At 53.0% G+C, this 60,948-nt stretch overlaps 4 protein-coding genes and 1 pseudogene across 8 annotated transcripts in view; 2 read left to right on the forward strand and 3 right to left on the reverse strand.

Moving 5' to 3' along the window:
• Positions 1–2,151, forward strand: part of MTG1 (mitochondrial ribosome associated GTPase 1) — a 12,430-nt gene extending 10,279 nt beyond the window's left edge. For both annotated transcript variants that reach the window (XM_061162972.1, XM_061162971.1), the window contains 2 exons: positions 1,333–1,445; positions 1,647–2,151. In XM_061162972.1, the coding sequence (XP_061018955.1) occupies positions 1,333–1,445; positions 1,647–1,780 (247 nt within the window). In that variant the 3' untranslated portion in view covers positions 1,781–2,151. The remainder of the gene's footprint in view (positions 1–1,332; positions 1,446–1,646) is intronic.
• SPRN (shadow of prion protein) overlaps positions 1–6,052 on the reverse strand; it is a 14,383-nt gene extending 8,331 nt beyond the window's left edge. Inside the window, exons 1-2 of the mRNA XM_061162973.1 lie at positions 5,817–6,052; positions 3,038–5,107 (exon numbers count right to left, since the gene is read on the reverse strand). Coding sequence (XP_061018956.1) covers positions 4,672–5,107; positions 5,817–5,968 — 588 coding nt within the window. The 5' untranslated portion in view covers positions 5,969–6,052 and the 3' untranslated portion in view covers positions 3,038–4,671. The remainder of the gene's footprint in view (positions 1–3,037; positions 5,108–5,816) is intronic.
• Positions 6,053–12,409: 6,357 nt separating this feature from the next.
• On the reverse strand, positions 12,410–13,382 carry LOC133069919 (olfactory receptor 6A2-like; annotated as a pseudogene).
• Positions 13,383–28,737: 15,355 nt separating this feature from the next.
• On the forward strand, positions 28,738–29,715 carry LOC133069920 (olfactory receptor 287-like). Its single transcript, XM_061161358.1, is given in 4 exon segments — positions 28,738–28,801; positions 28,804–29,179; positions 29,181–29,362; positions 29,420–29,715. Coding segments are annotated over 4 exon segments (918 nt in total).
• Positions 29,716–46,785: 17,070 nt separating this feature from the next.
• Positions 46,786–57,028, reverse strand: LOC133070804 (olfactory receptor 6A2-like). Of its 4 annotated transcripts, none has more exons than XR_009696220.1 (2): positions 47,240–49,706; positions 46,786–46,827 (listed from the first exon to the last, which is right to left on the reverse strand). XR_009696220.1 is itself a non-coding variant. In XM_061163198.1 (2 exons), exon 2 carries the CDS (start codon positions 48,534–48,536, stop codon positions 47,571–47,573), a length of 966 nt encoding a protein of 321 aa, XP_061019181.1. In that variant the 5' UTR covers positions 48,537–48,540; positions 56,961–57,028; the 3' UTR covers positions 47,189–47,570. The 4 variants fall into 4 exon arrangements, 3 of the variants coding, with proteins under 3 accessions (XP_061019181.1, XP_061019183.1, XP_061019182.1); XM_061163198.1 differs by lacking the exon at positions 46,786–46,827 and adding an exon at positions 56,961–57,028 and having other exon boundaries at positions 47,189–48,540; XM_061163200.1 differs by lacking the exon at positions 46,786–46,827 and adding an exon at positions 56,961–57,011 and having other exon boundaries at positions 47,189–48,543.
• Between the last annotated feature and the right edge of the window lie 3,920 nt (positions 57,029–60,948).

Consider the following 60,948-nt stretch of genomic DNA (forward strand, 5'->3'; position numbering starts at 1 on the left):
AGGGATTGACCCCGGCCCCCTGCACCGGAAGTGCAGAGTCTTAGCCCCTGGACTACCGGGGAAGTCCCTCAGACGCTTTTCATGATTCCCTTTTGTCAGCTTGTGACCTAGAACGTGGGTGAAGGTGGCTCTAGGGTTTGCAGGATGTCTGGGTGGCGTTAGCGCCGCGTGGCCTGAGGGCCTTTCCAGTCTGCGGACCTTACCTCTGGGCCAGTCTGGTGACACGTGTTGTTCTTTGCAGCAGACATGCTGCTGCGCTTTCTTAAAACATGGATGTAAAGTGCAGACTCAGTCTTGGTGGTCTGCCCTGAGCCTCGCAGGTCACGTCCCGCCTGGTGTGGGGCCCCTGCCCTCTGGGGCCGTCTCCCTGTCGCGGATTTCCTGTGATGCTGGTGGCCGTGCAGCTGCTGTCTGAGGATGTGTTCATTTCACCTTCTGTTTTGAAGGGAGTTTGCCCTGTGGGTGGAGTTCTAAGTGGATGGACTGTCTGCGGAGGAGCGGTTTCTGAGGAGGGTCTGTTCTCTACGTATGGCGCTCTGGCTGCTAAGGCTTCTCTTTGTCAAGCGTTTGGGCAGTTTGTGACACTGGGCGCTGGCCTGGTTTCTTCTTGTTTCTTGTGCTTGTGCTCAGCTCTTGATCCTCACCCCCGCGGCCGTGCAGTTTGCGTCACGTGTGGATGATTCCAGCCGCTGTCCTTGTCCACCCAGGACTGTGACCAGGCTTTGACCGTGGGTGCAGGGCTCTGTCACCTGCTCTGGCAGCAGGAGTGCCGGCTCAGCACCGCTGGGCCCCCAGCTCCCTCACCCGGTCCCCTGTGGAGTTCGAGCTGCTTTAATTTCCTCTGTGTGTGTTTCATAGTGTTTTCTTCTAGATGTTAGATTTGGATTATTTCTTTTTATTGTCTTCTCTGTGGGTTCTTTGCTTTGTAACCACAGGGAGTGCAGTTCTAATAACTGATTCAGGGTCTCTCTGGATTCTGGCATCTTGGGCGGTTCCAGCTGACGGGTTTCTCCCCCGACGGGTCTCTTTTCCCGCTGTGTGTGCCTGGCAGCTCTGCCCCTGACCTTCGGGTGGTGGGTGTCTGGTATTCCTGCCCTGGGACTGTCATCAGGAACACTCCGGTCCTTTTGGTTAGGGTCTGCAGGGAGACCCCCTCGAATGGTCAGCTGTCCTGGCAGCTGCACCCAGGGTCCCGGTGTGTGGCTGGGTCTCGGGGCAGCTGGCTATGGCCACGTGGAAGGTGGGTGTCGGTGAGGCCCTCAGCTCTGCAAGGCGGTTATTGGCACCCACGAAGGGGTCGTTGGAGAGCCAGTGACTGCCGCCCACACTCAGGTACGTGCAGCACTACGGCCTGGGCGAGGCCTGTGATGACATCGCCAGCGTGCTAAAGCGGGTGGCGGTGAAGCTGAGGAAGACCCAGAAGGTGAAGGTGCTGACAGGCACAGGTGAGACCGGCAGCCCCAGGCCGGGCGGGGGTTGGGCCCAGGGCAGAGGGGAGGAAGCTCCAGCCTGCGATGCCCTCATTTTCGTGAATTCAGGTGTTTTTCCCGAATGTCCTGTGCAGACGCCCACCTGCGTGGGCCTGAGGGGGGTGGGCTGGGCCCCGAGTGGGGCTCCGTCCTCACCGGAGCCTCCTGCCTCCACAGGGGATGTGAACGTCATCCAGCCCGACTACTCTGCAGCTGCCCGAGACTTCCTCCGGGCCTTCCGCAGTGGGCTGCTGGGCCCTGTGATGCTGGACCGTGACCTCCTGCAGGGCTGCCCCTCAGAGGAGCTGTGAACTGGTCTGGTGGGAGGGCCTGGCCCCTGCCCTTGGCTCCGCGGCTGGGGTTGGACTCCCAGAGTCCCCACGCTGGTCACCACACTGGGTCTCTGTTCCAGGAAGGAGGCCGAGCCCTCCTGCCGCACAGCCAGCCCCTGGTCCCAAGGGACAGGCCTGGGTGCAGATGTCAGGGCGGTGGGCATCCCGTGCGCCTGGCCCGGGGGGACACTCACTCATGTTGTGTTTCTCAACTCCTCTCCTAAGGAGAAGCTGGTGTTTTCTCAGAAGGAGTTGAAACCATCATCTGTAATTTTAAGATTTTAAATTAAAAGGCCCGTCCCTGAGCACAGCTTGGCTGGGGCCATCAGGGAGGACTGAGTTGCCCAGGAGCTGCCCTGGTGGGCCTTCCTGTTTAAGACTTTTAAACCGTCACATTGCCTCTGGGGCCCTGGCTGGGGCTCGGCCACCCCCCGCTGGTCTTGCGGAGCCTGGAGTTCTGTCTGTGAGGATGAGGGCATCTGGGCGCCGCACCCAAGAATGCCGGCAGCGTGGACACAGGAGGCTGCGGGGTCGGCCCTTTTACTGTGCAGACCTGCGGGCCCCTTGCCAAGAAAAACAACACAAACTTCTCAGCACCCAAGGGCTCGTGCATCAGCTTCCTGAGTGTCCTGGTCTAAGGATGGTCTAGTTGGCAGCAGAGTTTATTTCACCACTGAAGCGTGCACACACACATACACACACACGAGGTCCCGAGAAGCCCCCCCCCCCCCACGAGGTCCCGAGAAGCCACACACACACACACACACACACACACACGAGGTCCCGAGAAGCCACACACACACACACACACACACACACACACACACACACAGAGTCCCGAGAAGCCTTGGCAGAATCCAGCAGTCCCATCCCCTTGGTGCCCAGGGCCGATCTGCTCACAGCCCGGCTTGTGCACAAACCAGGGTAGTCAGTGGAGACCTCAGGCCCTCCCACCGCCTCTGAGCACCTTCCAGCTAATGAGATGGCGCCCGGCGTGGCTGTGCTCACGCCTGAGGGGCAGGAAGGTCACCACCACAGCCTGCACTTCTGGAAGAGGGTGGGGAGGGAAGGGTGCTGAGCGTGGGCGTGCATCTGGTCACAGCTCCAGCTCTTCTGTGTCCAGTGGTGGTGCGACCTTCCCGGAGCCTCCGCCACGACACCCCTCTTCCTGTAGGCAGCCCTCTAGGTCCTGCTGCCCACCCCCCCCCCCCCCCCCCCCCCGCCCAGCACACTCACCAGTTCTCCTGAGGCTGTCCACCCTGAGCGCCGCCTGCTTCTTGTTGGAACCCTGCCCCGTGGGGTGGGAAGTGTTCAGGGATGTGTGGCTGCACATGCCAAACCCTCCTGAAGTTGGGTTGTGGAGTGGAATCATTTGACATGAGTGGTATTTCCACCACGTCCATTGTTAGCGCTGCACGCTGCAGAGGCAGAAGAGGGTCTGGACCAGCCGGAGTCTTGTGTCCTCCTGGGCGTCTGAGGCTGAGCACAGCTCAGCCCGGCCCGTCAGGGAGAACTGAGTCACCAAGGAGCTGCCTTGATGGGCCCTCCTGTTTAAGACTTTAAAACATTGCCTCTGAGGCTCTGGCTTGGGCTCAGCCACCCACCGCTGGTCTTGCGGAGCCCGGAGCTCAGTCTGGGAGGATGAGGGCATCTGGGCGCCGCACCCAAGAATGTTGGCAGTGTGGACACAGGAGGCTCCAGGGAGCTGTGTCCTGTAGCTTGGCGCCTGGGTCTTTGGAGAGAAATGCTTGGTCCAGGCCCCGTGGATAATTTGAGACCCTGACTGCAACCAGAGCCGAGGGCCAGCTGGGAAGGCAGAGGCGGCAGGGCTCCCGGAGATGCTGGTCTGGACACGCATCCGTCAGCTGAGCACAGGCCTCGAGGCGCGGGGCAGGCGAGGGCAGATTCTGGAGGCAGGCCTGTGGCGCGCGAGGCTCCGGCACCCGCAGCAGTGCCCAACCGACCAGGAGCCGGGCTGGAGCCGTCCTGCGAGGCCCGGGGGTTCCTCTAGCCAGAGGACGGGTGGGCGAGCCTGGGCCCAAGCTGGGCTCATGCCTGTGGAGCAGGTCGGCAGCTGGAGGGAAAGGCACCTGAGACGCCCAACATGGCGTCGGGAGCCAGAGGCAAACCTTGCGTCTTCGGAGGCCGCTGTGGGCTGTGTTCCCCTGGTTCCCCCAGCAGTGGGTCTTGTAATGTCTGCCCAGAGAAGGCTGTGGCCCCTGGGTCCACAGGCAGGGCAAGGCTCTGGGCAGGCCCTGGGTGAGGGTGTTCTGGGAGTGTCCAGAGAACGGGCCATGTTGGGCTCACAGATCCACAGACGTACCTCTCTCCTTTCTGGATTTGTGACCAGTGCTTTTCCTCAAGTCCTTCAGTCCCTGGGACTGCCTCTGTGGGGGGACGGGGGGCACCATGTCCTCGGCTGTGGCAGAACCAGCCCAGCCTGAGGGTCCGCCTCCCTGCCCAGTGGTCAGCACCGCCCGTAGCTCTCAAGTGTCCAGGGTGGGCTCAGAGGAGCTGGGGTGACCTGAACAGCCTGTGGAATGGTGGGCGCCGGCCAGCATCGACCAGTGCGGGCACAGCAGGACACCTCCTGTCCTGGCTCAGGGGGGACTCTAACCCCAGCCGGGAGGCAGGGTATTCTGGAGCTGCTGGGCACCCGCCCCCTGGGAGGGTGTGAGGTGGGGAGGGGGTCGGGCGGGAGGTGTCACAGCTCTGGGCAGATGGGCCAGAGCTGCCGACGCTGCTGCTCTAGGCTCCTGGCTGTGGGCAGGGGAGGGAAGGGCGATCAGGGCTGGGTAGCCTCTAGGTGGCTGCGGGGCCTGGGAGGGCACAGGCTGGGGACAGCTCTGGACAGAAGTGCCCAGCCCAGCCTAGGGCTGCAGCAGCCACAGGGCGCCCAGGGTTCCGCCCAGCAGCGGGCAGAGGTGCCTGTGGCCTGTGGGCCCCACGCCCGAGGTCCACGCCCAGTAGCTGTAGACGCTTCGCTCTGTCCCGTTGCCACCAGGTGCCCCGTCCTCCGCATTCTCTGGGCCGAGCTCCGCCGGCCCCGTGGCCCTCCTCCAGCTCGAGCCCGCTGCCAGGCCTGCGGCCGCCCCCGCCGCCGCCCCCGCGGCGACGCGCATGGAGGAGCCCGCGTAGCGGGGCGCTGGCCTCACACGCACCCTCGAGGCCCCGCGCCCACCCCGGGCGCTGCCACGGGCCCCACCGCGGCCACCCTTGGCTGCACTGCCGTCGCAGAGGAAGGTGGCCGCTAGCAGCAGAGCCCAGCACACGGCGGCCGCCCAGTTCATGTTCCTGGAGCAGAACCTGCGGGACGGAGGAGGGACCTCAGCTGCTGTGAGGACTGGGCGCTCAGGAGCTGGGGACCGGGGACTCGGGGAGGCGGGGTGGCGTTCGGGGCCTGGGCGCCGGGGGCTCAAGGTCAGGGCCGGGCTCAGCATTGGGTGGTACCTGGGGGCCTCGGCTGCTGGAGGAGTGGGGAGTGGGTTGGGGGGAGGCCTGCCTGAGGATGAGGGCCTGGGGCCTGGGGCGGGGATGGGGGTCTTGTTCAATAGCCGGGAAGGGGCGGTTGGTGGTGAGGGTTCTGCAGCGGGGTTATTCTGTGTGGGGCGTGGAGTCGGGGCAGAGAATGGGGCTTGCGAGCCCCCTGCGGTTGAGGGTGCTCAGGCCTGGGGAGGGGGTTCCATGTGTAGGCCGCTCCGGAAGGACCACCTCGGGCCTCCAGGGCTGGCAGGCCCACCGGCCACTGGGGTGAGGCTGCATTTCCAGGTCCGAGGCCCGAAGGAAGCAGGTGAGGGTCTGGAGAGGGGCCAGCAGGGGCCGGAGACGGGGTGTGAGCCCCACCCCGCGGGCGGGGTCCAGTCTGGCGCCCCCCTCCCGCCCGCTCTGCCTCGCGCTCACCCCTCCCGCTACCGCCTGGCTCGCACCCGGGCGGGGGACCAGAGGCGACCCCCGGGCGGCGGCTCCACCCGCCTCCCGGCCTCAGACACCACCCCCCCCGCCCCCCCGGCCTTACCAGCCGCGGGCCTCGGGCAGAACCGCGGCGGCTCCGAGGACTGCGACCCGAGCGGATGGGGGCTGTGGCGGAGACCCGGCGGGCGCCAGCGGAGCGGGGATGTGCGTGCGGCCTCCGCCCTCGGCGTGGGGCGGGCAGACGCGGAGGCTCATCCCCGGGAAGGGCGGGAGGGGATAGGGGCGGGCTTTCGCAGGCGCAGCCCCCCTCTGCCCAGCACCCCCTCACTCGCTGCCCGGTCCTCCATCCCTTGCGCACCCTCATCCTGACTGGTCCCCCAATACCAGCCAGCCCCGCTGTCTTCAGCACCTCGCTCCCCCAGCCCCACCGCATCCGTCCTCCCCCCAACTTCGCACACTCCGTCCCCCGCCACTCCAAGCCCCATCTCCCCCACACCCTCTCCAGTTCCTCTTTCCTTCCGTTTCCGGGGGGTGTGTCCACACGGGCTCCTCTCCAGAGAGGAGAGGACCGCTCGCCAGGGCTCCAGGGCGTCCCAGACCCTGAGCAGCACCGGCCCTAGCAGGCCCCCTTCCAGGCCTGGGAAAGGGGCGCCGGGACCCCTCTTCCCGCCTCCAGGGGCTGCTGCTCAGGTTCCTCCAGGGCCCTGCAGGCGGCCCCACCACCTGTAACCCGACTGCTCCAGCTAGCGGGCCTCCAGGTCCCGTCGGATTGGACCCCTGGGCCTGGCTCCGACTTGCTTCCCAAAGTTTGCCTGTCCTCGAGTCTCCTCCCCGCCCGCTCCCAACCCCAGACTCTAGGCCTCCCCCCGGGAGCCGCTCCCCCTGGGGACACCCGCCCTCTCACACAGCCCCCCCTCCCCCCGGGATGCAGAGCGCCTCTGTGACACCATCTCTCTACACTTCCATCAGATCCTCGTGGTCCTTGAAGGCTCAGCCGCGTCCCACGCTGTCCTGGGCAGGCTCAGGTCCTGTTGGTTTCAAATGCCACCTGGGCCAGAAGGGCCGCGGCTGAGAGCTGCCTGCTGGCCCCAGGCCTCGGGCTGCTGTGGCCGCGCGGTGGGAGGGGCGGGGCTCGTCCACAGCTCGCACCCGCTGGTCCCACGCACAGAACAGCCGCAGCGAGCTGCTCACCTCCAGGAAACAAGGGCACTTCTCCGACGAGATCAGGATGCCGCGTGGGGCCTGCGGGGACGGACACCGCTGTGGCTTCTCAGCGCCCTTACCCCGCTCCGGTGTGTCCCCTGGGAGCCCACCTTGTCTTATTTTCGCCCATGGGGTCTGACTGTGACTGCCCCCTCCCGGCCCTGGGAGCAGGCATGACACGCCTTCCTGGCCGCAGGGACCTGCTTCCCAGGGCAGGCCCGGGCCTGGCCCCTCTCCTGGGGCACCGCCAGTCAGGGGCAGTTGCTCACATGGCTCCACGGCAAGGAGCCTGGAGCGCAGCGGGCGGGTGGGCCAGGAGGCAGTGAGAGGCCGTGACCCTCGGCCTCCCGCGTCGGCCAGTGCCGCAGCTGACACCGGGCACCTTCTCTGTCACCTGCGCTCGGAGGGCCCCCAGTGCAGGGACATCCCTGCCCCCTCGTGCTCAAGGGTCCTGCCCGGCACCTCCCAGACAGCCGTCGTGTGAAAGCCTAAATGGCAGCCGGCGTTTATCAGACATTTGAGGAAAGTCTGCAACACAATAAAGACCACAGCAGAGAAAAGGGAGAAAAGGCTCAAGAAGTTTGAGGAATTAGAGAAAAACCTAAAAAAGCAAAAATAATCCATAGGCTCAGAAAGACGGGGAGATATTGTGTTTGTATAAAAACAGGATGCTGTGACAAAAGTCGAGACTAAGTAAGACTAAGTAAGAAAACAAGGTTGCAAAAAGCCAACAGGAGAACTGAATTACAAAGTGAAGGACATTTTTTTTGGATGAACAGCAACAAGACGGCAGATATAAGAGAAAGGGCATAGTTTTGGACTCTGAGTCTGACGGACCCCTGCTTCGGAGGAGGAGAGTCAAGGGCACTCTGTAAGAGGAGCCGTGGAGTGAGGCTAATGAACCCTTTCACAAGGCCCTAAGCCTTTTCTGTTAAGAGATGTGAGGGAAGCACAAGAAAAAATTTAGACTATTTTATGTTTAAATATTAACATGAAAAATTCAAATAAAATACTAGCCACTGGGACTTCCCTGGTGGGAAGACTGCGTTTCAATGCAGGGGTGAAGTTTCGACCCTTATTTGGGGACCTGGGATCCCACATGCCTCATGGCCAAAAAACCAAAACATAAAAACAAATATTAGCCACTGAGCCCAACAGTACATTAAAAGCAGGTCACTACTGCTCAGGTCCAGGCGGCTTTGTCTGTGGACACACTTTACCTATTGCTGCACAAAGGGAGAAAAGCACTCATGATTTTCTCAGAAAAAGAAGACAGCACATTTCACTTCTCTTATGTTTGGTTTTTTGGGTTTTTTGACTATGAAAACGTATTACTATCGTGCCTTCACTATCAACACAGGATCCTGGTCCTTTCTTCTTCCCTTTGTTTTTGATGTTCAGTCGCTCAGTCATGTGTGACTGCCACTCCATGGACTGCAGCACGCCAGGCCTCCCTGTCCTTCATCGTCTCCCAGAACTTGTTCAGACTCATGTCCATTGAGTCAGTGATGCCATCCAACCATCTCATCCTCGGTCGCCCCCTTCTCCTCCTGCCTTCAGTCTTTTCCAGCATTAGGGTCTTTTCCAGTGAGTCAGTTCTTTGCATCAGGTGGCCTAAGTATTGGAGCTTCAGCATCAGTCCTTCTAATGAATATTCAGGATTGATTTTTTTTTAGGATTGACTGGTTTGATCTCCTTGCAGTCCAATGACTCTCAAGACTCTTTTCCAACACCACAGTTCAAAAGCATCAATTCTTCAGCACTCAGCTTCCTTTACAGTCCAACTCTCACATCCATACATGACTACTGGAAAAAGCATAGCTTTGACTATATGCACCTTTGTCAGCAAAATAATGTTTCTGCTTTTTAATATGCTGTCTAGATTTGTCATAGCTTTTCTTTCAAGAAGCAAGCATCTTTTAATTTTATTGCTGCACTCACTGTTTGCAGTGATTTTGGAGCCCAAGAAAATAAAGTCTCTAAATATTTCCATTGTTTCCCCATCTATTTGCCATAAAGTGTTGGGACCGGATGCCATGATCTTAGTTTTTTGAATGTTGCTGCTGCTGCTAAGTTGCTTCTGTCGTGTTCGACTGTGTGACCCCGTAGATGGCAGCCCACCAGGTTCACCGTCCCTAGGATTCTCCAGGCAAGAACTCTGGAGTGGGCTGCCGTTTCCTTCTCCAATGCATTAAAGTGAAAAGTGAAAGTGAAGTCGCTCAGTCGTGTCCGACTCTTAGCGACCCCATGGACTGCAGCCCACCAGGCTCCTCCGTCCATGGGATTGTCCAGGCAAGAATACTGGAGTGGGGTGCCATCGCCGTCTCCTTTGAATGTTGAGTTAAGGCCAAAAGAGAGATGTTGGCTATTTGATGACCTTCAAGCCGACTCCAGTAATGTCACCAACAGCATGACCTTTGTGACGAAATCTAGCAACCAGCCCCTCATCGTTTTCCTCAATAAAATCAAACAACCACCATGAAGTATAAAAGCTGAGTTCTTTTGCGATTCTTTGTTAACTGAACCCTGATACGCATCCTGAAGGCAGAATCTGGCTGTTCGACGTCAGCCCCGCCTTCTGGGGCGCGGCTCCCTTGTGCAGGAGCTCGGTGAGGGCGGCCCCCGCTGCGCCCTGCGTTTTCTGGTCCTGCTTATCAGGCGCCTTCTGGTCTCATCAGTGGCTTGGAGCTTCCCAGCAGGATGAAAATGTGCCAAAGGCCTGAGCAAAAAAGAGCATTTTCTTAATTTTTAAATGTCTTTTTTAAAAATTGAAATATATTTGACACTTAAAAAAGTGAAGAAGAACTAAAGAGCCTCTTGATGAAAGTGAAAGAGGAGAGTGAAAAAGTTGGCTGAAAGCTCAACATTCAGGAAACTAAGATCAGGGCATTTGGTCCCATCACTTCATGGGAAATAGATGGGGAAACAATGGAAACAGTGGCTGACTTTATTTTTTTGGGCTCCAAAATCACTGCAGATGGTGATTGCAGCCATGAAATTAAAAGACATTCTTTGGAAGGAAAGTTATGACCAACCTAGACAGCATATTAAAAAGCAGAGTCATTACTTTGCCACCAAAGGTCCGTCTAGTCAAGGCTATGGTTTTTCCAGTGGTCATGTATGGATGCGAGAGTTGGACTATAAAGAAAGCTGAGTGCAGAAGAATTGATGCTTTTAAACTGTGGTGTTGGAGAAGAGTCTTGAGAGTCCCTTGGACTGCAAGGAGATCCAACCAGTCCATCCTGAAGGAGATCAGTCCTGGGTGTTCATTGGAAGGACTGATGTTGAAGCTGAAACTCCAATATTTTGGTCACCTGGTGTGAAGAGTTGATTCATTTGAAAAGACCCTGATGCTGGGAAAGATTGAGGGCAGGAGGAGAAGGGGACAACAGAGGATGAGATGGTTGGGTGGCATCACCGACTCGATGGAATGGGTTTGGGTGGACTCTGGAAGTTGGTGATGGACAGGGAAGCCTGGCGTGCTGCGGTTCACGGGGTCATAAAGAGTCGGACACGACTGAGCGACTGAACTGAGTGGAACTGACACATAACATTTTGTAAATTTAAGATGTCCAACACGTTGATTTGATACACTTACATATTGTTATGTGATTTGATTTGATTTCCATCAACATTCATTTGTGGGGAAAAAGGCCAAGAAAGCTAGCCATAGAAATGACTTTTTAAACTTGATTAAAGCTGTATTTCAGATAAACCCTCAGCAGATTTCATATTTAGTGGAGAGCCTTTAATTATGTTTTGTCAAAAAATATGAGCAAGGAACGCTTCCTACCTTCACCACTTCTTTTGATCACAGGCCTGAGCCCAGGAGACAGCCGTGCCCTGAAGAAGCTGTGGACTCTGTGGGCGACCGCTTACTCCCAATGCCTTGAACTGGGGAATCCTCTGCTGGGCAGAGCTGGGGAACCAGAGTGTGCTCTGAGGGTGCTGGGTTAGGGTTAGGGGCCAGCAGAGCCTGCGCGTCTCCCCTCCCCTTCCCCCACTCGGGACTGTGGCCTTGGTGCTGGGAGCTGCTGCTGCCCTCTGAGGACTGCAGGCTGGACACGCAGGCCAGAGGGTAGGTGGAAGGTGGGGAGGGGCGTTCTGGGTCTGGGATCCTCAGTGGGGCCGCTCTGCTGGCCCTGCAGTGCCCACAGCTTGACTGCTTGTCCCCGTTGGTTCAAGAGATTGCTACCTGCATATTTTATGACTGCAGCCGCATGAGTGTCTGATGGCAGATAAAACAGAAAGTCTCTACCAAAACAAGAAATAATAGAAAATAAAATGCCATCCAGAGTAACAATGCACTCTATAAAAAACCTCCCAGAATGCAAAGGATCTTTATGGCAAAAACAAACATCATTAAGGAACATAAAGGAAGACCTGCATAAACAAGGGAGAAAGAGAGGCAGCTGGGTGCCGCGCCTGGGCCTCCTGCACACTCACCCCTAAACTCCGTGCAGTTCCAGTAGGAATCTAAGCAGTTCTTAAAGCAACCTACTGTTGACTGAATTGTGGCCCCACTGTTCATGTTTTGAAGTCCTGTCCCCAGCACCTAAGAATGTGATTATATTTGGAGATGGATCTTTATAAAGGTGAGAAAAGGTTAAATGAAGTCATCAGGGTGGTCCTGACCCAATGTGACTTGTGTCTTTATAAGCGGAGATAAGAGGAGATTGGGTCACAGACATGCACCTGGGGATGACCACATGAGGATGGCTGGGTACCAGCCATGGACACGGGCCTCAGAGGAAACCAACCCTGCTGACACCTTATCTCAGATTCCAGGCTCCAGAATTGTGAGAAAATGAGTTTCTGGTGTCTGAGCCAGCCTGTCCGTGGTACTGTTTTTTCCCTGTGCCTTATAGCTTGTGGAATCTTGGATCCCCAACCAAGGACTGAAGCACAGAGCCTGCCTTTGGACTGCCAGAGACGTCCCTGTGGTGCTTTGTTATGGCAGCCCAAGCAAGCTAAGGAACTCAGGGGCTCACACAAAAGGATAAAAGTCAAATTTAAACAAATTTTGAAAAAGCAGTTCAAAGAAGAGGGATTCACGTGCCGGATAAGAGCTCGCAGACACCATGGTGACAAAGCAGTCTAGACAGAAGACAGCCCAGTGCAGAAAGCAGGTCACGGACAGAATGCAAGGACCTGTACACGTGCAAGGAGAGAAACAAGACCAGGAATGTGATGGAGAAGAGCGAAATTGTGAGAAGAACCAGAGAGCAATTTTAAAATGCATCCGAGAGCCGGGCCCAGCTCACCCTGGGCTGAGGAGCTGTCCCCGGCTCTGGTGCTGAAGTTCCCTGAGAGCAGCAGCTGGCGCCTTTGGCGTTTGGCTGCTGCTACTGTGTCTCAGGGTGAGGGGGGAGGAGAGGAGCTCGCTGGCTGTGCTGGTGGGAGAGCGCTGGGGCCCGCCTGGTGCGTGGGCTGGTGGCGGTGAGCAGATGGCAGGGTGGGGAGGGTTTGAAGTTCCTCCTCCTGCTGCTGGTGCTAGGAGAGGCCAGGAGCCCGCTGGAGTTTGCCCAGGGCCTCGTGGATGTCACGGTTCCGGAGGCAGTAGCTGATGGGGTTGAGCAGTGGGGTCACAACGGAGTAGACCACGGACACCAGTTTGTTGAGGTCAAAGGAGCGGATGGCCTGAGGCCGGGCGTACATGAAGGTGGTGGTGCTGCAGAAGAGGGCCACCCCGGTCAGGTGGGAAGCGCAGGTGGAGAAGGCCGTCAAGGGCCAGCCCTTCCTGGGATCCTCAGCACCGTGGCCACGATGTGGGTGTAGGAGATCACGGTCGCCAGCAGGGAGGTGGCGAGCACAGCTACGGCTGCCACGAAGTCCAGCACTTCGATGGTGGTGGTGTCAGAGCAGGAGAGCTGCGGCAGGGGTGAGATGTCACAGAAAAAGTGGTTGAGGACGTTGGGGCCGCAGAACCTGAGGCGGGAGATGAGCGCTGTGGACACGCAGGAGGCCAGGAAGCCACCCAGCCAGGCGCTGAGGGCCAGGCGCAGGCAGAGCCTCGAGTCCGTGATGGCTGGGTAGTGCAGGGGGCGACAGATGGCCGGGTACCGGTCATAGGCCATGGTGGCCAGGAGGAAGCACTCGGAGGAGCCAAGGGAGAGGAAGACAAAGAGTTGGGTGAGGCAGCCTGAGAAGGAAATCGTCCTTGCTGAGGCCAAGAGGCCAGCCAGCAGCTTGGGGATGGTGACTGAGGTGTAGAGGGTCTCCAGCACTGACAGGTTGGCCAGGAAGAAGTACATGGGTGTGTGCAGTCGACGGCTGGCTCTGACGGTCACCACAATGACCAGGTTCTCCAGGATGGTCACCATGTATATGGTGAGGAGTGACCCGAACAGCAGCCTCTGCATGTGGCACAGCTCTGGGAAGCCCAGCAGGATGAACTCTGTCACCGACGTCTTCGTGGAGTTGCTCATAGCCCTCTTGGCAGGGGGGTCACTTCTGAGCACCTTGGAACAGTGGAGAGAGGCAGGTGTGATGTGTGCTGGGCGGGAGACTGGGTCCTGAGAGCTGGGTGGGAGGACCGTAACCCCTTCTCAAAGCTGCTGCAGCACTGACACCCATGTCCTTAACCCAGCACACCCCTCACCCTGAACAAAGCCCTGGCAGGGGGCCTGCCTGCACACCAGTGAGCACAAGCACACCTCTCACGTCCACTCTCACATGGAAGCTCTCAGGTGTGCACTGCTCCCTGTCCCAGCACCGCGTACACAGCCACATGTGGGAGTGTGCATGCCCGTGCACACACACATACCCAGGCACAGGCACATGCACACACATCTAGGTGCATGCACACATGCACACACCCAGGTGCACTCCTGCACACCCCCCCCCCCCCCCCCGCCCAGGTGCATGCACAAGCACACACATATCTAGGTGCATGGACCTAAGCACACATTCAGGTACACACACACACCCAGGTGCATGCACACACACACATTCAGGTACACACACCCACCCATGTACATGCACACTCACACACAGGTCCATGTGTGCACACCGCAGGGGAGAAGACCTGTTCTGCATGCTTGGTGTGCTGTCTTAGCTGTGTGTCCAGGCACTTCCCTGGCCTTCTCCATGTGGGCCCCTCATCCTCAGGAAGGACACCACTTCCATCAGAAGGTTAGCTGGATCTCCAGGGGTGAGCGAAATCTGGGCCTGGGGCTGGGGGTGGGGGGGAAGGTTCATCCCCACCTTGATTTCCCCACGTGGACCCGTCTTGAGCTGGCCTGAGGTCTGTATCCTGTGTTTTCTGAGCTTGAAAGTGGCCTTTGGGAGATGGTGGAAGCAGTCCACTCAGAGCCTTTAAGGGGGTGGGTGGTTTGGGACTTTTGGACCAGGACACCCAGGAGCTGGGTGTCTGAAGGACAGGTGGGCAGTCGGAGGTGGCAGGCTGGGGCAGAGCCGGTTCCCGGCCTCTGGGGCTTCCACGCCTCCTCAGTCCCTCGCCTCACTGGCAGGACCAGAGAACCCCTCTGGAGGAGGTGGAGGGGATTCCTGCGGGCAGGTGGAATTCTTGGGAAACCCTCAGCCTGTTCCTCCTATGTTTACCTGTGCTGCACAGAGGCTGAACTGGGGTGCTCCTGGCTCACCTCAAAAGGGCTCGGAGACCACCCCCCCCCCAATAGCAGCAATGCTCAGCCCTGTGGGGAGGGGCTGCAGGAGGGCTCAGGGCTAGTGGGGGTGCAGGGGGGGAACAGAGCAGCTGGAGGGCTGTGCCCCAGTCTCTGGGGACATGAGACCATCAGTGATGTGGCAGAAGAGGCTGGGCCTGCAAAGGGTCTGCAGAACCTGGGTTGGTGCCAGCCTGGACCCAGGGCATCAGGGCTGGGGCCCCAGGAGCCCTGCTATCTGGGCCGAGCAGCTTGGCGGTGTATGTTGGGGGCACTCGGAAAATCTGCCTGCCTAGCACCCCCAGGCCCTTTGCCTCAAGACCAGGCTGTTACCTCCAGCCTCCTCCACGTTTCTGCAGTTCTCCAGCCAGGGCCTGGAGAAGCACTCCGGGTCTCCCTGGGTCCCCCTGCCTCGTGGCCAGGTGGCTTTTATGGTGCTCATTAGTAGCCTTGCCACCCCCTGGCTTTCTGGAGGACTTTAATTGAGAATTCTCACCCCTGTGGGACTCTCAGAGCAATCTGCAGGGTCCCCAGAGGGAATGTAAGAAGGGAATATGAGGTAAGGTGTGGGGGCTTCCCGCCTTCCCCTTGGGATAAACAGAGTCTGGCCTGCTGCCTGCCCTGCAGGTGCCCTGGCCCTGGTGAGGCCCATCCTGAGCCGGCTCTCAGCCTTAAGGCCCTCGCCCGGGGTTCAAAGGGGAGTGGATGCTACGCAATAGCATTCATTTTATTTCCTTCCCATGCACGGCATTTATTTATTCATTTAGTTGTAAAATAATGGAACTATGGTAAACCTACTCTCAACTTGAGACCTAGACAGTGGCTACTAAGTGACCCTAGCTTCCCCCTCCCTCTCCAGGGACCATTCATGGGATTCCCCTGCTGCCTAAATCATTTTAATTATAGATATTGCTTAGTTTTGCTTGTATTCAAATGTTATGACAAAGGGTATTATGCTACATGCTGTCTTCTGGGTCTTGCTTTTTTGTACTAAGATTCTTTCTCTTCTTGGTAGCTGTTCTGCATTCATTCTGACACCTGAGCAATAACATTCTATCATGTCTGCCTCTGCATCACAATTGGTGGCTTTGTCCTTTGTGCACAGCTCCTGAGCACCACGCACCAGAATTTCTCTTGGAGCTACACCTACGAATGGGAGCGCTTGGGGTGATCTTCACATGCAACTTTACAAGAAAATGCCAAGTTCTCTCCTCAGAGTGGCTGTATGGCTTACCCTCCTACAATCAAACTACATCCTTTCCAACAGATGGTGTGGTGGATTTCCTAATCTCTGCCAGTGGAGAGGGTAAAAATAGTGTTGCACTATGAATTGTCTTTCTCTGCTGCTCTTGGTATGGTTAGTATCAATGAGCGTTTCTGCTTCTGTGAGATGCCTATGAGTGTGTGTGTGTGTCTTTTGCCCATTTCTCTCACATTCTTATTGACTTGCAGGCGTTATTTATACACTCTTCTAAATTTCTTTATTGAGGTGTAATTTACACAGTGAAGTGCACAGACCTTAGATGCTAAGTTTGATGAGTTTTGATGAATGCACAGATGCGTGAACCTGCACCTCCTCAAGATACAAACTTCCTTCACTGTAGAAGCACCCTGCACGCTCCTTCCCAGTCAACCCTTCACCCCCCCACTTCGAGGCAACACTGTTCTGAGTCTTTTCTTCGCAGATTACTTATTTTCTAGACTGTAACAGAATGAAACCACCCAATATCCCCTCTTTGTCTGACTTCTGTCAGCATGTTTTTGACGATGTGTGTTCTATTATATGGGTAGACCATGGTTATCTGGAAGAGTGTTTTAAAATTTTCAAATGTTTGGAGATTTTCTGGAGATGTTTTTGTTGTTGATTTACTTTAACTTCTTTGTAATCAGAGAGCACACTGGGCATAAATCTGAGCCCTGTGAGATTCATTTTATGCTTGAGAATATGGGCTTGTGTTGGCGAATTATCTGTGTCCACAGGTCTATTTCTGGGTTCTGTTCTGTTCCGTTTGTCTCTAAGTTTGTCATCTCTCTGATTCTGCACTGCCTTGATTACGACAGCTTTATAGGTTTGAAACCAGCTGGTGTGAATGTTCTGACTATTCTTGTTTTTCAAAATAGTTTTGGCTCTTTTAGTTTCTTAGCCTTTCCATAAATTTTAGATTCAGCTCGTTGATTTTATGAAGTATTCTGTTGTAATTTCTATTGGAATTGAATATAATCTAGATCAGTTTGGGGAGAATTAACATCTTTACAATATTGAGTCTTCCAATCCATGAACGTGATCTATCTCTTTATTCTTTGGTTCATCTTTGATTCCTTTCATCAGTATGTTATAATTTTTATAACGTTTTGCAAATATATTTTTTCCAGTTTATAGCTTTTCTCAGTTTCTTTAAGATGACTTTTGATGAACAGAAGTCCTTAATTTTTCAAAATTATTTTAGAACAGTTTTAGATTTATAGAAAATTTGCGAAGATAGTAAGACAGTTCCCATACATTCCATACAGAGTTTCTCCTAATGCTAATATCTTGTATTAGTGTGGGGGTACATTTGTTACAATTTATGAACCAGTATAATACATTATCAACCAAAGTCCATACTTTATTTGGATTTCCTTAGTTTGTACCCAATGTCTTTTTTTCTGTACCAGGGTCCCATCCAGAATCACATTACATTTAGTTGTCATGTTTCCTTAGGTTCCACTTGGCTGTGGGTTTCTCATACTTTTTTGGACAATTTTGAGGAGTTTGGTAATCTATTTGATAGGATGTCCCCAAATTGGGGCTTGTCTCATGTTTTTCTCATGATTAAACCGAGGTTATGGGTCTTTGGGAGGAAGACTGTGGAGATAAATTGCCCTTCTCATCACGTTGTGTCTAGATCCACACCGTCAGCAGGACCGTCACTGCTGTTGACCTTGACCACGGGGCTGAGGCCATGAGTCCTCTCCTGTCACATCACCCTCCTGCATCTACACTGTCCTCTCTGGAAGGAGGTCATTACATCAGCCCACATTTAAGGGTCATACTCTCCCTCCTTGAGAGACAGATATAGAGTTAAGTTACTTGCAGTTCTTCTGCATGGAAAATTTGTCTTTTCTACTTGTTTCTTTCTTTATCCAATCATTCATTTATATCAGTATAGACTCATGGGCATTTATTTCATATTTTGGTTTATAATCTGATACTATTCTGATTATTTGCTGCTTGAAATATGGTATGTAGCATTTTGTGTCTGGCTTCTTTCGTTTAGCCTGATGTTCTCAAGGGTCGTCCGTGTTGTGGCCTGAATCAGTGCTTCGCTCCTTTTTATGACTGAATCATGCTGTTGTGAGTGTACACCACCTCCTCCTTCTCTGCCCATCTCTTAGGGTTGTTCGTACCTTTTCGCTGTTGTAAGCAGCGCTACTATGGACATTTGTGTACAAATACTTGCTTGAGTACCAGTTTTCAGTTCTCTTGGATGTATATCTATAAGTGGGCTTGCTGAGTCACGTGAGAATTTTATGTTTAACTTTTTGAGGAAATGCAGAATTATTTTCCACAGAGGCTGCACCATTTTATATTCTTATCAGAAAAGTACAAGCATTCCGATTTCTCTACATTCTCACCAACACTTGATATTTTCTGTTTTTAAAAAATATATAGCCACCCTAGTGGGTGTGAAGTGGTATGTCATTGTGGTTTTGATTTGCATTTCCTTGGTGACTGATGACACAAAACATCTTTCCACATTGGCCATCTGTACATCTTCTTTGGAGAAATGTTTATTCAAGTCCTGGCTCATTTTCAATTGGATTGTTTGTCTTTTAGTTTTTGAATTGTAAGAGCTTTTTATGTAGTTTACATACAAGACCCTTATTAGAGATATGATTTGCAATATTTATCCCATTTTGTATGTTTCGCTTTCTTGATAGTGTTCTTTGATGCACAAAGTTCTTGATTTTTATGAATTCCAGTTCATCTATTTTTTTCTTTTTTTGTTCTTGCTTTTGGTGTTTTATCTAAGAATCCTTTGCCAAATCCAAGGTCCTAAAGATTTACTCATGTTTTCTTTTGAGGGTTTTATAGTTTTAACTCTCCTGTTTTCATTCTTGATCCATTTTGAATTCGTTTTTGTATCTTGTGAGAGGTGGGAGTTGGACTGTTTTCTTCTGCAGATGGAGATTTGTTGAGAGGCTACTCTTTTCTCATTGAGTGGTCTTGATACCCTTGTCAAAAATCAATTGACCATAGGTGTATGGGTTTACTTCTCAACTGTCAAGTCTATTCTGTTGGTCTATAGTCTGTCCTTATGTGAATCCCACAGTTTTGGGTAATAGCTTTGTAAGTTTTGAAATCAGGAAGTGTGAGTCATATAATTTTGTTCTTTTTCAAGATTGTTTCGGCTTTTGGAGCCCATTGCTATTCCATATTAATTTAGAATCAGTTTTTCCAATTTTGAGAGAAAGGCCATTAGATTTTGATAGGTGTTTCACTGAGTCTATAGATCATTTGATGTAGTGTTGCCATGTTAACAATATTAAGTCATTTAATCCATGAACATGGGATGTTTTTCCATTTATTTAGATTTTTGTTAATTTTTCCACAATGTTTCTTCACAATGTAGTCTTCAGTAAGCCTTTCCCTCCTTGGTTAAATTTATTTCTAGATAGTTTATTCTTTTGGATGCTATTATAAATGGAATTGTTTTCTTAATTTCCACTTTGAATTGTTCATTGCTATTTCAGGAACACAGTTGATTCTGTATGTTGATTTTTTACTCTGAAACTTTGCTGAATTTAGTTATTAATTCCAGTAAGTTTGGGGGTATAGACTCTGGGGTTTTCTAACGAGTCTTGCTGTCTGGAAACAAGGGCACTGTTGGTTCTTCCTCCCGGTTGGCGCCTTTCTCTGTTTACTTGTCTCGTTGCTCTGGCTGGAGCTTGCGGCACGGCGCTGAACTGCAGCGAGAAGGCTGCTGTCTCACGTGGCCCTGCCCCCAGCAGTGCTTCACCATCAGTGATGACGTCAACTGTGGGTTTTTCATACTTTATCATGTTGATGAAGTTCCTTTCTATCCCTAGTCTTCTGAGTATTTTTATCATGAAAAGACATTGAATTTTGTCAAATATTTTCCTGCATTGAGTTGATTATGTGTCCTTACCCCTTCATTCTATTAATGTGGTATAAATATTGATTTTTATATTGAATCACCCTTGCATTCCTGGGATAAATCCCGCTGGTCACAGTGTGTAACCTTTCAATATGCCATTGGATTTGGTTTTCTTGTATTGTGTTGAGGATTTTGCATCTGTATTTGTAGGTATTGGTGTGGAGTTTTCTTGTGGTGTTTTTGTCTGACTGTCTTATGGTCATGCTGGCCTCACAGAACACATTAGGAAGTGTCCCCCTTTCTGATTTTTAGAGAATTTTGAGAAGGGTTGGTGTTGGTTATTTGTTAGCTGTCTGGTAGAATTAGTGAGGCCATCTGTCTAGTCCTGGGCTTTTCTCCATTAGGAGGAGTTGAATTACTGATTACATTTCTTTGCCTGTTGTAGGTCTGTTTATTTTTTATATTTCTTTTTGAGTTGGTGTTGGCATTTGTGTGTCCAGGAATTTGTCCCTCTCTTCTAGGTCCTCTAATCCCCTGGCACAGCCCTGTTCAAAGCACCCCCTTCTTTCCTGTTTATTTCTGTGGGGTCAATAGTGATGTCCCCACTCTCATTTCTTATTGAGTTGGTTGCATCTGTTTTCCCCTTAGGGAAAGGTTTAAAGGTTTGTTGACTTTGTTGATCTTCTTGAAGAACTAACTTCTGGTTTTACTGATTCTCTCTGTTGTTTTCTGTTCTCTGTTTCACTTATCAGCTTGAGTTTCATTATTTTCTCCTTTCCACTGACTTTGAGTTAGGTTTGCTCTTTTTCTCCTGGTTCCTTACTGTTTTAATTTTATTGGTTAGAGATTTTTCTTCTTTTAAAAATGTAGATGTTTACTCCTATGTATTTCCTTTTAGGCACGTTGCTTCTTGTACATCCCATAAACTGATATGCTGTGTTTTCACTTTCAAAAACTTCCATCTTTTACAAAACTTTATATCTGGACTTTATCGTTGAGCATGGTTTGAGGTAGGCACTCATCCCACACCAGTTTTCCAGTATTTGAAGAGTGCTTTCTGTTCTCCATTATCTGCGCAGCTCCTCTGTTCTATGTAACATTCTCTGATTGACTGACTGTGTTTCCCAGGTTCCATGTTTAAATCATACTTGTGAATAAGTAGTCCAGGCATATATTTAGTACTGGCTCTAATTGGTTTCTGTTTTGAGTCTTTCACTTCTTTGTAAAACTTGCGGTTTCCAGGCTCCATCTTCACCAGCTGGAGCCTGCCTGACCCCAGATTTTGTCTTTAATATGCTGCTGTCCACAAAGGCAATGGGCCTCCCTCCTGTCCTTCTCCCTCTGTCCCTTCCTCCCCACCCCTGCCTGGAAGCCCCAGGGGAGAGGCTGGCTCAGGCAGGGGAGGCCAGACCCCCCAGCCTGGAGGAAACCCGGCCTCCTCATCCTGGGCCATTGCTTAAGCCACACGGCATTTTGAGGGAGATGTCTGGCTTTAGGCAGCTGGAGGCTATAGAGTGAGGTTCAAATTCTTTGACGTTCTCAGGCAGAAGATCAGCAGAGTAAGGTGGGCTGGACCAGAGTTTGGCTCTGTCAGAACCAGGCTCAGAAACTGAGGAGGAATCCGGGTGTGGGACAACCATGGTGTGGGCTCCCAGGTGTGAGCTGAGCCACTGGAGCCCAGGTGTGCCCAGAAGCAAGATGGAAGCCTTGTTGTCCTGGGACCTGCCGGGTTCGTGGGGCCTTGAAGGTGGCTGGGAGGTGCTCGGTTGGCGCTGGTCATCAGAGCCGCCAGCACCATGGACAGCATCACCCTGCCGACTGTAGAGGGCTTTCCTGGGGGCGCCCTGAGCAGCCAGGGGAAGGGTAGGTCCCCAGACAACTGAGGCGGTGAGGTGTGCACACGCACTGTCACACACAGACACGCACACGTCTGACTCAAGTACCACGTGGAGACAGTCATGATACATGCACACCGCCTGCAGTCAGGGCGGGCTGGACCAGACGCAGTTATGGATGGACCGTCTTACACACACATGTGCAGGTCTGCCCCAATGCACCATAAATTACTTCACTTAAAATGAATTTCCCTCAAACTAAACTAAAGCTGAAGCGCATACATACACAAACATACTCAAGTGGATGATATCTGCCCACACTAGATTCATACCAATTACTCTAGTGATCAATATTCCCAATGATTAATAACCTAAAAGACACAGTTAAAAGCAATATTGTCACAAGTTACATATGGTTTCAGCACCTTTGAGTTTAAAACTTCTATTGTGTGTTTTCACATTTTGCCTACTTCAGGGCATATTCAGGGACTTTCCATGTCCATGGAGGAAGTTCTAGCTAAAGTTCATGTGTCTGGTGAGTACACTCACTAGGCACTGACATTATTTCTGGCAGCTTTTTAACAGCCACTTTCCAGTTTTATCTACCGTTCCGCATCTCCAGGGAGCGGGCACAGCCGTCACCGCTGACTGCCAGCCTCTCCCAGCGCCCCTCCCGTGTGTCTGGCTGTGCTCTCATACTGCACACTCAGCAGTGACTCCTTTTAGAGAAGGAGAGCGAATCTGACAGAACAGGCAGGCTTGATTGAAATGTGGTTTATTCAGCAACTTTATCAGGATGTCAGCATCGGAAAGAAATGCTGCAGAATCTTTCAGAGGGCAGGTGGTGGCATGATTATTTTTGACCCAGGAGTCCATGTCTTACATGACTTTACAAGGAGACACACACAGGACTTCATGTTTGCAATCAGACAAATTGGAAGCAGCCCACACACCCGCTGATGGGATTCAGGCGGAGGGCGCTTGCCTGGGCAGGGGTGCAGACAGAGGCAAGTTACGAACAGGGCCTGGAAACGTGTCCTAGGTGGTGTGAGCACATCGTGATAAAACAAAACACATCCATGAAAATGTTGGGCAAGTTCCTCACGAGACTATTCTAAGCAGTGACTTCTGGGGAGTACAGTGGGACTTAGACTTTGTATATACTTCTGTGCAGTTAAAATTCCCTAAAAAGCACAAACTTAAGTATTACTTTGAAAAATAAAACCAATGATCATACAGTATTATGGAAACATGTAATAGCAATTATGAGCAGAATTAGTTTTTGGATGACTGCTTAAAAATAAAGAGTCTCATTACAGTTGCCCGTCACAAGTAAAACGTGGCTCTCCTTTGTTTCCAACTGCTCCTTAAAATGCGTTCAGACGGAAACATTTCCAAATCGTTGACTTTGCTGATGACTGTCAGATGAGGAGAGGCCTCCTACCACTTTGAGCTGCAGAGCAGACTGTCCTGGGAGGCAGACTGTCTGGACAGGACAGCCACGCGGGGCGTTCTGCCCACGTCCCGCCTGTGGTCAGCACAGAAGCGCACCCCCTCCCCGACAGCGTCCACATCGTCCTCCTGGAAACGGAGAGTGCCGCAGCACCTGGACAGGGCAGTTAGAGCTGGGAGCCCCTGGACAGCCCGAGGGAGCCCAGCGTCATCACAGGGTCCTTAAAGGTGGAGGAGGGGGCCGGAGGACACACGACTATAGAACAGTGTCAGGGAGATGCTGAGGGACTGGCTTTGGAAAAGGAGGAGGGGCCACAAGCGCAGGAATGCAGCGGCCTTCAGGGAAGAGGTGAGGAAAGCGGTGTCCCCGAGAGCCTCCAGAGGGAACCAGACATTCTGGTCCCTGGAATTTAGCCCAGAGAGACCTGCCTGGAACTTCTAAGGTATAGAGCATAAGATAACAAATTTGTGTTGTTCTAGGCCACTTGTGTGTGTATATATATGCTAAGTCGCTTTAGTTATGTCTGACTCTTTACGACCCTATGGACTGTAACCCACCAGACTCCTCTGTCCCTGGGACTCTCCAGGCAAGAATACTGGAGTGGGTTGCCATGCCCTCCTGCAGGGATCTTCCCAACCCAGGGATGGAACACGCGTCTCTTACATCTCCTGCTGTGGCAGGCAGGTTTTTTGCTACTGCTTCACCTCTAGACCACTACTTAGTGGTAGTTTTTTGCAGCAGCCACAGGAAACTTAGGCATGATCCGATTTTTTTCTTCCTCAACTCAGGATGCAGTGAGGGGTAGGGACATGTGGGGGGGTTCTTGGGAGCCAGCTTTGTGCTGCTTTTGGGTCTGGCAGTGGGACAAGGCCGTGGGACAAGGCCCTTGGGCCCCTTCCTGGTCTTCCCAGGCTCCTCTATGGACCCTGATGCATCCCCAGGATGTCCTGGGGTGTCTTCTTGGGAGTTCTGGTGCCCCCAAGGGCTACATCAGCCCAGAGGAGCTGCCACCTCCCTTCCCAACTGAACTCGAGAAGACCACCCCTCCCCCCAGCTCCCTGCTCCAGGACCCTCCCTGCCCCCCACTCCAGGGTTCGAACCATACTGGCAGATCCCTCCTCCCACAAAAGAAGAGTGTCTGCACAAACTCCTCCTCTCTCGGCTCTTTACTAACCATTACCACCCCCTCAGCCCCCACTGGGTGAGGTCCAGACCCCAGACCCTGTTCTGACACCGTGAAAGACCCGCGTGTCTTCTGGTGCCTCGTGTGGTGTCTGATTTCTATCACGTCAGCGACACGGCTGGAATGCGGTCAGGACGAGCCCTATTCTAACACTAAGTCAGTGTTTTCACTCTTCTTTTAAACACGTTTCTGCAGGAGCATTTGTCTGCATTATTACAGGTCACTAGAATGAGATACGTTCATAGGCCCTCATCTTCTTCCACACCTCCTCACATTCACCCCCAGTGCAGGGGCAGCTGAGAGAGACCAGGGCCCCATCATGGAGAAGAAGGCGCTGGTCATCAGACGACAGCGGGGACCAGACGTGCAGAGGACCCGGGGGCACCCAGCCCGGCATCAGGGCCGGCCTTTCTGGAGATAATCCTGCTGGGCCTTGTCACCTCTTGAGTGGTCTTGTCAGTGGAGATTATGGATTAGAAGTGCACTTCTTTATTATAAGGAAATTATTCAGAAATATAGGCAAATAATTCTGGTCGACGTGTCTTTCCAAGGGCTTTAGTTATAATAAGAAGAATGGGAAGTCCAATCTTCAGACCTGGAGTAGTTGGGGGAAGAGAGGGCAGTGAACTTGAGAAACTGGGCCATGTGTGGTGTAAGGTATGAAGCAGGAGGTGCATCGTATGTTGAATGTTTCATCACATAAAACAAAACGGCGCAGGGACTTTTAGAGGCAATGGAGGATGTTTCACAGATGGCTGGTTATCTCCAGACTCATCAAGATGTGTCCATTACACATGTACAGCTGTTTGTTTGTCAACCATATACCTCAATTAAAAAAAAAAAGAAAAAACAAGAACTCAGCAGTTTTCTCTAACATGAGCCCTGAAAGTGGACGGGGGAGAACAAAAACACAAGAGTGGGCACGTGTGACACACCACATCTTCACACTCATCTGTGCTTTGAAAAGCCTTTCTTCTGCACCTTTCTAGCTCCTCGAGCGTGGTTAGATTTGGGAAAATTCGTTTATTGAAGCAAACAGAAAGTGGCCCTCTTGTTCCCCCAGACAAGTGGCAGCCCTCCATGGAGCCAGTTGATGAGGCCAGGCTCCCACCCCGGGGAGCTTGCCACCAACTTTTAATGAGCTTCCAGAACGAGCTTAGGGACAGACGCACGCCTGTGGTGGTGGTGCTGCAGTCCCCAGGGCGGATGACACTTGAGGCTGAGCATGGGTGGCCAAGGTCAGTGGTCCCATCAGAGCCCCTCTGGCTGGTGCCCACCTGCCAAGTGCCAATCGGGGGGGGGGGCGGCAGGCTGGGGGTGGGCGCACACTCTTGCCACCTCCCAGACCCCTGCCCCTGGAAGTGGTGTCCCTGCCTCCAGGACTCAGGCCCCTGGTGACTAACAGCACGCAGCCTGTCTGTGGCCGACCCCACACATCCCACGTGTGCCCCACACTCGTGCTCGCGGAGCCCCAGGGTGGGCTCTCCCACCTGGTCCACGGCGGCTCCTCCTTCCAGCCACCGTTTCCTCCTGTCCTCGCTGGGCTGGGGTCTCCGCCTCGGGGAGCTTCAAACATTCGCCAGCTGGGGTCTTGCTGGAGCGGCTATTCCTGGAAGGCTTGGGCAGTGGTGGAGGTGGGGCTATCTGTGGCTATCAAACTCTGGGGTATCATCACCCGTTTCCAGAGAGGAAACTGAGATATGGAGTATCTGCCAAGAGCGCCCGGGGTCCACTGTGCCCCTCAAGGCGCTGGGCCCTGCAGCACACACAGCGGGGCTCTGGGCAAGAAGTGGCTCCCAGGAGAGCCCAAGGGAAGGAGGCCCCTCAGGACACTGGTTGCCGCTGCGGACCACCCCCAGGCCCCTCCCCAGCGCCCGGGGCCAGGATCTTGCTCCTGCGTAATTGGCAAGAGGGTCCTTGCAGGCTTGAGCCCCAGGGAGGCCAGAGGGAGGGCAGAAGCATCTGAGAGCAAGAGGGCTGCCTCTTGATTTGGCTCTCCCTGCTGGTGGTGGCAGCCAGGGCGCCAGGAGGACACCCTTCCCACCGCCTTGAAGCAGGTGCCTCCGCTGCCCGGGCTGTGAGCTGGAGCGCCAGCGGCCCTGCTGATGCTCAGCGGGGCGCAGGGGAGATGCTGCCCTGGAAGAGCTGGGGCGGCAGGTGCCTGCGGCCACGATGAGTCAAGTCTGGCAGCCCAAGGAGCAGGACAACGGCAGGGGCGCCTCTGCTTCCTTCCCCCGAGGCTGAGCCGGTGCTGACCACCCTGAGTGACCAGAGTCAGTAGTGTGAGGGTCCAGTGTGGGTGGCAGGTTAGGGCACCTTCCCTGGCACCTGAGATCACCTTCTGGCCACTGCCATGAACCTGCTGGGGCAGCGTAAATGGTTTGGCTGCTCCCTGGGTGCCCAGAGCAGCCTGTGACTCCATTCCTCTGGCCACATCTCCAGAGGAGGTGGCCAGCAGAGGCAGGTGGCTCAGCCAACAGGCAGCCTTCATCAGCAGAATAGGGTCAGGCAGCCAGAGGCAGCCCCCAGCGGCACAGCCCCACCTGGAAGGTCCTCGGGGGTCCCATGCTCAGCCTTCTGGTCTCCAGGCGGCTTTGGCGGGATGTGTCCTGGAGCCTGCTCAGACCCCAGGTGAGTGACCCCTCATCATGCTGTGTCCCCACAAGCTGACCTGCAGGGAGACGTCTCCCTTCCCCATGGTGGGCTCACAGTGGGGCCCCCATTTAGTCCCCTTCCCCTGTGGTGGACTCAGAATGGGACTTTCATTTAGACCCATCTTCTCAGCTTCAGGGGATCCTTGAGATGAGGAGGACTCTGAAGGCTCTGGGTGTCCTCACTGTGTGCACGCATACTCCCAGGCGTGCACGCGTGCACACACACACACACACACACCCCCACGGGAGAGCAGCCCCACTGTCTTCACCTCCAGGGCACAGCAGTAGCCACCCAAAAGTCCTGGGACATTCAGAAATTCAGGCTGGAGGATTCTTAGAGCTCCAGACAGGGCAGGCTTGCCAACTCTGTGTGGTTCTGTGCTCCCTGCGTGTTGCGGGGCCCGGGCTCAAGAACAGTGCAGGGGGTCCAGGCCCCGGTGCAGCCCACAGGGGGTCCCTGCCCACGCAGGGGTCCAGCGGACGGCCGCAAGGAGCACTCTGGCCCTAAGGAGTCGGCGTCCGGGATGGGGACACTGTCTTGCCAGGACATGGTCCAAGGGGTCCCCTCCTGGGACCTGGTGGGTGTGCCGGCCTCGTCCACACAGATGCAGATCCTCTGAGGTTTGCCTTTGTCTGGACATCACCGTAGGTCTCTAGGGCGTGTCTGTGGACGTGTCTGGAATGTGGGCCATCTTGCTGGGCTCTGATTAAGTTCAGCTGCCCTGGCTTCACTGTGGGGCTGGGAGGAGGTCGCAGCCAAGCGTGTCAGGGCCGTGGCACAGGCTTTCTTGCTCTCAGGCCCCAGAGTAGAGGCTGTGAGCGTCTTCCTGCCCAGGTCATCAGCAGTAGTAGAGAGCAGGGAGCCAGAACCTGCTATTTATAAGGTGGCTGGTGTGGACACTCTTCCCCTGCTCAACTCCTAGGGGTTATTTTAAAGTGGGACTTGGGCAGGACTCCTAGACTGGTTCCTGGTCTATGCCCAGACTCCGGTGTGAGCAGGGTGGTCACTGTGAAACACCAAGGGACCCCAAATCCATCAGGAATGGGGCCAGTGCTCCAGAGGCAGAAGGCTGGTCCAGGCAGGGAGAGTAAGAGGTGCCCACATGTGTGCGGGGCGAGTGTGTGACGTGCAGGGGGCGGGCAGGGGCAGAGGGCAGGGATGGTGGGCAACACCTCGGGAGCCCAGCAGTCCAGCATGTGGACGCGTAGACCTCGACCTGATTGGCCCTGTCTGCTGTGCTGCGGCCGCTGGTTCTGGAATCTGGGCTCTTGTCGGTGGGGTCAAGGCCCACTGAGGGTTCCAAGAAGCAGTGGGCGGCACCGAAGGACTGAGGGCTGCTTTGCTGGGCCTCCTGCCCCACCCAGCGACCTTCAGCTGCGGCCGGAGGGGCGCTGGTGACAGCTGTCTGCTTCCTGGCTTCCCCACCCTGGCGAGTAGAACGGCTCCCCTGGGCTGCCTCTGAGGTGGTCATCCTCGGGGACGGGGGCGGTTTCATGGCACACCACGATAGGAGTGCTTTACTAGGAATCAATCCGCTTTGTTGGATAAAAATGCCCTAAATTGGGCCATATGTAATTTCATTTGTGAAAAGTTGACACTGTCCTTTTGCAGCTTCCTGAGTCTAGAATAAGGAAATGCCCCCCACCCCCATGAGGAGTCTAGAATAAGGACAGCCCCAAGGAAGGAATCTAGACCAAGGATCCTCCCCCACCAGCAGGTGACAAGGAGTTTAGAACAAGAACTCCAGGTGACAAACAGCCGGATCTGAGTCCACGCAGCTCTCTGGGCTGCTCCACTGCAGCGGGTGCTTCCCACCCACCGTTGCAGGCCGGCCTGGGGCCCTGGGGTTAGAGGGCAAGGTGAGTAGATCCAGAGAGCGGGGAGGGGGCCTCTTCTCCTGAGCCCCCCGGAGGGCTGCTGGCTGGCGGTCCCTCTTGCTGGCTTCAAGGGGCCTGTGTCCTGATGGGTGTCATGGCCTGGGGCTGCAGCCAGAACCTGTCCACTGGGGGCCCGGTCATCCTGCTGGGCTTCCCGGGCGGGGCCTGCACATGGGGCTCTTCCCGGTCACCTACATGTTCACGGTGGCCGGGAACCTGGCCATCCTCTCGCTGCTCGGGGCACACCGGCGCCTGCAGACGCCCATGTACTTTTTCCTCTGCAACCTCTCTTTCCTGGAGATCTGGTTCACCACGGCCTGTGTGCCCAAGATTCTGGCAGTCTTCGCCTTGCGCAGCGGAGCCATCTCCTTCTCAGGCTGCGCTGTGCAGATGCACTTCGTCTTCTCTCTGGGCTGCATCGAGTACTTCCTGCTGGTGGCCATGGCCTACGACCGCTACCTGGCCGTCTGCCTGCTGCGGCGCTACGGCAGCATCATGATGCCCGGGCTCTCTGGCCACCTGGCCCTGGGCTCCTGGCTGCGGCTTCTCGGCCATCGCCGTGCCCTCGGCCCTCACCGGCCGCCTCTCCTTCTGTAGCTCGCGGGTCATCAACCATTTCTTCTGTGACATCGCGCCCTGGATCATGCTGTCCTGCAGCGACATGTGGGCAGTGGAGCTAGCGTCTTTCGGCATCGCCTTCTGTGTCATCCTGGGCTCCTGAGTCATCACGCTGAGCTGCTGTGTCATCACGCTGGTCTGCTACGTCATCACGCTGGGCGTCATCACGCTGGTCTCTTACGCCCACATCGTGGTCGCCATCGTCAGGACGCCCTTGGCGCAGGCCCGGCACTGGGCCTTCTCCACCTGCTCATCACACCTCACGGTGGGCCTCATCCGGTATGGCTCCATCATCTTCCTGCACGTGGGGACCTCGGTGGAGAGCTCGCTGGACCTGACCAAGGCCGTCACTGTGCTCAACACCATCATCACCCCGGTGCTGAAGCCCTTCAGCTACACCTTGAGGAACGAGGATGTCAAGGAGGCTGTGCGGGGCGGGGTGCGGGGGACTTGAGGCCCTGGGGCCTCTCTGCCCTGGAAATGGCACCCAGTCTCACCGTGTGCAGAGCCCTTGGGCAGGCCATGGAGGCAGCGCCCACGCCGGCCTCAGGAGATTCCCTGCGGAAGCCTGGCAGCCTGGGGGGTCTCTTCGGGTCAGTGTGCGGATGTGCCTCACTTTGGGGAGCCTCAGAGCACACCACCAGGTCTCACACCCTCCTGGGGGCCTGGTGGTGGAACCTGCAGGCCTCGGACGCAGGGGACTTGCTGAGGTCTCTGAGTGGATAAGCCGCAGAAGATCCTCAGGCACCCAGAGGCTCAGTGAGGGGACTGGTCTGGCCCTGCAGCTCATCAGGACTTATCCTGGGAGCATGCGTGGAACTAAAGCTGGCTCTGAAGCTGGGAGTCTGGATGCAACTGTCTGTCATTGTGACTTATGCAGGTCACATGGCCACTCTGAACCTCTGTCTTCATCGCTAAGTGGGGATTGTGAGAGTGTGATCCCACGGAGCCCTTTGAGTACTGAAGGAGTTGGTGTGTCTCCAGTGCTGAAAATAGGGCCTGACAGGGAGGCTGTTGTTTCTTTTCATTCAGGCAGCCGGATGGACTGGGCTCCCCAGGTAGCTCTAGTGGTGAAGAACCTGGCTGCCAGTGCGGGAGACATGAGACACGGGTTAGATCCCGGGTTGGGAAGATCCCCTGGAGAAGAAAATGGCAACCTACTCCAGTGTTCTTGCCTGGGAAGTCCTATGGGAAGAGGACCCTGGTGGGCTGCAGCCCACGGGGTCGCAGAGAGTCGGACACGTCTGAAGTGACTACACACGCACGCACTCACACACACATGACGGACTGGTGCCCTCCACCAGTGTCCACCCTGATTGTCCAGCCGCAGGGCCCCCTGAGAGGGCTGGATTCCTGCCAGCTGGGTGGAGAGAGGGAGCCCCAGCCCTGAGCTGCCCAGGGCCACGGGCTGCACAGCGGTCCTTCGGGGACGGGCGTGGGCCCAGGGCCCCTGTGCAGGGCGCTCCAGGCCTGCCTGGTGCCGCTGGCGTGCTCGGGGGCCTCTAGGGGTGCTGGAGCCCCCGCAGCTGGAGTGCACCAGGCCTAGGCTTTCTGGTGGGTCTTCTGACTCCTCAGTCTTGGCTGGAGCATGACCTCTGGAGCACACTGAAGACCCTCCACCAACTTAAAACTGCCCCTGGCCACCCACTCCGGCCTCAGGGCGCCAATAGGCACCCCTGCCCCTCATCTGGTCTCTCCCCGAGAAGGAGGCGCAGGTGGTGGGCTCCGATGGCTTCTCCTTGCTGTGACCCAGGCCCACAACAGGAGGGTCCCTGCAGGAGTGGGTGGCGTCTGCTCAGCTGAAGAGCCTCTCCCACTGCAGAGGAGAAGTCAGGGTTCCTGGAGGGCCCTTCCCCGGAGGCCAGAGCAGAAGGACACATTTGTCGGTCATCTATGGGTAATGATGCTTCTGTAGTTTTTGTGCTTTGTGAAGTTATTTTCCAAATAATGAGTTAAAGTGTCCCAATGTAATCGGTTCTGGTGTTTGTTAAGCTGATGAGGTAAGTCCGGAACACCCCCAAGTTAGCGTGGCACCCTTCCCCGCAAGATCCGTTCTTCTCCTGCCCTCCCCATCTCCAGCCCACGGCCCCGCCCTCTGCCCCATCCCTGTCCTTTTGCCTTCATTCTCAGCCAGTCATGGAGGATTTCTCTGCTCAGGGCTGTGGGCTCCGGCCCTTCTGGTGCAGGTCAGGACGCAACTGCTGCCCCTGTCTTCCCGCCTGGGGAGGGCAGAAGGCCCGATCTGACCCAGCCTCCAGATGCTCCCAGCCCCTGAGGACATTCCTGGGTGGAGGAGTGGAGGGGCCAGGCCCAGCACTTGGCTCCTTTTGTCCCGAAGGCCCAGGAGTCCCTGGGGATGACCGCATGTCCTGAAGGCACCGTCCTAGGCACCTTCTCAGGTTTGGGAATTAGGTGGTATTTGAAAGTCGAAAGGGATGCTGAGAACCATGCCTTTGCTCTCGCAGAGTCTGGAAGTGGGAAACGCTTTAGAGATACCCCTCCCGGGGAATGTGGTCTGGGGATCAGGGATGGGGGCCCTGGGCCGGCCTCTCTGGGAACCGCCTCCCTCCCCAGCCCCATCCTGCCTGCATGTGAGGTGGTGGTCACACCACATTGGCAATGTTTTGGATTTTAGACATTCTGCGAGGTGTTTAGTGGTACCTCCTGGTTGTTTTAATCGGTAGTCCTTAATAAGCATCTTTTGGCATGTTTATTTGCCTTCTACATAACATCTTTGGTGGGGTGTCTGTTCAGATTTCTTGCACATTTAAAAAGTGAGTTGTTTTCTTATTGTTGAAATTTGTTTATTTTGGATACAAGCCCTTTGCCAGATATCTTTTCTTTCTTTCTTTCTTTTTTTATTATCTTTTTTTCTTTTATTTTTTGTCAGATATCTTTTGAAAACATTTTCTAGTCTGTAGCTTGTCTTTTCCACTCTCTTGGCTGTGTATTTTGCAGGGAAGAAATTTTTATTTTTAATAATGTTTGAGATATCAACTTTTTATTTCATGGCTTGTGGTTTTGATGTATCTTAGAAAGTTACCACCAAACTCAAGGTCATCTTGATTTTCTCTTGTTACCATCTGGAAGTTTCATAGTTTTGCATTTTAAATTTAATTCTGAGATCTATTCTGAATTAATTATTTGGTTGAAATGTGTAAGGCCACTGTCTAGATTCTTTCCTTTTTTTTTTTTTTAACTTTTTGCATGTGGATGCCCTGTTGTTCCAGGGCCATTTGTTGAAGAGATTGTCTTTGCTTCACTGTATTTCCTTTGCCCCTGTATCAAAGAGCAGTTGACTACATTTATGTGGATCTATTTCTAGGCTCACTATTCTGTTCCGTCAATCTGCTCGTCTCTTCTTTACCAGTAATACCACACCATCATGATTTCTGAAGCCTTATAGTAAATCTTGAAGTTGGCTAGTGTCAGTCCTCCAACTTTGCTGCCTTTACTGTTGTGATGCTAAACTTTAGAATCAGTTTGTTGATATCTACAAATTAACTTGCTAGATTTCTGATTAGAACTACACAATTTAAAAATAAGACTGAGAAGAACTGGCATCTTAATAACTTGAGTCTTTCTATGCATGAACATAGACTCTCTCTCCATTTATTTAGATTCTCTTTGATTTTATTCATCAGAGTTTTTTAGTTTCCTCTCATATACGTCTTGTATACATCATGTTAGATTTATACTTAAGTATTTCAGTTTTTTATGTTTATGTAAATGGTATTGTTTTTAGTTTCACATTTTAATTGTTTATTGCTGTTATATAGGCATATATAAAAGCAATTGATCTTATATATTAACGTTGTATCCTGAAACCTTGCTGTTATTATTAGTTACATACATCTTTAAAATTATTTTTCTAAATTTTATTTGCAAAAGAATTTTATTTCTTTTCAATCGATATACTTTTATTTCCTTTTTTTGTCTTATTATATTAGCTAAGACTTCCCATATGATACTGACTATAATTGATGAGGTGGCACATTTTTGCCTTTTTTCCAGTCTCAGGGTGGAGGGTATTTAGGTTTTCATGGTGAAGTATGACATTAGTTGTAGGTTTTCTTTTTGCAGATGTTGTTTATTAAGTTGAGGAGGTTCTTTTCCATTCCTAGTTTGCTGAGCATTTTTAGAAGAAAATTTGAATGGTTGTTGGATTTTGTCAAATGCTCTTTTTTTCCATCTAGTAATATAATCAGATGATTTTTCATCTTTAGACTTTATATGATAGATTATATTAGTTGATTTTCAGATGTCCAACCTGGAATAAATTCCACCTGGTTGTGGTATATAATTTTTTAAAAGACATTGTTGGGTTTGATTTGCTAATATTTTGCTTATGATTTTTGCATCTATCTTCATGAGAGAGATTGATCTATAGTTTTCCTTTCTTGTGACATCTTTGTCTTATTTTGGTATTAGGGTGATGCTGGCCTTGTAGAATGAGGTATGAAGAGACAGGGACATGATGAGATGGTGGCTACAAAGATGAGGAGACCTGAGGGTGGATGACAGCCAGATGTGGAGTGAAGAGAGGAGTTGGGGACACTCTGGTTACTGTCTAGGGGATGGTGGAGCCTTGAGTATCTCTCATCACCTTGGCCACATCAGCACACACTGGTATCACGATGCAGCTGCCTGCAGTCTGGCCCCACTCTTGGGAACATTCTTCCCTCCACTGCTGACACCACATTCTTTTTTAAACCTCAGCTCTTGGCTTACCTCCTCCACCCTGTGCTCCCAGGAGCCCCACATCCATTCTTGGAGCAACTGAAGCTCCCACAGAGCCTCAGGGTCACTCATGCTTGTGAGTGGATATCCTCCCCAGTGGATAGCCTGTGACTGAAGGACTCCACTGACTTTTGAGGCATACCTCCTCCTAAAATGGGCTTCCTTGGTGTCTTAGACAGTAAAGAATCTGCTTGCAATTCAGGAGACCAGGGTTTGATCCCTGGGGAAAGATCCCCTGCAGAAGGGAATAGCAACCCACTGCAGTATTCTTGCCTGGAGAATCCCATGGACAGAGGAGCCTGGTGGGCTACAGTCTCTGGGGTCACAAGAGTTGGACATAACTGAGCATACATGTGGACACATCAAGTCCACAAGGTCAGCAGATGTCCGAATAATCCAAGTGGAGATGGTGATGGAGCAGCTGGACATGATTCTGGACTTCAGGGGTATTGGAGAATGTCATAGAGAGAACCACCGGACTGACTGAGACCCCGCAGAAAGGTACGGAGAAAAGAGACCTTGGATGAGTGGCCTGGGCCCCTGTTGCTAAGAGATTGGGATTGTGAGGCAATAGCAGCTTGGGAGGCTGGGAGGGGTGGTCTCAGGGAGGGGATGGACAGGGCTGAGAGATGAGGTGCTTCCTGCAACAGTGCTGCCTCTGTTCAGCCTGGCTGAGGCGGTGGGGCGCACATGGCTGAGTCAGAGTGGTTTGGTGAGGTGCTGGGGCTGGGGCTTGTGAGGAGAGTAGAGTCTCTGCACCAGGTTGAGAGAGAGATGTTTGAGACTTCTGGACAATTGCAGTAATTCCCCCGGGTCCCAGGAAATACCTACAGGCATGGAATTCCTGTGCCCACCCTCAGAGGGATTTGGAATGAGCAGCTTCAAGCCCACACACTAGAACTCAGCTGCAGCTTTCTCCCCAGGTAGGCGCTGACCAGGACACACCTGCTGGGCCAGGAGACACCTGCTGAGGGGACAGCTGCCGAGGGGACGCCTGCCGAGGGGACGGCTGCCGACGGGACGCCTGCCGACGGGACGGCTGCCGACGGGACAGCTGCTGAGGGGACACCTGCTGGGCTAGGAGGTACCAGCTCCTTGCTGGCAGCAGGCCCTGACCATGTCTGGGTTTTTGCCTGTGTTGGATTTTCAAGCCTTGTTTCCCCAGCTTCCTGCAGACGTGTGTCCAAAGTGCCTGTCCCCACAGGCTTCTCTGGGCAGCGGTGTCCTGCTCAAGGGCCAAGAGCTGAGGGCAGGTGGTCCCCCCGCCCAGCTCAGCAGCCTGTGCAGCCTGGGGCGGCTGCTCATCAGTTGCCTCTTCCCTGACCCGCTGCACCCGAGGGAATGTTTTTCTTCTGAGTTCTGTTTCTGAGAAAAGTTTGTGTTCCTCAGACAGCTAGGGAATCCTTCAGAATCCCCTTGGTGCCCAATCAACTCACAGCTGATGAGCATTCCGGTCCAGAATAATGGGAGAAGTTTTTGGAGCTGCGCGCTGAGGGGCTGCCTGCCCTGGGGCGTCATTAAAAAGAAGGCAGGTGGAACTCTGGGGGCTGAAGGCCTGGGGTTAGCAGGTGGGCGGCCTTCTGGCTCATTAGCCCTGGGCGACATGCCAGGATGTCACGCTGAGGACGGTGAGGATCTTCCCAGTTAACAATGACATGTCATTCTTCCAGGGTTCAGCTCGGAGGAGACAATTAATTTCAAACAAACAATTGCCTCCCAGGCGGGCGATGTCCCTCCTGAGAGAGGGGGTGTCTGCTGGGAGGCAGGGCTGCAGGAGCGGAAGGTTGAGCAAGACCTGGACTGTCTCCTCCTCCCACCTCCAAGGCCACGGGACTGAGGCATGGAGAGTGTCCAGGCCTTGGCGGCCACCTGCTCTCCCGGTCCCCATGGAATCCCACTGTGGAGTCCTTCTGGCGGGTCTGCTGGCGGCCCCAGGGCACACCCAGGAGGAAGACCAGCCGACCTCAGTGTGTGCAGGTCACACTTCTTCCACCTGTACACACCGGACCAAGGACCTGATGAGGCTGGAGCCCCAGATCCCGACGCCTCGTTCCCCTGGGGGTCCCCCAGGGCGACCACAATCTCCACCACCTAGCAGATTCATTTTGCCTTTTTTTTCTTTCCATTTTTATATAAGTGGGATCACACAGAATGTGGTCTTTTGTGCCTGGCTTTTCCCCTTGATGTAACGTGTGTGAGACTCTCCCGCAGTGATGTGTGGTTGTTGTTCGCTAGTCCTCACTGCTGGTTGTCCTCCACTGCACAGACAGACCACGGTTCATGTACTCAGTCATTGAGGTTGTCTCTGTCTTTCGGTTCTTATAGATTATGCTGCTCTGATCATTCTTACAGTGTCTTTGGGAAGAAGACTCACGCAGTTCTGTTGGGCGTGTCTGCGGGAGTGGACCTGCTGGGTCCCAGGTCAGTGTGTCTGCCTTCACAGAGCACCGTCTTCCCCGGTGAGCGCCTCAGTGTTCAGCCCCTTCAGGGGTGCGGGCGTGTCCTGCACCCTCGCTGACGTGCAGCACTGTCTGTCTTCATTTTGACCAACGTGGAGGGTTTGTCATACTGCGGTTTCATTTTGCATCTTCCTGATGACTAAGGAAGTGGTCTGTCTGCTTGCTTGTTCACCATGGATATAAGTCAGACCTCCCTTGATCTTGGGTTCAGGAGAGCAGAACACAGCTTTCTGTTCATTCCCAGTGGCCCAAAGGATGGCACTGGGGTGGTCCTACTGATGTTCATTTCAGCATTGACCTGGTCTGAGGGTAGCCTTGGAGACGGTGGACCAGTCATGTCCTCAGTACGCTCCCCCAGCCTCTCCGTTTGAAACACATGTGCTCAGCTAACAAGCTCCCTTCAAAGCAGATGTGTCTGTGCGGCCATAGTATTGCCGTGAGCAGGTGATGCCTTATGCCAGCACTCTCTGCTCGTGGGACCACCTGAGGCAACACCGCCATTGCCAGGAGCTGGGGTGGGGTCTTGCTCAGTCCCCATGTGGGTGTGGCCACGCCGCCCCCAAAGCACCGTGCGCTTGGCATGCTGGCCTCCTGGCAGGATGAGGCAGGGGTAGAGCCTCCTTGCAGGGGAGGCTCACGGCTGCACCACTGGCACTCAGCAACCCTGGCCTGAGCCTCGGTCCACCGCCTCCGCGCACGGGAGTGAAAGGACGCGGCCCGGCCGCAGGGAGGCGGCCGGGCGGGAGGCACGGTCTCTGTGGGGAAGGGCGTAGTGCAACGGGTAGACACGTGTTATTTTTTTCTCTTTGAAAATTAGTTAATTTTTAATTGAAGTATAGTTGATTTACACTTCAGGTGTACAACAAAGGGGTTCAGTTATACATATGTATGTGTATATACATTCTTTTTCAGGTCATTTCCCATTACAGGTTATTACAAGACATTGGATATAGTTCCCTGTGCCATACAGTAGGTCCTTGTTATTTATTTTATTTATAGTAGTGGGTGTATGTTAATCCCAAACTTAACTTATCCCTCAGCCTTGCTTCCCCTTTGGTAACCGTGAATGTATTTTACATGTCTGTGGGTCTATTTCTGTTTTATAAATATGTTCATTTGTATCATTTTTTAGACTCCACATATAAGTGATATCATATGATATTTGTCTTTCTCTGTCTGACTTATTTCACTTAGTGTGGTGATCCCTAGGTCTATCCATGTTGCTGCAGATGACATTATTTTGTCTTTCTGGCCAAGCAGCATTCCGTTGTATACATGGCCCGTATCTTCTTCGTCCAGTCATCGTCAGTGGCGTCTGGGTTTCCATGTCTTGGCTGCTGTGAACACAGCTTGGTGTATGTGTCTGTGTTTGTTTTGGATATATACTCAGGAGTGGAATTTCTGGATCATATGGTAGTTTTATTTTTAATTTTTTGAGGAAATGCAATACATTTTCCCACAGTGGCTATCATTTGCAAAATATTTTTCTAGGTTGTCTTTTCTTTTACTTGATGGTTTTCTTTGCTGTGCATACAATGGACTATTACTCATCCTTAAAAGAAAAATAAACCTGCTGTATGTGACAACATGGATGAGCCTGGAAGACATCATGCTTAGTGAAATCAGCTGGACACAGAGGGCAGAGCCCGCATGAGTCCACTCACTTGAGGCGTCAGCAGCGGTCTGACTTACAGCAGCAGAGCAGAATGGAGGAGCCAGGAGCTAGGGAGGGAAGAGGCGTCTGTGTCAACGGCTGTAAAGTCTCTGTCGTGCGAGTGAGTGAGTGCTGGAGCCCCGCTGGGCACAAGGTGCTCACAGTCAGCAACACTGCATTTGCACCTGCATTTCCAACAAGGGGAGAACGAGGTGGTGATGTGGCCTGGGCTGGCCCCCACTCCCAAACTGCACGGTTCCTGAGAGAGGGCAGGAACCTCCCCCCTGCCCCCCACCCAGAGCCAGTCCTTGTCCCGCTAATGGGCGAGTGTGTCTGGCTCTGTCCTAGGCACACGGTACCGGGTGTGCACACAGAGTAGGAGGCACAGGCCCCGCCCACCTGAAGCACACAGTCCAAGCATTTCTCAGGAGTTGCTCCGTGGTCAAAAATAAAACCTGGACTTAGTTGCCAGTATTGCAAGAAACACGCTTTACAGACAACATTTTTTTTCCCTTTATCAGTTGGAGGCTAATTACTTTACAGTATTGTAGTGGCTTTTGCCTTACATTGACCTGAATCAGCCATGGAGTTACATGTGTTCCCCATCCTGAACACCCCCCCGCCTCCCTCCACATCCCATCCCTCTGGGTCATCCCAGGGCACCAGCCCTGAGCACTTGTAAAGACAACATTTTAAAGAAAAACATTACACCTTGCACTTACATGGTATGAAATTTCTTCCTGGTAACACCAATTTCATCATTATCAATACACAAGGTTTACTTTTGTTAGAGTTCACCTTACATTCCCTTCTGTAATTTGAATAAAGATATTTTGAAAAGCAGATTTGGCAAGGCTAAGTAGTGGACGGGCTAGGTACACAGTTGGCCAGAGCTGTCTGGGCAGAGGAGCTATCTAGTGCACCTGGCTCTTCTCAGGTCGTTTTTACTGACGTCTGGAGGACAACAGAGGCCCTGGGAGCAGCGGCGAGGGCCGTCCCACCCTCAGCCACGCCACATGATGCTTTCTGGGCCAAACTGCTGCCATCTGAGGGGCTTGTGTCGGGGGCCTCCCAGAGCGGAGAGCAGCCTGAAGGGAGCCGGGCCTCAGCCCCCGGCTGAGCGGAGATGAGTTCCACCGGGAGCCGAGGCCGCCGACGTCCCCTGCACCTTCTTGTCTGTGTGCTCTCCATAAGTCTGTTCGGACTGTTTGCTTGTTGAAACATCTGAGGTCTCTATGTTATTCTTGGGCTTCAGATACAAGTTGCTGAGGTTTTAAACCATTTTCTCTGTCAGGCTGGCTTTTACCTGTGCCTCTTGAAGAGCAGATTTTAATTTTGATGAAATCCAAGGATACATTTTTTTAAAATGAATTTTGGTTTTACTTTCTTAGCAAAGACATTTTTGCTTAACCCAAAGTAAACAAGATTTTTGTTAAGGTTTTTTTTTTCTAGGAGTTTCAGATTTTATATTTAAGTCTATGATCTATTTTCAGTTTATTTTTATATTGTGTGAGTTATTGATCAAAGTCCATTTTGAGGAATCCAGATTTCCAATTTTTCCAGCAATGTTTATTCTAAAGACTCTTCTTTCTCCTTTGCATCTTTGCCAAAAATCATTTGTCTATTTCTAGCCTCTCTCTCCTGTAACAAATAGGCCTCCCAGGTAGGGCAGTGGTAAAGAACCCACCTGCCAATGTAGTGTGTTTGATCCCTGGGTCAGGAAGATCCTCTGGAGTAGGAAATGGCAACCTGCTCCGGGATTCTTGCCTGGAGAACCCGTGGACAGAGGAGCCTGGCGGGTGCCGCTCATGGGGTCCCACACACGCATCCTCTTTCTGCTCGGTTCCACAATCTGGGTCTGTCTTGATGCTGACTCCTCACTTTCTTGCTCTCTGTGGCCTTATAATAAGACCTGAAATCTGGCTTTATTTTTCCAACTTTGTTGCTCTTTTGCAAAGTTGTTTTGAATATCCTAGGGCCTTTGCTTTTGATATAAATTTTAGAATCAGCTTGGCAGTGTCTAGAGAAGCCTGTTTAGATTTTGGCTGCGATAACACTGGATCCACAGATGAGTCTGGGGGATTGGCATCTTAACACTATCGAGTCTGTCAGAGAGACAGTGTAGTTTGCATCTCCGTCAAGTTGGGTTTTAATCTTCTCCACGTCATCTTGTGGTTTTCAGTGCATGGCTCTTGCACATCTTTGGTAAGATTTACACTGATCTGTTTTGAAATATTTGAAAAATATTTCAGTTTGCTATTGCTTGTTACTAGTATATAGAAATAGAGTTGATTTTGAATATTGGTCTTGTATCTGTAACCTTATTACTCACTTTTTTATGGATTCCATTACCTTGCCCCTCCTGCTGAATCTGCCAGCTGTGAACAAGGACTTGTTCCTTTCCTGTCTGGACTCCTTGAATGTCTCTCCCGCAGTGCTGGGTTGGCGAGACCCTGTAATAGCGTGGACTGGGGGCAGTGAGGGCAGACCCCGTCTTGTTCTTGATGCTGGGCAGGTGCTCTGCAGATGCGCTTTGTCAGACTGGGGAGGTTCTCGTGTTGGTGGTGAGAGAGATATTTAGGCAGGTTGATAAGGAGTCCAAGCCTAAGGCCCCTTTAAGGAGGAGGTAAACATTCTTTTTCATTCTTTTACCTTAGACAAGTAGGCCTTGTAGGCACCAGTATCTCTTGTTCAAGGACATGCCTCTTTTTTGAGCTTTGGATGAATGTTATGGAAGAAGGCCTGGGTGAAACTTCCACAGCCTTGAGCTCTGGGTTAGCGTTCCTTCTGACTAATCTTGTGCTGACATCATCTCAGGATATATGCTATGGGAAAGGGTCTGGGCAAAACTCTCACAGGCTTGAGGTATGTTGTATCTATTCTTAGCAGCTGGTTGAGAAGTATACAAAACCCTGCTTAAACTAGTGAGGTGGGTACTCTCCTGCCCGCTTCTGATGTCTGTATCAGAAGCCTTTTCTGTCACTTCCACTTTAAATAAAGTCTACACAAAGTTCTGAGTGACTGAGGCTGTCTTTGGTCCCAGAGTTAAATCTTCTCCTTCGGAGACCATGAATCTGGCAGCACTGATCACGTTCATCATAGGCTATCAGTAGTTTGCTGAGAGTTTTTTCCAGGGATGAAGGTTTTCAGGAATGAATTTTGTCACATGTCTTTCTGCATCTGTTGAGGTGATTGTATGGTTTGTCCTTTAAAATCTGTTGTTATGTTGTTGATGTTTTAAAGTCTTGTTATTTTAAGATCTGTAATAAGTCACATTAATTGATTTTCAGATGTTAAGACCAACCACACTTGGGCCTGAGGTATTATGCCTTGTGTACATGGTTGGATTCTATGGGTTAAAATTTGTTTAGAAAGGCTGTGTGTGTATTCATGAGAAATATGGCCCGTAGCCTTCCTTTTTTTTTGTAATATTTCTTTTGCCTCTGAATCAAGGTAACATTGGCCTTATACAATGAGCTGGGAAGTATTCCCTTCTCGTCAATTTTCTGGAGAATTTTATGCATTATATTTTCTTTAAATGCTTTGGGAAATTCACCAGTGAAGCCATCTCTCCTGAAGTTTTTTTGTGAGTATGGCGAAGTTCTCATTTGCAAATTTAACTGATATAGGGCTACTTAGGTTCCCTGTTTCTTCTTAAGTGAGCTTTGGTACTTCCTGTTTTTCAAGCTATTTGTTTATTTAATCTAAGCTGTTACGTTTATTGGCACAAAGTTGTTTGTAATATTTTCTTACACTTTGAAGCTCTGTAGAATATGTAGTGGTGTCACCACTCTCAATCTTGATATTTTTAATTTGTGTCTTATCTTATTTTTCCTGATCAGCTTGAGTAGAGATATATCAATTTTATTGATGCCCTCATAGAAGCAGTTTTTGGTTTCATTGACTTTCTCTCTCCCCCGCCACCCCGTGTTTTATTTCACTGATTTATGTTCTGATCTTTATCATTTCCTTTATTCTGTTTATTTTGTGCTTAGTTTATTATTATATTTCTGGTTTCTTCGTATGGAAGCTGATCTCATTGATTTAAGGCCTTTCTTCTTTCCTAACATAGGTGTTTGATGCTATGAATTTCTCTCTAAGTATTGCTTTAGGGAAATCCCACAATTTTTGATATGTTGTGTTTTTATATTGATTTAAAAACGTTTTCTTATTACTCTTCTGATTTCTTGTTTAATGGGTTATTTAGAAATGTGCTGTTTCCAAATAGCTGGAGATTTCCCAGATATCTTACTCTTTTATTAATTTCATTTTAATTCTATTGTGATCAGAAACATACTTTGTATTGCCTTTAATTCTCTTAAGTGCAGACTCATTGTATGGTCTAGAATACATCTCGTGAGTGCAGTTTCCAGGCTCTCCTAAGTCCGGCGCTGGGTCTCATGAGTGCAGTTTTCAGGCTCCCCTACGTCCGGCGCTGGCTGTTGCTTGTGGCCTTTCACCTCTTCACGCCCCGTAGCGTCTCTGATTTTGTGCTGATGGTCACAGCTGAAGCAAAATTTGAAGGAATGCTTGGCACTCTGATGTTATCTTCCTCCAGGACGGATTTTTGTTGGTTTTTACTTCTTCCAGACACATGGTGGTGCTGGTTGTCTACGGTCCTGTGCTGCCAAGGTGAAAGTCTGCGCTTCGTGTTCTGATTGTCCTGGACCCCAGGGAGCTGGGTCTTGTGCGAATCACCCTCGTACCCTGCGTGTTGCTGCTTCCCAGGCAGGCTGTGGGTTTGCAGGGTCACCGTGTCAGTGGGGTCTGCGGGGCCTCAGTTGCCTGAGGTCTGAGTCAGGGCTCCCCTGCCAGACACCAGTGGTCTGCGACCCCCAGCCTGGCAGTTCCTCACTGAGCCTTGTCCCTTTGGTGCTTTTGAGATGAAAACGTCGTTCACTCCCCATATCTGGTTGTCCTCCAGGAAAGCAGTAATTTGAAGTGCTCAGTTCTCCAGCCTGGGTCTCCTCTGAGTCTCTGGTACTCTTGTTTAGACATCAGATCTCGTGGCCAAGTCCTTGATCCATGCTCTGGGAAGTGTCTCTGGGCTGCTGTGCCCCACGTGAGTGTCATTGGTTCTGGGCATGTGTAGGATAGCTCCTCAGAGAAGTTCTGCCCAAGCTCCTGTCTGGAGGGACCAGGGCCAGAGCTGGGGCCTCTCTTTCCCTCAGACGTCTGGATGTGTCTTCCCTGGGCCTCTGTCTCTGGAGTTCTGAAGGGTCACACTGGGCTTTGCGGCCTTCCCTAACCCCCCATTTTCAGCCCCTAGTAGCTACACTAAAGCCTTCAACTGTGTGGATCATAACAAACCATGGAAAATTCGTAAAGAGATGGGAATACCAGACCACCTTACCTGCCTCCTGAGAAACCTGTATGCAGGTCAAGAAGCAACAGTCAGAATAGGACGTGGAACAACGGACTTGTTCCAAATTGGGAAAGGAGTACGTCAAGGCTATATATTGTCACTCTGTTTATTAACATATGCAGAGAATATAATGTGAAATGCCTGGTCTGGATGAAGCACAAGCTGGAATCAGTATTGTTGGGAGAAATGTCAATAACCTCAGATATACAGATGACACCACCCTTATGGCAGAAAGCAAAGAGGAACTAAAGAATGTCTTGATGAAGGTGAAAGAGGAGAGTGAAAAAGTTTGCTTAAAGCTCAACATTCAAAAACTAAGATCATGGCATCTGGTCCCATCACTTAATGGCAAATAGATGGGGAAACAATGGAAACAGTGACAGACTTTATTTTCTAGGGCTCCAAAATCACTCTGGATGGTGCTTGTAGCCATGAAATTAAAAGGTGCTTGCTCCTTGGAAGAAAAGCTATAACAAACCTAGACAGTGTATTAAAAGGCAGAGACATTAACTTTACAGACAAAGGTCTGTTTGGTCAAACTAGGGTTTTTCCGGTAGTCATGTATGGTTGTGAGAGTTGGACCATAAAAAAGGCTGAGCACTGAAAAATTGTTGCTTTCAAACTCTGGTGTCGGAGGGTTCTTGAGAGTCCCTTGGACTGCAGAGAGAGCCAACCAGTCCATCCTAAAGGAAGTCAGTCCTGACTGTTCATTGGAAGGACTGATGCTGAAGCTGAAACTCCAATTCTTTGGCCACATGGTGCAAAGAACTGACTCATTAGAAAAGACCCTGATGCTGGGAAAGATTGAAGACAGGAGAAGAAGGGGACGACAGAGGATGTGATGGCTGGATGGCATCACTGACTCAATGGACATGAGTTTGAGCACGCTCTGGGAGACGGTAAGGACTGGGAAGCCTGGCGTACTGCAGTCTGTGGGACCACGAAGAGTTGGACACGACTGAGCGACTGAACAACAAGATGTGAGCCTGGAGCTAGTGGACACCTTGCTCCCTGCTTCCCCACGGAGGCTTCTCTTTGGTCCCTGCTCCTCTGAGCCAGCACCCTCTGTCCCGTTTCTGAAACGCCGCTATTGTCCTCTTGGTGGAGAGGGTTCCTCTACCACCGTTCGGGGGGAATTAAAGGTGAGAGCACGTGGTGCCCAGTCCGCTCTGCCTGAAGGCTGGTCTCCACTGGGGGTCCTGGGAGGAGGAAAGAGGACAGAGGAGACCTGCGGGTAGGGTGGGGAGGGGTGTGGTCCCGGCATGAGTTGGGGGCATCCTGGCGGGGCGCTGGCCTGGGGCAGCTTGCCTCCCCACCGCTGATGGGTGTGTTGCCTGGCGGAGCGGGGTGAACTGGGCAGACCCCTGGTTTCTGGCCGCTGCTCCGACAAGCAAGTGGGAAAGCCCGGCACGCAGGCCTTCTTTGCTGCAGTGGCCGCATCTTCATGGTGTGGAAAGAAAGGCGTAGCCACTGGGAATACACAAGTTTCCAGGGTCTGAGGGAACTGGAATGGGTGTCAGCCAAGGTGGAGGGTGGGGCAGCGCAGGCTCATTCGTGTCTGCCCCCTCACCCGCGTTTCCCGCCCCCTGCCCTTCCCACCTCCCCGCCCCCTGCCCGCCCTCTGCCCTGCTGCCCAAGGTCCGCCCGCCTTGCCCTGGGCCCCGCCCCGGGTTTTTCTGCTCACGGTGGACCCCTCAGGGCGCCTTCCTTTGCCCTTCAGTTGGGGGTGTGTGTGGAACAAATGACCACGGTGGGTGGACACACACGTGTGGACACTCCTGTGAGCTGGGGTGGTTTTAGGGGCATCTGTGTGCAAGTCCTGCTGGTCTCTAAGAAAGAGGGGTGGGGGAGAGGCGGGGTGCCCTGGGGGACCAGGCTGGGAGGCTGGTGAGCACTGGATCTCAGCGTCCTGGTATGGATTTGGGACTTTGTCCGATGGGTAATGGGGGTTTGAGGAGGATGGTGGGGGGAGGCGGGAGCCAGGATGGGCCTGCAGGGGTCCCCATGGGGGGAGGTGCAGGAGGGCGGGCGCAGAGCCCTGCAGGCTGGTGGTGTGGAAGGAACAGAGGAGGGTGCTGGGGCTGGGCCGAGGGGTGGAGGGTTGGCTCTACCCCCTGGAGGAGGGGGGCCGGTAGCGGTGGAGTGAGGGCACTGAGGGTGGCTGTGGGCCTCAACCTGGAGGACCCTCCTCTGGGGGTGGGTGAGAACGGTCCTGGGCAGCGTCCGGGGCCCAGGGTGTGGCCTGGAGCCGAGGGGCCCACACAAGGAGGCCTGGGAGGCGTTCCCACAGCTCTGCAGAGCCTGGGAGGGAGCGCCCCACCAGGGTCTTGGGGCTCGGAACTGTGTGGTGTCGTGGCCTCAACAAGAGGCAGCTGAGCACTGTTTACAAAAGCCAGGACGTGAAAGCAACCTGGATGTCCACTGGCAGACGAATGATGAGAAAGCTGTGCTACACACACAATGGAATATCACTCAGTTGTTAAAAAGAACACATTTGAATCAGTTCTAATGAGGTGGATGACACTGGAGCCCATTATACAGAGTGAAGTAAGTCAGAAAGAAAAACACCAATACAGGACATTAATGCATATATATGGAATTTAGAAAGATGATAACGATGACCCTGTATGCGAGACAGTGAAAGAGACACAGATGTAAAGAACAGACTTTTGGACTCTGTGGGAAAAGGCAAGGGTGGGATGATTTGCGAGAATAGCATTGAAACATGTATATTATCACATGTGAAATAGATCGCCAGTCCAGGTTCGATGCATGAGACAGGGCGCTCAGGGCTGGTGCACTGGGATGACCCTGAGGGATGGGATGGGGAGGGAGGTGGGAGGGGGGTTCAGGGTGGGGACACTATACACCCATGGCTGATTCATGTCAATGTGTGGCAAAAACCACTGCAGTATTGTAAAGTAATTAGCCTCCAATTAAAATAAAAAAAAAAAAGGACCTGCTGAGGGCTGAGACCACTGACCCGGAGGCGCCCTCCGTCCCAGCCGAGGCCGCCTGCCTGTTCCCTGTGCTCCTCCTGCGCTGAGCACGTCTGTGCCGTCCCTCTGTCCCCCCTTCCCCGAGCCCTGGACCCTGCTCTCCCCCGCTGGTGTCTGATCTGCTGCGATGAATCCACGCCTCGTTTCGCCTGGTCCTCTTGTCCAGGTCGCTGCCTGCATCCTTCAGGCTTTCTCCAAGGGTGAGGGTGGTATCTGGCCTCTTCCCTCCTAGGTCTGCATCCTGCCCTCGGGCACGGTCCTGACTCCGGCTCCCACTGTATCCTGGTGACACTGAGGCTTTCATTCTGGCGCCTTCCATCTGGAGCCCCAGATCCAGGCTGAGCGCTGCCTGCTGGGCGTTTGCAGATGTGAGCTCAGCCGAGCCTGGGGTCTGCCCTCCCCTCTGCCTCCTGTCCCTGTCACTGCTGCTGTCCTGCAGGAACTGACCCCGCCCTCCCCCCGTGGAGCCTCCAGGCCCTGCTGGCTGGCTCAGGACGGGGCCTGTGGCCCCGGCACCTTAGAGGCCCTGCTGTGCGGCTCTGACCAGTTGCACCTGCTGCTCCACCGCGTCAGCCGGGCATGAGTCCCTGACCCCCGGTTTCAGCAGCACCTCGTAGCACCCGGCAGCAGGCTGGCATGCAGTACTCACTTTATTAGTTAAATGACAAATCAGTGACCCAGTATTTTCACTCTGCTTTTTGAAATGATGACTTTACAGACATTTGATTTGAAAGTACACCCATTTTGAAAGAGGGACGTACCTGTAATTGCTGACGTTAGGCACCTCCTGGGGGACGTCTGCCATGATGGCTGAGTGGCTGGACTTTCGGAACCTGGACCTGCTGCAGCGATGGGGTGGTCAGTGCCAGCTCTCCCAGGGCGAGGCCCCGTGGTGGGCTCTACCCTCAGTGAAGGGGCAAAGCATGGACTTGGTCCCCCACCCGCAGTGCTGAGGCTCTGTTCCCCTCATCTTTCCTGTAGATGGTGCAGAGTGCCTCCCTCGCAGAGCCTTGGGCTGCCCAGCACTGTCTCCCGGCCCGGTAGGCAGTCCTGTCTGTCTGAGAGGGGTCCCGGGGCACGTGGGAGCGTGTCCTAGGAGGGGGCGCCCCGGGCCTGGGCTGCCCTCTGTACCACCTTGTGCAGGGCCTCCTTGACCTCCCGGTTCCGCAAGCAGTAGATGATGGGGTTGAGCAGGGGCGTGAGCACCGTGTAGACCACGGACACCAGCTTGTGGAGGTCAAAGGAGTAGATGGCACGAGGCCGGGCGTAGATGAAGAGGGAGGCGGAGTAGAAGATGACCACCACGGCCAGGTGCGCGGCGCAGGTGGAGAAGGCCTTGCGCCGGCCGGCGGCGGAGGGGACGTGCAGCACGGCACTGATGATGGCCGTGTAGGAGGAGACGGTGAGCAGCAGGGGCCCAAGCAGGATGAGCAGCGCCAGGAGGAAGTCCACCAGCTCGGCCAGGGCCACGTCGGAGCACGCCAGGTTCAGCAGGGGCGACACGTCGCAGAAGAAGTGGTTCATGATGTTGGGGCCGCAGTAGCCCAGCCGCGCGATGAAGAAGACCTTCCCCACAGAGATGGTGAAGCCCGAGAGCCAGGAGCCGGCGGCCAGGAGGCTGCAGAGGCTGGGACTCATGATGGCTGGGTAGCGCAGTGGGCTGCAGATGGCCACGTAGCGGTCGTAGGCCATGACGCCCAGGAGGGCGCACTCGGTGCAGGCCAGCGCCAGGAAGAAGTACAGCTGAGCCATGCAGCCTGCAAAGGAGATGCGGCGAGACCCGGGCACCACCAGGCTGAGCAGCATCCTGGGCACTGTGACGGAGACGTACCACACCTCCAGGAAGGACAGGTTGCTGAGGAAGACGTACATGGGCTTGTGCAGCGCGGGGCTGGCATGGACCACGGCAATGATGAGCAGGTTCTCGGTGATGGTCAGCAGGTAGACCAGCAGGAACAGCACCAGCAGGCACACGTGGAGGCCCAGCGAGCCCGGGAAGCCCACCAGGATGAACTCGGTCACCTCCGAGTGGTTGGCCCCCGCGGATGGGGCCCGCATGGCCCTGCTTGGGGGCAGAGGTGGCGGATTAGGCGTCGTGCCTCCCATGTGGTGCCCAGCTCCCTGTGAGGAGGGGTCCTGACCCTTGTCTGCATCCTCACGGCTGCCCACGCCGGGTCCACGGCACCATGAGTTTCCTACGGGTGCTTGGTGGGTGCTGGGCAGATGTCTGCTCTGGGGCCGCTAGCCTGCCTGGCCGCCGGCAGGCAGACGCGGTTATTGTGGGGAGTGGGAGTGGGTCACCTGTAGGACACCTCAGAGCTTGATCTGGGGACCTGCTGGCAGGCTTCGCCGGGATGGGTGGGGGCCATGGCCCAGGGCCTCTGGTCAGGGACAGTGGGCAAGTGAGTGGGGCATCCGGGTGGGCTCACTGTCTCCCCAGGTGAGGGCACCCTGTGCATGTGATGACAGCCCTGCCAAGTTTACCCACGGTTACACTGCAGCGCTCGGCAGGCCCCCGGAAGGCTGGCACATGTTCCCGAGGAGAAGCAGGCTCCAGAGGGTTAGCAGCACCCAGGGACCAAGTCCCCCCACCCTGGGTCCCCTCATAGCCCTGGACACATGAGCTGTGACTTCAGCCCTCAGCCACGGGATTCCATGCCAGTTCTGCCAGTTCCGTCTGAGCCTGGCCCCGCAGGCGTGCTCTGGGGCAGGACCATTCTGTGTGGGTCTCCACCCCTCCAACCCAGGGGACAGTCAAGGGGCTGCCACGGCTGGCGGTGGCTTCCTTCCTGTTACAGGAAATTGTTCTCACGGGCTCGGAAGGGCTGGATCCTCAGGCGGGAGTCAGCCCCCACCCCACCTTACTGGGCAGCCGGGTCTCTCTCCTCCTGTGCTGCTCCCATCTGCCCCGCTAGCCTGTTTCTCTGTCCTGGGCCCTCTGGACATCCCTGTGAGCTTCCAGGCCTCCAAAACCCATTTACAGACCAGCCGCTCATTGGTGGTGTGACTGACTTTAGCTTTGTGTCCACTGTAAGAGCCTCGAACATGGCCCCGAGTGGGCCCAGGCTTGATGCTGGACTCACACCCTGTCGGTTGCAGGCTGGTCACCTCTGGAGAGCGTGTCTGGGGAACAGAAGCCCCAGCCTCTCATCTCTGCCCCGTGTCCAGGTGCTCCAGCCGGCAGGAGCTCCCAGTTTTCATTCCGCAGAGATTTCAGGGGCCAGTGGAGCCCCAGGCTCCCTGGTGTGGCTCCGGGACTGTCTGCTTGGGTTCAGACCTCGCCCTCCTCCGGTCACTCAACTGTCCTGCGGGGTCATGGCAGGACCCTGGCTGGGCTCCCAGGGGTGGGGATGAGCTCTGAGGACCTGCACTCACTATCGACCCTGGGATGCCTTGAGGCCCTTGGGGGCAGCAGTGACTGCAGGCGGAGGAGGGTGCCTGGCTAGACCACGGGGGCGGTGCTGGGCCTGCTGTGGCTGGGCCTGGGCAGGGCTGCCCCTGGTCCTCCCTCCCCGCTGTGGCCCCTGGGGGTCCGACAGCCTCGTCTGCTCAGACCGGCCGCTGACTGGCTGTGGGGCTTGGAACAAAGTCTGTCCTCACCCAGCACCCGTTTCTCTGAAAGATGGAGCAAGAGGCTGCTTCCTGGGGGCGTGGGAGGGGGAGCCCCGGTGCTCGCCACCCGACACGTCACACAGACACACAGCATGTCACACACACACACGATACATCACAGACACACAACACGTCACACAGACACAACACACGTCACACACAACACGTCACACATACAGCACATCACACAGACACGCAGCACGTCACACAGACACAACACGTCACACACACAACACGTCACACATACAGCACATCACACAGACACGCAGCACGTCACACAGACACACAGCATGTCACACACACACACGACACACCACAGACACACAACACATCACACAGACACAACACACGTCACACACAACACGTCACACATACAGCACATCACACAGACACGCAGCACGTCACACAGACACGGAGCACATCACACACACAACACGTCACACATACAGCACATCACACAGACACGCAGCACGTCACACAGACACACAACACATCACACACACAACACGTCACACATACAACACATCACACAGACTCGCAGCACGTCACACACACACGATACATCACAGACACACAACACGTCACACAGACACAACACGTCACACACACAACACGTCACAATACAGCACATCACACAGACACGCAGCACGTCACACAGACACGGAGCACGTCACACAGACACACAACATCACACAGACACGCAGCACGTCACACAGACACACAACACGTCACACACACACGATACATCACAGACACACAACACGTCACACAGACACAACACGTCACACATACAGCACATCACACAGACACGCAGCACGTCACACAGACACACAACACATCACACACACAACACGTCACACATACAACACATCACACAGACTCGCAGCACGTCACACAGACACGATACATCACAGACACACAACACGTCACACAGACACAACACGTCACACACACAACACGTCACACATACAGCACATCACACAGACACGCAGCACGTCACACAGACACGGAGCACGTCACACAGACACACAACATCACACAGACACGCAGCACGTCACACAGACACACGATACATCACAGACACACAACACGTCACACAGACACAACACGTCACACATACAGCACATCACACAGACACGCAGCACGTCACACAGACACACAACACATCACACACACAACACGTCACACATACAACACATCACACAGACACGCAGCACGTCACACACACACGATACATCACAGACACACAACACGTCACACAGACACAACACGTCACACACACAACACGTCACACATACAGCACATCACACAGACACGCAGCACGTCACACAGACACGGAGCACGTCACACAGACACACAACATCACACAGACACGCAGCACGTCACACAGACACACAACACGTCACACACACACGATACATCACAGACACACAACACGTCACACAGACACAACACGTCACACATACAGCACATCACACAGACACGCAGCACGTCACACAGACACACAACATCACACAGACACGCAGCACGTCACACAGACACACAACATCACACAGACACACGATACATCACAGACACACAACACGTCACACAGACACAACACACGTCACACACAACACGTCACACATACAGCACATCACACAGACACGCAGCACGTCACACAGACACACAACACATCACACACACAACACGTCACACATACAACACATCACACAGACTCGCAGCACGTCACACACACACGATACATCACAGACACACAACACGTCACACAGACACAACACGTCACACACACAACACGTCACACATACAGCACATCACACAGACACGCAGCACGTCACACAGACACGGAGCACGTCACACAGACACACAACATCACACAGACACGCAGCACGTCACACAGACACACAACACGTCACACACACACGATACATCACAGACACACAACACGTCACACAGACACAACACGTCACACATACAGCACATCACACAGACACGCAGCACGTCACACAGACACACAACACATCACACACACAACACGTCACACATACAACACATCACACAGACACGCAGCACGTCACACACACACGATACATCACAGACACACAACACGTCACACAGACACGGAGCACGTCACACAGACACACAACATCACACAGACACGCAGCACGTCACACAGACACACAACACATCACACAGACACGACACGTCACACACACAACACGTCACACATACAGCACATCACACAGACACGCAGCACGTCACACAGACACACAACACGTCACACACACACGATACATCACAGACACACAACACATCACACAGACACAACACGTCACACACACAACACGTCACACAGCACATCACACAGATACGCAGCACGTCACACAGACACGGAGCATGTCACACAGACACACAACACATCACACACACAACACGTCACACAGCACATCACACAGACACGCAGCACGTCACACAGACACACAACACGTCACACACACGCGATACATCACAGACACACAACACATCACACAGACACGCAGCACGTCACACAGACACACGGCACATCACACAGACACACAGCACGTCACACAGACACACGGCACCTCACACAGACACATGACACGTCACACAGACACGCAGCACGTCACACAGACACACGGCACGTCACACAGACACACGACACGTCACACAGACACATGGCACCTCACACAGACACCTGCGGTCCCTGTCCTGCACGGGGATGCACCAGTGAACACAAGCGCTCCCCAAACCTGACACGATTGCTGAGCCCACAGGCCCCAGCAGAGCACCGTTCACCGGACCCCACGCCTCCAGGCAGACAAGGACACACAGACAGACGTCCTCTGCCCCACGCCGCCTGCCCAGACCTGGTTCTGACACACGGGTAATCCCCAAGCCACAGACACGCCGCCCTTCACGCCAGCGCAGTCGGGGCACAGGCCCGGCTGCCGGCAGCCCAGGTCGCTGTGGGCACAGGTGTGCGGTGTGGTCTCAGCCACGCCGAGACGGCAGGGCCCTGGGGTGGAGCCGGGCGCGCTCCAGCCCTGCCGGGGCCCCGCTTGCCTGTTGGGGGGCCTGAAGATCTCTGGGGCAGGGACCCGGCCAGCGAGTCTCCCTGCCTGGTCCCGGGTGCTCAGCTCAGCTCTGGGCGCCTGGCCCGCGGATGTACCCACCCCGCCCCACCCCACCCCAGGGCAGTCCGGTTCCCCACGACCATCTGGGTGCGTCCCTACCAGGACAGGGCTCTGAGGAGGCAGAAGGATGAGCCTAGCGGCAGAGACCCCCTTCGCAGTAAAGAGGCCCCTCCAGTCAGAAACGGCAGGTGATGCCCAAGACGGAAGCAGGTGCCGCCTCAGGGTCCCCGCGTCACAGGAGCAGGAGCTGGGCCTTTTGGGGAGCTCAGGGGCCCTGGTCCTCTCTGCGTGGGGAGAGTGGCCGAGGGCAGGCTCCCGGAGCCCACACCGCCCCCTCCCCGGGCACAGCCGAGCTAGCCGAGTCTTAAGTGGGAGGCTGAGCTGGGTCCCCACTCCCCGCCTTCTCACACAGGAGGAGGAGGGGACAGGGCTGGGCTCTCCGCCCTCCTCCCAGGGGCCAGCGCCGGACCCGTGCAGCTGCAACTCCCCCGGGAAGGCCAGGCCTCCGCCCATGTGATCCGCTTTGTCAGCCACGGGGCTGGGAACAGACCTCAGAGGGAAACCTTCCTTCCCCACGTTCCTCCTGGGGCCAGAGCTGCTGTGACGGGCGCAGGGTGTGCAGACCAGTGGACACTCTCTTTACCCAGCAGCTGCTTGGTGCAGCAGAGGGGCCTCAGGCAGGAGCCGCTGCCCGGCATTGGCCAGAGCTGGGGCTGCAGGAAGGGCCCAGGCCACGGCCCAGACCTGCTGTCCTGGGCGAGCTCTGTGCTGCCCCCCAGAAGGGCTGGAGCTGGGGCCCCTGCTAGACTCACGGTCACCTGCCACTTGCCCCCTGCCCCCCCCCGCCCCCGCCGGTGGTCCACTGTGGGGGTCACACGAGGTGCACGGAGACTCCTCCGTGAGGCAGGAAGGGGAGCTGGAGCTGAGACCCTCAGCCCGGGGGAGGTGAGGGGAGGGGCTGGGACCCCACAAGTGGGCCTTGGCACCCCGGCATATTGGTGTCTGTGCTGGATCAGAGAAGGGGCCCCACAGGCGACAGGGACAGCCAGCCAACCCTCAGAGGGGGGCAGGGCCCAGGAGCGGAGCCTGGGGCGGGCAGATGGGGGAGGGAGATGTTGGCCGTGAGGCTGGTTTTCCTTTGCCGTGGGCGAGGGCCTGACCGCGCCTCGTCCTGAGGCTGTTGAAGCCGACCTATGCAGGGGGTAATTTAAGTGACGGAGAGTGTGGCCAGCCCTGACACTGGAGGACACCGAGATGTTGCTGATGGGGTGGGTGGCGTGTCTTTCCGTCCGACACCCTCCTTTCCTGCTGGGCGGGCCGCAGAGGCGCAGCTGCGGGCTCTGGGCTGGGCTGCTCTGCCTGGCGGGCCCTGTCTGCTGCGCCCTGTGGCTCTGGCTGTGTGGAGGCCCCTGGAACCTTCGTGGGGGCATGGCTCCGGCCTTTTGAGCAGCCCCTCACTCCCACATGCTCAGGGCTTGCTCTCAAGCCTCCGGGGCCTGGCACCAACCCGCCCCCTGAGTCAAGGTCGGGTGTCTCTCCCGGAGCCTTGGTGAGCACGCACGCAGTATCTCAGGCTGCAGAGCGCCTGGGACGTCGTGCCATCTGTTGAAGACCTTGGTGTGTGGTTGGGGATTCTCTTCTTGGGAACCCAGGCATCTGTGGACAGCCTCTTGGCTCATGGTCGAGGGTTCCCCAACCTCCACTTCCCAGGGCCCTGCGCCCCATGCCGAGTCAGACCCCCACCGACACCCCGGCTTCACATCACCCCGTGTCCGAGACCTCTTGTTTTGCCTGTTTCCTGGGTCACTCGCACAGCACCCTCCCCCGCCCCACATGCAGTCTCTGGGGTTCAGTCACCCTCCCCTGCCGAGGCCCCTTCTCTGTCTCTGCCACGGGAACTGCCTCCCCAGGAGCTTCCTAAACTCCACACCCCCACCTTCTCAGAAAACAAGCCACAGGGTAGGGGCTGGACTTCCTGCCTCTGCACAGAGAACTTATCTGTCCCCAGGACTTCCGAGGCCTCCTGCCCGCAAGTGGGGCTGGCCTCCCCCCACTGTGCTGAGCTCTGCACCCCAACCCCCGCACCCCAAGAACCCTCCCCGGCTTCGCTCCTGGGTCTCCACCTGCTTTCTCTTCTGACTTCCAGCCTCAGTGTGGAAACTCCCAGTCCCCCGGTCTCCCCGACCTCTGCCCTTGGTCGTCAGACCCTCCCTTCTGCTAGTGCCAGCCGGGCAGGGAGGCCTGTGACTGGCCATGTCTGCGGGAGGAGGGAACCCACTCTTGTACCCCGCTCTCTGCCCCTGCTCTGCTCTTCGGCCCCACGCTGCCTAGCCAACCCATGTGGGACACCCTCAGTCACACGGACCACTCACCCAAAGGGGGCGCTCGGTGCTGCTTGTGTTGCCTGGGATGGCTGTTTCTACTTGTTTGGTGCCTGCATACTAAGTCGCTTCAGTGGTGTCTGACTCTATGTGACCCCATGGATTGTAGCCCGCCAGGCCCCTCTGTCCATGGGCTTCTCCAGGTAGGAATACTGGAGTGAGTAACCATTCCTTTCTTCAGGGGATCTTCCTGACCCAGGAATCGAACCTGCCTCTCGTAGGTCCCCAGGATAAGCCGGCGGGTTCTTTACCACGAGTGCCTCCTTGGAGGTCCATGTAAAATTTAGAATCATTTTGCCAAGTTTAGTCCCCTTCCTTTGTCTGCAAAGTTAATGTCTCTGCCTTTTAATATGCTATCTAGGTTCGTCATAGCTTTTCTTCCAAGGAGCAAGAGTCTTTTAATTTCATGGCTGCAGTCACTGTCTGCAGTGATTTTGGAGTCCAAGAAAATAAAGTCTGTCGGTGTTTCCATTGTTTCCCCATCTATTTGCCATGAAGTGGTGGGACCAGATGCCTTGATCTTAGTTTTTTGAGTTTTAAGCCAGCTTTTCATTCAGTAGCTACTCCTAAATAGTTAATACTTTTGTTGCTTTTATAAAGCGTAGCTATTTAAAAGAATTAATTTTCTGTTTATTCTTACATGTAGAAAATCAAGTGACTTGTTTATTGACAAGTGTCAACTACAAATTGGCACTTGCCAAGAGCATTTGCCAGCAACTGAACAAAAGCAACAAGGACGCCTGCCGTCTGCCTCTGGGGAGACTGAACGCTGTGCGGCTGCAGTTGCAGAACGCCAGCGCCCGCTGAGGGGGACTCAGCGTGGAAAGCGAGGACTCTGTGTTCCAGGGGATCTGGTGGGACAGGTCTTTAGATAGTTAGATATTTTCAGGAACTGATTTTATGGTCCCAATCCTTCCATCTCTTCGTATCTAGAAAATCACTAAATTCCTTAATGGTGACATCAGCTCCTCGTGACTAGCAGAGGAACTTTTATAAAGTACAAGCACTTGATGGCCTTGAACTCCCCCCTTCACCAAAGTCTCATAAGTTGACATTCCCCCACCGCCTCTTTGGAGCAATCTCAGTGCTGTCTGAGCTGCTGTCTCCAAGCTGCAGTTCTCTTTTTGCCCCCAATAAAACTTAACTTGCAACTCTCACACTGTGTATCTTTTTTTTAGTCAACACAAGTAATCCAGTTATCTTGCTAAACTTCTGAATTCTACTAACCTATCCATAGCTTCTTCTGGATTTTTATATTCTCAGGGACCTTGTCTGGGAGAATGACAGCTTCACACTCATTTCCAACCCTTACAAGTTTTCTTCCCGCAACTCACCACACCGGTCAAGACTCCAGGGCAAAGTCAGACAGAGAAGCGAGAGTAGCCTGTTTCTGGTCTCAGAAAGTAGGACACTGGCTGCGAGCTCTGTTCTGGTGACAGTTCTCATCAGAGTGAGAAAACTCCCTCCCACTTCTTGTTTGCAAAGACTTACCTTATTTTTGAGGCTTCCCTGGTGGCTCAGGCCGTAAAGAGTCCGCCTGCCAACGCAGGAGACCTGGGTTGGGTCCCTGGGTTGGGAAGATCCCCTGGAGAAGGAAATGGCAACCCACTCCAGTGTTCTTGCCTGGAGAATCCCAGGGATGGAGGAGCCTGGCGGGCCACAGTCCACGGGGTCACAAAGAGTCGGACACGACTGAGTGGCTAACACACATGGATTTGCCATGTTTGCCTGTTGGCAGCCATTTTGGTTGCTTGAGTTTTTGTCTACTGTGAATAATGCAGTTACGAACATTCCCCTGTAAGCTTTCCGTACACACGGCTGTTAACTTCTCCTGGGTAGCCATCTAGGAGTCGGGTGGCAGGACCACGGGTCGGGGTGTGTCGCCCACTCTGAGAGGCCCCGCCTCCCCGGGGGGCTGTGGACCGTCAGCTCCAGCGGCCTCGCGGCGCTTCAGTCTCCTGACAGGCCTGTACGGCTGCTTTGCTGTTTTAAGTTGCAGTTCCCCAGAGAGTCATCTGACATCTATGTTTCTTCTTCGGTGAAGTTCAAATAGTTTGCTGATTATATCGTTGGGTGGTTTTCTTATCCTTGAGTGTGAGAATTTATTATCTTTTGAATAGAAGTCCTTTATTAGATGTTTAATTTTCAAATATTTCCTTCTCATCTGTAGTTTGTCTTTTTGTCCTATTTCAAAGAAAGGTTTTTAATTTTGATGTAGTCCATTTATCTATGGTTATTTTATATTTTGTATTTTTGGGTCATATCTAAGAAATATTGGCATAATCTCAGGTCAAAAAGATTTTCTCCTATGTTTTCTTGATATGTTAGATTTTTACATTGAAGTTTATGATATATTTTGTGTTAATTTTTGCCTATGGTATGAGGTCAAACATTCATTGGATCATAGAGAAAGCAAAGGAATTCCAGAAAAACATCTACTTCAGCTTCATTGACTACATTAAAGCTTTTGACTGTATGGATCAAAACAAACTGTGGAAAATTCTTAAAGAGATGTGACTACCAGACGACCTTACATGTCTCTTGAGGAACCTGTATGCAGGTCCAGAAGCAACAGTTAGAACTGGAAGTGAAACAACTGAGTGGTTCAAAATTACGAAAGGAGCAAGACAAGGCTATATAAATTGTTACCCTGTTTGTTTAACTGATATGCAGAGTGCGTCATGCAAAATGCTGGGCTGGATGAATCACAGGTTGGAAATCAAGATTGCCAGGAGAAATATCAACAGCCTCAGATATGCAGATGATATGACTCAAATGGCAGAAAGTGCAAGGACCTAAAGAGACTCTTGATGGTGGTGAGAGAGGAGAGTGAAAAAACTGGCTTAAAACTCAACGTTCAAAAACTAAGATCATGGCCTCCGGTCCCATCACTTCTTGGTAAATAGGTGGGGAAAAAATGGAAACAGTGACAGATTTTCTTTTTTTGGGTCCAAAATCACTGCAGATAATGACTGCAGACATGAAATTAAAAAAATGCTTGCTCCTTGGAAGGAAAGCTATGACAAACCTAGACAGCATACTAAAAAACAGAGACATCACTTTGCTGACTAAAGTCCAAGGTATGGTTTTTCCAGTAGTTATGAGAGTTGGACCGTAAAGCAGAATGAGCTCTGAAGACTTGATCTCTCAAACTCTGGTGTTGGATAAGACTCTTGAGAGTCCCTTGGACTGCAAGGAGATCCAACCAGTCAGTCCTAAAGGAAATCCACCCTGAACATTCATTGGAAGGACTGATGCTGAGGCTGAAACTCCAATACTTTGGCCCCATGATTTGAAGAGCCGACTCATTGGAAAAGACCCTGATGCTGGGAAAGATTGAGGGCAGGAGGAGAAGGGGATGACAGAGGGTGAGATGGTTGGATGGCATCACCGACTCAATGGACATGAGTTTGAGCGAACTCCAGGAGATGGTGAAGGACAGGGAGGCCTCGTGTGCTGCAATCCATGGGGCTGCAGAGTTGGACAGGATTTAGTAACTGAACAACGACAACTTTGGGTTGTAAGCTGATGTTGCTTTATTTATGTAGTTGCTCACACTGTTCTGCATTTGGCCTCTGGGAGTCCTTTCAGTTCGCCCCTGTGTGCCTCTGGCGTACTTCCTTCCATTTTTTTTTTTTTTTATTATTGTTTTGATCACTTCTTTATTAGCTTCAGATGTACAGTGATTCAGGACTTTCACAGATTACACTAAATTAAAAGATGTTATAAGATAATGACTCCCTGTGCTATAAAGCTCTGCTTGTTGCTTGTCTATTCTATATCTACATAGTATTTTGTATCTCTTAATTCTATACCCCCAATTTTCCCCTCTCCCTTCCCTATCTCCTTTGGTAACCATTGTTTTTCTTTTTTTCCCCTTACATTTGTGAGTCTGTTTCTGTTTTGCATATACATTTATTTGTATTATTTTTAGATTTCACATGTAAGTGATATCACACAGTGTTTGTCTTTCTCTGACTTGTTTCACTAAGTATAATATTCTCTAGGTCTATCTGTGTGTGCATGCTCAGTTGTGACTGACTCTTTGCAACCCCATGGACTGTAGCCCACCAGCCTCTGCTGTCCATGGAATTTTCCAGGCAAGAATACTAGAGTGGGTTGACATTTCCTTCTCCAGGGCATCTTTCCAACCCAGGGACTGAACTCGAGTCTCCTGCATTGGCAGGTGGATTGCTTACCACTGAGCCACCTGGGAAGCCTAGGTCTGTCCACTGTAAATGGCAGAATTTCACTCTTTTTAATGGTTGAGTAATATTCCATTGTATATATACATCACATCTTCTTTACCCATTACTCTGTTGATGGGCAGTGGGTTGCTTCCATATCTTGGCTGTTGTATTAACACTGGAGTGCATGTATCTTTTCAAATTAGCATTTTAATTTTTTCTGGATATATGCCCAAGAGTGGAACTGCTGGATCCTATGGTAGTTCACTTTTTACTTTTTTGAGGAACCTCTGTATTGTTTCCATGGAGGCTGCACCAATTTACATTCCTATCAACAGTGTACAAGGGTTCCCTTTCCTCCACCTCTGCGCCAACATTTGTTACTTGTAGACTTTTTGGATAGCCATTCTGACAGGTGTGAGGTGATATCGCCTTGTTTTGATTTGCATTTCTGTGACTATTGAGATGATCATGTGATTTGTATCTTTCCTTTTGGTAACGTGTATCACATTGATTGATTTGAGAACATTGAACCATTCTTGTGTCCCCTCAGAATAAATCCAACTTGATCATGGTACATGATCCTTTTTATATATTGTAGAATTCCATTTGCCAATATTTTGTTGAACATTTTTGCATCTCTATTCATCAAGGATATTGACCTGTAATTTTATTTTTTTGTAGTGTCTGTCTATTTTTTGTATCAGGGTAATGATAGACTTGTAACGTGAATTTGGGAGTGTCCCAATCTCTTGCATTTTTGGAATAATTTGAGGATAGGTATTACTTCTTTCTTATATGTTTCATAGAATTCCCCTGTGAAGCCATCCAGTCCTGGACTTTTATTTTCTGGTTTTTTTTTTTTTAATCACAAATTCAATTTCACTTCTAATGATCGGTCTCTTTAAATTATCTGTTTTCTGTGGGGTTTTTTTGGCCATGCAACCCAGATTGTGGGATCTTAGTTCCCTGACCAGGGATTGAACGCATGCCCCTGAAGTAGAAGTGTGGAGTCCTAACTGCTGGACTGCAAGGGAAGTCCCAAATTTCATTTTCTTGATTCTGTCTTGGCAGTTGTATATCTCTAGAAATTTGTCCATTTCTTCTATGTTGTCCAATTTATTAGCATATAACT

The sequence above is a fragment of the Dama dama genome, chromosome 15 (genome assembly GCF_033118175.1).
Source record: "Dama dama isolate Ldn47 chromosome 15, ASM3311817v1, whole genome shotgun sequence".
In the NCBI taxonomy this organism is placed as follows: domain Eukaryota; kingdom Metazoa; phylum Chordata; class Mammalia; order Artiodactyla; family Cervidae; genus Dama; species Dama dama.

Excerpts from the sequence above, each read along its gene's own strand:
- LOC133070804 (XM_061163198.1), bottom strand. The coding sequence starts at position 48,536 with ATGCGGGCCCCATCCGCGGGGGCCAACCACTCGGAGGTGACCGAGTTC.